The 72,089-nt window shown below is 30.0% G+C and overlaps 3 protein-coding genes across 6 annotated transcripts in view; all 3 read left to right on the top strand.

The window, feature by feature from the left end:
• Positions 1-1,647, top strand: part of LOC137828924 (exocyst complex component SEC5A) — a 21,997-nt gene extending 20,350 nt beyond the window's left edge. For all 3 annotated transcript variants that reach the window (XR_016523596.1, XM_068635678.2, XM_068635681.2), the window contains exons 19-21: positions 396-545; positions 791-1,003; positions 1,270-1,647. Coding sequence is in view for 2 of the 3 variants with exons in the window: in XM_068635678.2 (XP_068491779.2) it covers positions 396-545; positions 791-1,003; positions 1,270-1,488 (582 nt within the window). In the remaining variant the exon portion in view is untranslated. The remainder of the gene's footprint in view (positions 1-395; positions 546-790; positions 1,004-1,269) is intronic.
• A 30,600-nt stretch (positions 1,648-32,247) lies between these two features.
• Positions 32,248-39,530, top strand: ABCG25 (ATP-binding cassette family G25). 2 transcript variants are annotated; one of them, XM_068634395.2, is made up of 3 exons: positions 32,248-32,903; positions 33,065-33,914; positions 38,200-39,530. In XM_068634395.2, exons 1-3 carry the CDS (start codon positions 32,790-32,792, stop codon positions 39,210-39,212), a joined length of 1,977 nt encoding a protein of 658 aa, XP_068490496.1. In that variant the 5' UTR covers positions 32,248-32,789; the 3' UTR covers positions 39,213-39,530. The 2 variants fall into 2 exon arrangements, with proteins under 2 accessions (XP_068490496.1, XP_090161130.1); XM_090305004.1 differs by lacking the exon at positions 38,200-39,530 and adding an exon at positions 36,726-37,182.
• A 19,399-nt stretch (positions 39,531-58,929) lies between these two features.
• On the top strand, positions 58,930-59,817 carry LOC137828832 (uncharacterized). The gene has a single exon (XM_068635564.2). It carries the CDS (start codon positions 58,995-58,997, stop codon positions 59,604-59,606), a length of 612 nt encoding a protein of 203 aa, XP_068491665.1. The 5' UTR covers positions 58,930-58,994; the 3' UTR covers positions 59,607-59,817.
• The last annotated feature ends 12,272 nt before the right edge of the window (positions 59,818-72,089 follow it).

Below are 72,089 nucleotides of genomic sequence, written 5' to 3'. Positions count from 1 at the left end.
GAAAATCTGTTAGATCAGAGATTTTTGGTTTCCACTGAAGATACTGTTAGATACATGATATGATTTGGTAGGGAATATTTGTAAGATATTTCCCATTATTAGGTTTATTCCTTATTATTGTATGTCTTCTTCATTACAAATATTCCGTATTCTTTTCATTGACCTAGTGCTAATGTTGTATTTTGCTGAACTTTTGCTGTAAGGTCAGTTTAGAGGCTATTTGTTTATAATGCATAGGAGTGAATAATTAACGTGAAGATGGAATTTTAGTCAAAGCGATCCTCGCTTTAGAAACCTAGTTCTGAAACTTTGCTTTTGTATTTAAAATTTAAACAATTGCTTCATTATATTTTCTTGAAGGTAGTCTGCTGAGATGCAATGTTTTTTCGTCGTAGGTTTTTGCTGGTGCTAAGCCTCTCTTAGATAAAACACTTGGCATTCTTGTGGAAGGCTTGATTGACACATTCATCAGCATTTTTCATGAAAATGAAGCTAGTGATCTCAGTGCCCTTGATACAAATGGATTTTGTCAGCTCATGCTTGAGGTAAGTTGTAGTTTTGGAAAAGAAAAATAAAGATGTATAGTATATATAACACCTTTGTACCCTGGGATCTGTAAATAATAAGGAACCATTAAAATGTGTTCTTTGATCGTTATCCTTTATTTTTATATAATATGATAAAACACAGTATGCTTCATGTTCTTTACCTGCACAGTATAAATTTAGACATGACCACGAACTTAAATTTTAGCTTAGATTGTTTGATTAATCGAATTGTATCTCTGCAGCTTGAGTACTTCGAGACTATATTAAACCCATATTTTACATCGGATGCCAGAGATTCCTTGAAGTCCTTACAAGGATTACTTTTGGAAAAAGCCACGGAGAGTGTGACTGATGCTATCGACAATCCGGGACATAATCGTCGGCCAACTCGTGGCAGCGAAGATGCACTTGATGATAAGCAACAAGGAACAAGTGTATCTCCAGATGAGCTCATTGTAAGCAATTAGTTTGTGTAGTTTGTTGCTCTTTTTACTTGTGGCATGTCTAAATACTGAGCTGAGGGTGGCTGAATAAATTAGTTATTATTTTGGTTTCAATGCTTGTGGTGGATGTAACGTTAATATAGACTTGTTTAGTCAATACGAAAATGAACTTTATTTTGTCGTCGGTTGTCTATGTTTGTGAAGCAGTTCTAATACATTGTTTGCTGAAATTTTCTGTTGCTATATTTACTATCTAAAGCTGTATTTCTGTATTTCAGTCTCTTGCACAACAGTACAGCTCCGAGTTCCTTCAACTAGAGCTTGAGAGAACACGCATTAACACAGCATGCTTTGCAGAATCTATTCCTTCGGGCACTATGCCAGAACCAACCAAATCTTCCTACGCTCCCTTCAGGAACTCGATGGATTCTCCTAGCAGAACCTACAGAGGTACCCAGAAAACCGGATCCTCAAATTTCCCTCGGCATAGACATTGATGGGTATAAAGTAGCACCTTTATTCTTTGTTTGTTTGCCTATTATGTATTTATTGTAGTATATTTTTGGTTTGGTAGTTAACGGAAATTTGTATTCTTTGCACTGTTACCTCTTTGTAAAGGTGGATGGCAATTACCACATATAACGAGTTTTGGAACATATGTCGGCATTCCCGTATCCTAACCGTGAGTGCAGTGAGTTGTCATTTAAGTTGAATGAGTTTTCTGGTGAATTAAGATAAATACATATAGCTTATCAATCATCTCGGCAAAGCCTTGCATTGAACAAAACCAAAATAATGGTGGCCGTTTATTTGACCGATCAAATTGAATGTAATGGTTCTCGTGAAATCTTGATTTAGATATCTGGTTCAGATTTTTCAACCCAATTTTCCGTACCAACATAAGCTGCACTTGATAATTTTTCGTGTAAATTTTAATGTGCACTTTGGATATTGATAGTTTTTTCTTATGAAATCATATGATTGTAATTCTTGAATTATCGTTTGACGCTTCACGACGAAGTTTTTATTATCACTATTAGTATATTGTATATAGATGGTTTTGATATTCATATTCTGTATTGGAAGAAATAATTTAAACTTATTTTGATGTTTGGAATTGGGAAGGAGAAAGGGAATAATAAAGTGGAATGAAACAACAAAATTGAAAAATTCTCCCTCCACTTCCATATTAATGAAAAGTGAGTTTTAACCTTTTAAAATTTTTAATTTATCTTAAATGAAACTTATTTTACTTTTTTAAATAAGTTCAGTTGTACTTGCATTTCCATATCTTCTTTTTTTAGTTTTGATACTTTCATTCTTTTCCGATAAATATATTTAGGTTGATAAATATATTTTTTTATATTAGTGTGAGGATATTTTTTTAATTTTGTATTTCAATTTTGTAGTTTACTATTTTTTTTCTAGATTTTGTGGTTTTGAAAAGGAAAAAAAATTAGTGAATGAAAAGACTGTTATCATCGTAAAAATACCATAAAATTTATTTTAATCATCACAAGCAATCATACTAACCTAAAAGTTGCTACACTCTCTAACATACTATATATATATATATGAATATAATTAATATTAAAAAATATATATGAAGGTACAGAAAAAAATTGTCGCAAAATTAATGATTGTCATTTTGCCGCAAAACTAATGTTGATGTTCCGATTTTAATTATTTTCCTTCTTTAGGATGCTCAAAATGTGTGCAATTCTTTACTTGAAAGGGTAACAATGTATATTTTTAATGCTGATTGAGTTTTTGAGATGCATACACTACATAAATCTCTATGACTGATTTATTAGGGCTTACAGAACTATTCAAATTTTACCCATTTATAATTTTACAATTCTAACTAAATTTTACCTAGTTACTTTTAACAAATTTGTAATATTGCTTTATAAGAAAATGGGTTAAAAGTGTCTTCTTTGTTAGAACTTCTACCTTTATAAGAAATATTAGTTGAGTGTTTAGATATCTCTTGTCAAGCATCCGAATGAAATTTATGGAATAAAAGAAAACATGATGGGAAGATGAAAGAACAGTAATATAATCTTAATGGTTGCTTTGGTTACCCTTGATGAAATTTCAGCAACAAGATCTCATCCGTGTTATTCACCTCAATAGATATAATTTTTTGTTGAGTTACTAGAATGAATGAAAGAATTTTATTTTTGAAAATGATTGTAGTTGAAGAGATTTTTGAGATCTAGGAGCAGTTTCGTGTGAAGATGGAAGTTGAGATAAAGGAGTAATGGTTGTTAAAACTTTGGAACATAATGATGCAGGAAGCACGGGTAAGGTCTTGGTGCGCTTTAGGTGTTTTTGCTTTTGACACAATTAAACGTTCATTGAACCAAACATGAAGAAAGGTCCCAAATGCACAAAACAGCTTATCCCATTAGACACTTCCTCTGTCTTCATCTGCACAAACAATGTCTTCTGACTGTCGACAAAGCTTTCATCAATCATAAACTCCACTTTAAAAAACTTTTTATCATTAATATTCCACACACACAAACATACAAACACCTAGTATGAAAAGATAGAAAAAAAAGTTCAAGACAGAGAAAAAATCAAAAGAATTTGGGATGTTACTTAAGACGATTGACAGGAGCTGTAATGGTCATTAAAAGCACAACACACCTTAATTAGGTCAACACAAGGGTTTATTCCTTTATCCTTTTTTTAAAAGCACAACCGATTTAGGGAATTTCTTTATATCATGATAATGTAAAACCTTTAATCTATGATTCAGTTGTGCTGTAAAAAAAACATTATTTTTTTATTTAAACTTTAACAAAAAAAAAATGTTGATTTCATGGTATAATATTTTTATGACTTTTTTTCTCTCAAAAGATGATATTTGTTATTTAGAAAAATAGTAAAGTGTTTGTTTTAAGCAGCATAATTATGGGAATTTGTTTTCAATATCTTTTTAATTAGAAACACCCTTTATTTTTTCTAAAAAAATGTAAATTATTTAGTCATTGGTACTTGGTTTCTAGTTAGTTCCTTCCTAAGTTTAGCATGTCAATATTGTTTTATGAAAGAAAAAAAAATTATTTTGTGTCTTCCTATAGCATGGCTAAAATAATGAGAGAATCTAATTCCACTAAAGCTACCTAAATGTAATGTAAGTACATATAATTATCTAGTGATAATTATAAAAATAGTTTTATTAAATCTGTTAATCTTTTCATAAAAGAGTCAAGTTAAAATCCTCTTCATCCAAGACTAATCATGTCATGGCATTGTCAATTTTTTGCTAAACCTATACTAGTATATCTATATTTTGGTATTTTATTGCTGTGTTGAAACAATTTGCATCAATTATATTAAAAGAATGATAACTTTCATAAAAAGATATTCTATCTATCCCCAAATATTATGAAAAATGAATAAAAATAGAGAATAACGTTGCTCAGATTTTAAAAGTATACAATATATTATAAATGAAAATGAATAAAAAAAAATCATATATTATAAATTGAGAAAGATCACTAAAAAAAAATTATTAAATAAAAATTAGTTTCAGAGATTAAAATAATTAGTTTATATTAATTAAATTAGAGATTATTTTATAAATTAAAAGAATTATTAATATATTTTATTATTAATAAAAAATTATAAAATAATTTCTAAATTAGTATTTAACATCAGTTATCAAAATTTTAAAATTCCTATCTATTTTAAATTAGTGTTGATTATTCTTTTAAAGATTGATTAGTAATTAATTTAACAATTATTTTATAATTTTTTATTAATAGGAAATTATTTTAAATATAAATAATTTTTTAATCTTTAACATAATATATAATTTAATTAATATAGTAATTAATTATTATTTTTTAAAATTTAATTATTTTCTGAATAAATATTACAAAAGTAAAATACTTCCTTCAACTCATTTCTATTAATTAAAATTTACCGACACTATGAATTAAAATAAAAACATAAATGGGAAAGTTTTTTATGAATTTCAATGAAATTCCGTGTATGTTTGGATTATATTTAAATTTTTTTCATAATTAATTCTAATTTTTACGTTGAAAGTCAAAATAATAAGTAGTTTCCAGTTTTTTTAATTTTTTGAATGTAATTTTAGATTTTAGAGGTTTAGAACATGTAGTCAATTAATAATACAAGTAACAATCCGAGTATATATAGTCACTACAAAGCATAAACAATTGTGTTATATATATATATATATATATATATATATATATATATATATATATATATATACTTAGGGTTATTTTACGTATGTCCTGCTATATACTTTTGTCAGATATCTTAAGTATCATAGTCCACAGCAAAATACACACAAAGATAAGGTAATAAATTTTGATCAATCATATAAAATCATATTAGAATTTCTAAACAATATATCAAATTCATTCGTTACCTCATTATGATCACACATTCAATACTCAATGACTTCTCTGATTATAGGATAATTCTTTGCACACTGAGTCTTCTCACTTGTTAAGAAATTCAACATTTTATAACCTGATATTATTATTTATATAATTTTGATTATTAATAAAAATTTGGATATAACATAACTCAATAAAACTCAATAAGTACATATATCATATAGTATTAGTTTTTTTTAATTACTCATATAGTTTATGCAAAAATATAACTTTTTTAAGGTATTATACTCTAACTAATTGAAGTGTTCTTATTTATTTTTAAATTATATTTATATAAAACTTTATTTACATAAAATAAAATCTTAACTATTATATATATATATATAATCAATTTAATTGTGATTTATTTATCATAATTTTTTCTTTTGATAATTAGTCTTTAAAATTTTAGTTATGATTCAATTATTGTTGAGTTAAAACTTTTGAAGAAACTAAAGACAATCCTTTAAATATGTGTGATTTTTTTTATAGTTATAGTTATATTAAATTATGTACTCATCTATCTATCGTATTAGTGACAATGATAATAATACATACATAGTCAATATATACTAATAAGAAATAACACATATAAAGTATATAAGATCAAGTACTACTATTATATAACATATAAAATCATTTAAAATAACTTAAAATAAGCAGCAAAATGCATGAGTGAAGACGAGAGTTATTTGTTTAAGCAATATTTTCCAATAAAACTTAGATTGTTTATATGTTGATCTCTTGCTTAAACGGAAAGTGATTGTTTTAAAGACTATATGATAATTCTGTGCACACTCATTGAGTTTTGTGACTTCTTAGAAAATTTCATTTAACATTTCATAATCTGATATTTTTATTTATATAATTTTAATTATTAGTAAAAGTTTGGATATAACATTCTTAGGTTGTGTAACTCGATATTTATCTATAGTTATACCATCTAACATTATCTTTTTTGTCATTATTATTTTGTGTCAACCCCTCAATGGTCTCTTATGCTTTAATAGGAGTGGGAAATACTCCTATTTTAGAATTCATACATATAATACTGAAATTAAATTATCAGGATTTTTAATTTATTTTATAATGCATATCATTCAAGTTTAATAAATATTAACAGAAAAAATTAGAATCAATAAAGAACAAAAGAACAAATGAAATTTATAGAAAAAAATTAAGATATTTTTTATTCTCTCTTCTCACTTTTTCATCTCATTATCTTTTCAATAGTAAAACACATACACTATTTTTTATCGTTTCTCACATGTTCTATTTCATTTATGAAAAAAAAAAACACAAATTCTGGAAAAAAAAAATAGTAACTCTCTCTTGACCCACTTGATAATGAAATATTAGACTCATAGAATAATATTTTTTTAACATGAGTTTTTATTGTTTCTCATGCAATGTATTTTTTATTTGTGAATTATGTTTGAAATATTTTTTTTAAAAATTTTTACATTCTAACAAATTTAAGTGTTCTTACTTTTAAAAAATATTTTTGTATAAAAGTTCATTTTAAGAACATAAAATTCTTGCTTAAACGGGAGGTGATTATTGGATGATGATATTTATGCTAGCACAAAGGGTTCTTTGGAATTGAAGATCTTGTTATTGTTATAGTAGTTAACTTTTTTAAATTTCATTATTATAAAAAACTTGTACAACATGATAGTATTCCCACTAATAAAGATTATAACACCCTTAAAAAACTTAATAATCCTAAAAAAAATACATTAATACCTTTAAATCGATAATATAAATCAAGCTTTTACTTTTTTCGGTTTTTCACCACCTAATATCTTATTCTACGTGACTTAGATTATCAATGAGCAATGAGATATATTTTTTATATCATATGTTCCTTTAATTAATACACAAATTCAATATTGGTTCACAAATCATCCCTGACTTTTGGCCTCTAATTTTTATGTGTGTATAACATTCATAGATATTATATTTAAACACTATAACATCATTCCATAATATCATACATCATTTTAAACAAATTAAATCAATAATATTCAACACATTTGTCATATCATATCTCATGCCTTACTTCATTATATTGCATCACAAGTAAAAAACAACTCATAAATCATAAATCAATTATTCACAACTTTTTAAAATAATAAATCATATTGAGTTTCACTCATCAACCATGCTCAAATATAACCCATAACAAAGTTAAGAGGATAAATTACAACTCTTATGAAGACCTCAATTTAAAAAAGAAACATTTTCTTAGCTTAACAAGTTCAAAAGTTGTAACAACGTCAACTAAAATTGATAATTTGACATTTGTTCACCAAAACAGTTATAATTGAAGTTCTAAACCTCCTTCTAAGATGATTTCAAAGTTATGATAAATAAAATATCTAAGGGTACAACTTTCATTAAGTATACAAAGTCTAACTTGAAAAGCATTGATATGCTCAATGCATGCAAATTTGACAACAATTTTTTTTTCCAGTTATTCTTGGATCTAAATCTACTAAGTGAATTTTTTATCCAGTGAGTGAATTTCTCATAGTAAACTGACTTCCTCTTAACTTGAAATATTGAGACAGTTAGGGATGTTAAGCAGATTATGTAGAAAAATTTATAGTTATGCTTGCTCAAACACTTCAAATTGGCTCCTTAATCTATACAATAATTAACACACATTGACATAGATTTCAAACACTAACTATTATTGTTCAAATTAAGCATAACAACCTAGTAAAAAAAACTCAACAACAAAGAATTACCTATTTTCAACTTATAACATCCATTTAACATTTCTAACTCTACAAATTAGTAATGACTCCAAATTAACACGAGTTTCTAGAAATAATCAAGAATTAGGACTTTAAAACCCTTTATACCTACAAGTTTTGAACTCTAAAACAACCAAACCACAAACTTCAAACCATCTAAAGGTAAATTGAGAAGAATCAAATTTCTAAACTACACAACTAAAAAAAATGAAAATCAAAGAAATTATAGAACAAAAATAACTTAGTTTCAAAATCCAATTGGACGGATATATTCTTTATCTCACTATTATTCTTATAGAAAAGATGAAAATTTTGAAGTCAATTTTCAGAGGGAATGAGAAGTCAAATAGAGAAAAAAAAAATCTACTTACACTATTTTTATTTTTCAAAAAGCAAAGAGAAAAAAAATTAAATGAAAATGGGTTGGCCCAAAAGGTTTTGTAAAGATAGTAAAAAATGTATTATGAGTGCGGATTATAGCTTTGTAGGCACTCTTTATCAGTGTAAAAAAAATTTAATGTGTGGATCTTCAAATCCTTCATAATCGTGACATATATAAAGTGATACTTCTTTGTCTTATTAATTATTATTTCTTTTTGTTTTAAATGCAATCATATGTATGAGTGTCATGGACCTCGAAATATAAAATAACATTGTTGGACACAATTCTCATAGAACTTCAATTTTAATGGAACTCTTTTAGAAAGCTATGGTGTGGATGGAGGCCAAATAAGAATGGTGACAAAATTTATAGAACAAATGAAAAGGAGAAAACCTGACACACACCATATTCAATGTGTATTGAGGAATTGTGGCATAGCATTTTGGTTGTGTTGTGAACACGTTCTATTCTCAGTAACAGTAATAACCAGTGTTGGTCCAACACTTATGCATAAAAAAAACACAGTACAAGTTTTGTTTTCTTTTTATCCCATCTCTTTGTTTTTTAGTCAACAAGAAAAGCACCACTTAAGCCTTTACACCATACCTACCCTTTGAACACAACAATGAAAATAACATTGTTTATTAACATAATTTTGAACAAATAGCCTTTTATATCACTTTATTTTTTTTTTAATATACTATTTTATTATAAAAATTTATCTTAATCCATTTTTTAATTCGATAGTTGTTTTCATTTAAATATTAGATAATTTTGCTCAAAGAACACTTATTATAATAAATATTGATACAGAGTAATAGGTTGTATAATTGTTACTATTTAAACTGAAATACTGATTTTTAAAAATATAAGAGAAACTATAATGTAACAATAGTTATAGTTTGGATGTAATGACAATTTTAATTATTATTGTAAGAAATTTATGCTTTGATTTCAATTTTCTTACAGTTTTTTAAACTTAAGCGAATTAAGTCGAATACTACTCACATCTTAATGTAACAATTTTAATTATTACCATATTTATTATTTAAAAATATTATAATAAAATTAAATTTGTAAATAATTTTAAAATTTTAATAATCATATTTTATTAAAAATATGTTTTTTAATGAAATATAATTTTAGCATATTTTAATTTATTAAAAATTTATAAAAAAATAATACTATAATTATTTTTACTTGTGTAATATTTACATTTAATTTAATTTTATATTTTAGTAAAATTATTGTCTATTTATTTTTATGTAAATTCTAAGTTGACATTTATAATAATGATTATTTTCATATTTCATGAAAGAAACTATCAGGTAATGTGAATGTAAAAATTTAACATTTAGTATCAACATCCATCGAATTCTACATAAAAATGTTAATAAGAAAATTAATAATAAAAAATAGACATTTTTGGTCCTTTGAATAAAATATCACGTGTACACTAGTCTCTAGATAATTTGAGCAACTTTATAGTAATAAAAATGGTGTAAAAAAATAGTACTAAAGATTGTGCTGTGACTTTTTTTTTATTTGGTTTAATTGTGAGAGTGGCCTTTTGTTCGGCCTTATCACCAAACACCCGAAAACAAATCATATGTTGGCCCACTAAATAACTTAATATCTCTCTCTATATATATATGTTGATTTTTTTTACCAAAAAATAAATTAAATAAATATAATTTTTAAATAGATTTCCATACATTTTATTTTTTAAACTAGACATGTTTACAGTAAAATTTCAGAAATTAGCTTATGAAAAAAGTTGAATTCTTAATTATAAATAGTGATTTCTGGTTTCAGAAAATAAATCGAAAATTGGCTTTTGCAGTGCTGAATTCTAACTCTTTTTTTTACAATTTAAAAAAATATAATTTTTATTTTAGATTTATAAAAAATAAAATAAAGAGTATTTTTAATAAAATAAATATTATTTTAGGTTGTGTAAATAAATATGACATATAAATTGTTACTAATTTAATAATTTTCTATGATAATTGTTTTTTAATGTTGAAAAATATTTAAAAGGAGATTTTAAAGATTTTTTATTATATATGAGTTAAGAGTTTGGTATTGCAGTAAAGTTGCTTTGTAATAAAATCCAACTAATTGATTATGAAATACTTTAATTTTAAAAATATTCTTCAAAATGATATTTAAAGTAAAACCATTCAACATTTTATTAACATTGAATTAAATTAACACTAATTTTCAAATTTTAAATTCATCCTGAATTTTAACTATCATTGCATTACACTACAAGAAAATCATGAAATAGAAACCAATTTGTAGAAACCAAAATAATTAGTTGCAATAGTAACTAAATTAGAGACCATTTTAGAAACTAAAAAGAAATTTAGTTTCTAAATTAGTTTCTAAATTAGTTTCTATTATTTTTTATTATTGTTAAATAGTTTCTAAATTGGTATGTAATTAGCAACCAAAATTTTTGTTACCAAATTTAGAAACTAAATAATTGATAGTTAAAACTTAGTTGCTAATTAGATACCAATTTAGAAACTATTTAACAATAATAGAAACTAATTTAGAAACCAATTTTTTTTTAGTTTCTAAAATGGTCTCTATTTTAGTTCCTATTGCAACTAATTATTTTGGTTTCTAAAAATTGGTTTTTATTTCATGATTTTCTTGTAGTGTTAATTGATTTTATTCTATTTTTTAATTTGTAATTTTTCAATTCATTATAATAAAATTGTTTAATAATTTACTTCATCATAATAATAATGATATACAATTTAATGTTTTTCTTCTATCTTTCATTAATATTTTTTTTCAAATTATTATCATAATAAAAAATTTATCCTCATTTATATTACAAAATCAAAATTAAAATTATACTCAATTTTTTCTAAATTTTATTATGCTGAAATTCTTACTTTTTATTGTAAATAAAATTAAAATTAATCTCAACAAGTTAATTAATTATTTTAAATTAATTTTTATTATAACTTTTATTTTTTAAAAATATTCCCATTTTTTAAAAAGTTGTAAAATACACTATCACAATTCGGTTGTTGAGGAGTTGAATTCTAAAATCACTATTAACAGTTGAGAATTCGACCCTTTTGCACAATAAACAAATTTAATTTTTAAAAATAAAGGATACGAGGTTTATCTATAGATCTTATCTTATTTGGTTTATTTTATTTTGGTATAAAATCTTCTTTGTTTAAACATTTTTTTTAAGTTAACATACTGATTTTGTTTACTAAATTGAACACATTTTGATATTAAAAGAGGGATTCACCAAGAAAAAGAGATTAAAAGAGTATTGAACTAATTTCTTGTTAAACACTCATGAAATGCTAATAATGACTCCTTCATAATACCAATATGCTTAAACTCTAATTTTAAATGTGCTACCCTATCATTTTTATGTTAACATCTATGTTTAATTGTTAAACTAAATTACTAATAACTTAATTATACATAGGTACTCATTTATTTGATGAATAAAGGTACCTTTTAAAGTTTGTTTCAAAAGATGAATCTGAATAATCTTGGAATAAATCTTATCCTACTCTAAAAAAAAGCATGGTAAAACAATGCTACTTGTTGCAATCCAATTGGAAGGCTTTAATATGTCAACCATAGTTGTATTTCTTATATAACTCAATACAAACTTTAACTTGGCAAAACATTAATATGTAGGGTATATTTATTTTCAAACACAGATTAAGATTAATTGGTATTAATTTTTGTAACTTAAGTAAAGATATTGGACTTAGTTGAAATATAGATACATTAATTAAAAAAAAATATTACCTTTAATATAAGTTTTATATTTAATTCACATATGTGTAATTCTTTTTTATCACACTATTCAAATATTCAGGATCCTAACACTATTCAAATATTGAGATCCTAATTTAAAAAGAATTACGTTTACAAATAAAATAAAATATATCTATATATATATATATGAAAAAAATTAATAAATAAAAACTAATTTTAAAAATAAAAATAAATTATTATTATTATATTAATTAAATTAGATATTATTTTAGAGACTAAAAAATTATTGATATTTAAAATAATTTTTATTATTAGTATATATCTAATTTATTACCAAATTTCAAACATTTACTTTAAACTAAGGATTTTTTTTATTTTGAAAAAAAAATCTGAATTTAAATGACCAAATATTTGAATATTGAAGTGTGTTAAACTCTTCTCATTATAATAATCCCCTTTTTTAATTATAAAAGTATGAAGTGAGGTTTTATATATAAAGAAACATAAGCTTTATTGGATAAAGAGTGAAGAGAAGTATAAATTTGTGTTGAAAGAAAAGAAAGAAAAATGTGAAAGGGTGGTGATAATGTACCTAACAAATTGAAAAACTAAAATGATTGGTGGAATGTGTGTGTGTTTTGAGTGGGTTATGTGGTCCAATCACAGCCTCACAACTATCACACACAAAACAAAACCAAGTGGACTCAACCCATTTTCTTCATTAACCTAACCTATCTTTCTATCTATCACTATGCCTATTCACACACAAACACTACAAAAATTATACACTTCCTCAACTCCACGTGCCACTTCACACGTGACCAATGACGGTGACTTCTCATGCAACCGTCGGTTAGATTAGAAAAACTCCGTTGTGCTGCAGAGAAAAAGCGGAAAGAAAAAAGTGCTTACACTTTGGGGAAAAGAAATGCTTTAAAACTGCAAATTCCTTAAAATAAGTTATTTTTGGCATCATAGCAATTCATTTTAAAATTAATAAATAAAGTTCTTAGAACAGTTTTTTTAATATCACATCACTTACTAAAATCACGCAAATGAAGCATATTTGTTTCTAAATGAGGACTTGGTTTTCTTCAGTAATATTTTAAGTTTAAAGTTTGGGAATAAATATTTTAACTTTAGCTTTAGAAATATATTTTACATGTCTGTGAGTCACAATCATATATAATTTCCGAAAATATGTGATGCGGGCCACGTGCGCGGATAGTTATATATTTGACAACTCATAGTACTTGAAGCATTTGCCACCATCAAAATATTCCTAAGTTCTGAATAATAATTCTATTATGCCCTTGTTTTATTATTTTTTTTATATTTTCATTTTCAGTATAATGTTTCTTACTTAACATGCATGACTGAGTGTATATTTTAATTTGGAAAAGGTTCTGAAATAGTTTTTATTTTTCTATTTACAAACGTATTAATCTAATTAAACAAACTTTTTTTCTTAAATAAACAGGTGTATCTGACAAGTTCTAATTAGAACATCCAATTATATAAATAACTACCATTTCGTAATTAATTTAATAATAATAATAATAATTGGAGAACTAATGTTCTGTTAAAGCTTCCATAGAAATAAAAATGTTATCCTATCTTCTTTCTTATCACATTTCGTCAAAGGTATTGTCCATCATTTTAGTCATTTGAATTTAGAATAACCTTATTTTTTTTGTTTCTTAAATTTTTAAAAAAGTTTCTATAATTTTAAAAAATATATTTCAATTAAATACTCAAATGTTAGTAAGGATTTAGTTTATAAATTATTTATTTACGTAGTTAAACATATACATATCCATAAAGTTTCAAAATATATTTTTTTAGGAAATTTAATATATATATATATATAGAGAATTCATCTGCTAAATGTGAATTTATACCACTTGCAACATCATTTGATCACTTACAAGTTACAACAAACGATCATCGGGTCTTTTGAAACAAACACAACATAAAATAAGGTAAGCTAGTATTTCAAAACTTTCAATATAAATGTAGCTTTCAATCATAAATATGTAGTTCATCACTTTTCATACATTACATTTTAATCAATGTTATTCATGTCAGAAATTTATTAACCAACAAACATAGACACTTGAATCTACATTCAGAAAACTCTGTGCATTGAATTAGACTCGGAGATTTGTACATGTCTTACTACCCTGTTGTGAAATCCACACATTCATGCACATAATAATCTTAGTATCAAAACATCTCATATGAGAGATCATACCAATTATCGTTCAAACCACAAATTCAATCATATGAACTTTCTTCAACTCTCAGCACTTGATAATCTGCATCTATATAATTTCAATATACCAATAGAATCAGGATACCTCATTATAGATGAATTCCTAGTCAATGCACATCCTAATAATCTCAACTAAGTATTTTTTTCTTCTAAAATACTATGTCACAATCACAATTTCACATGATCATATTTCACATCACACACAAGTACACCATTCAATCACACAAAAGGTTAGATTTTTTAATAATCCAAAGATATCAAAGAAAAATAACATAAACGCATAAACTAATTGTTTTCAACTACATATTAAAAATATGTTTTCCTAAAATTTAGATTAAAATAATAAACAATTGTTAAATCGTCTTTCAAAAGCAAATTTCAAAGTTTAAGTTTTTATAGCTGGAACGAAAACTTCGTCGCTTGAGCGAAAATGAGAGATCGATAGTAAATTCAATTCCAATAATATTTTTGCTTGATCGAGAATCCTCTCGCTCGAGTGAAAATCTCTCGATCAAGCGGAAATGGACCCGATAAATGGGATTTTATCGTCATATTCTAGCTTGAGTGAAGATCTCTTGCTTGAGCAAAAATCTCTCCCTTGAGAGAAAATATCATAAATATATTTCTTTTCAAACTTTCACCCAAAATCAATACTCAAATTTGTATTTTAGAAAACATATATGACTAAAATGATATCACATTGCTCAAAGTTGGATAGATACTCTTATTGAACTCGTATGTCAACATATATATATATATATATATATCTATACATTAATGATTTATAAACCAAATTCATTAAAATTCAAACAATTAACATTCATAAATATTTACATTTCAAATCATTCATACTACATTTCATTTAAACAAATTTAAGAACCTTCAACATCACAATCAACATGTACATTTCCAAATTTTCAAAGTCTATTATATCTAAACTTTTACAATCAATCTCAATCAAACCATACTAATTCACTAAACAACGAACCTTGCAACAAAATTTGAAGTTTGTGATTACGTCACCTTCACATCCATATCTTCTAACCTAGAGTTCCATTGAAAATTAAAACTAGCTTCCCTTACCTGATTAGAAGTAAGTGTACTCAATAAGAGCTTCAACTCCTAAAGAAAATATAAATAACCTAACTTGCATCACTGAGCCATGATCAATGATTCAATCATATAATTAATTGGGACTCTGAACTAACTCATCCTGAAGTCTCAGGTATCACATGTAAAGAAAATCTATCCAAGTAAACAGGAAACCTTGAAACTAGTTCAAACTCTAATCAAAAGTTTGATCTGACAGTTTTACTCCACTCACTATTAGTAGTCCAAATGTGGTCTCCTATTATTAGCCATGAAAGATGATGCTAGCAATCTAGAGAGAAGACAAAGGAGAAAAACAAAAATTTTATAGATGATGGTTATATTAAATTGAAACATGAATAACTACTTTTTCTATTTGTACCTGTATAGGCTGAGGGGCCTAGATAGTACCTTTGACTAGACGTATTATTGTTGACATGTCGGTGATCTCCTAATTACTTCAAATCTCCTTCCTCAAATGTTCATGCTCAGTCGGTCCAGGGTTACCTACAAAAGGTACTTCGAAGCTCAAGTAAGTGTTCTGGTTTGAGTGTATTCTAGTTAAATGGGAAAAACGTGCCTTACTCCTCCACAAAGACTTTATTTATAGTGTTGGTTTATGACCCTGGCTCTGGTGGGTCATATATAAGTTATTATTTGACATCCATCGTGGTTCTCTATTATTAGGGATGTGCATCTTCCAGTTAATCTGTTTTAGCAGGTTTGTCAGAGATATTCCTGTATATTCCGAGATGCACCATGACTCATTCAACGCTACTTGTAACTGTTGCTACTTATTGCATTTCTTATGTTCTTTGACTGGGACGATCAGTCACAAATAACACCAATACAATATTTATATACACTTTTCATTTTAAAAATAAAATATTTAAATATCGTTTTAATTATACAATTTATACCTATAACTATTTACTACATCCTTAATAATATATATTAATTATTAATACATATTAGAAAACATTCATTCAAACAACGTTGAAAATAAAATGTTTGGAGTGACTAAACAAATTCTTTTCATATTTAAAAGATTAAATTTAAATTTAGAAGATAAAGCTTACGTATTAACAAAAGTTATATATTATTTAAGTGTTTGAATTTTAAGTAAATATATAGCTTTTAGTATAATATAAAAAAATTATCACTAAATAATTTCGCTTTAAACTTTTCAGTTACATCAGCATATACTTTAAAAAATAAATCAGCTACATTATTTTATCATCTATCGTATTTTAATAACGTTATTAATTACCGCGACAACCCTTTTTACTTGTTTCATTCGTTTACCAAGTTTATTGTTAGTTTTTTTATAACGCTTTTTCATAAACTACTTTTAAAAGAATAAAATAAGTTTCTCCATAAATTAAAATTAACTTATACATGAATTAAAAAATATATATAAAAGAATTTCAATAAATTAACTTTTTTTTTCTTTTAATTTTTGTTAATTACAGTGCAAGTTTATTTTGTACCTATTCCCTAAAAGAGAAGTCATTCAAGCAAAGCCACAGACGTACAGAGTTTTTTAGGATTATATATAGATTAAAATAATTAATCCCTGAAGTTTAAGAACTAAAATAAATTTCATGAATTATTAAAAAATATAAAAATAAATCAATCAACTAATATAAAATATATCATTTACAAAAATTATATTTTAATTTATACAAAAAATAGTTTTAATTTATGAAAAAAAATCGTTATTACCTTTTTCTTTCTTAAAAGCATCTGTGAAGAAAATTATTCAAGTAACTCCATCATACTTTGAGAAATTGTCTATTGATTTGTTTAGTTATGAGAAAATAAAACAACAACAATAATTAATATATATATATATATATATATATATAATCTGCATGTTTAGATGATTTTTTTTATAAAGATTTATATAAAAGAAATATATAGGAAGAACCACAAGCTAAATTTTAGAAGTTCTATTAGCTTCTTTTTGGTAAAAAATTTCTTATATAACTTCTAACTTTAGTTTATAAAAAAGTGTTAATAAATGGGTTTTAATTTTTTAAAGAAAAAATATATTTTAATTAAAAATCAGTTATTGTTATTTTTTTTGTTGCATGTTTAAACTGAAAAAAATAGAAGTTAACAAAAATTAAAAAAATAACTTATTTTAATAAGTTACTCAGAGTATTTTACATAAAAAAAGTTGGTACGAAAGCTAACTACCATGTGACTTTCTTTTATATAGGAAAGCTACTTCTCCTATTAGGAAATCTCACAGTCTTTCACTTTCTCTGCAGCGGTTCTTAGTATTTCACTGTGTGCTTTTCACTCATGACTTCGAGTTTTTTTTTTTTTTTTTTTCTTTTGATCTAACTCGATCTTAGTATAACTCATGGCATTAGATATGTATGTCGGTCAAAGGTTGTGTTTTGAATTTGAAAGAAGATATATTGAGATATAAGAGGATAAATGTATAAGGATTTGAAAAGAAAATTAATATGTCAGGATTGAAAGTAGGTTAGGGTAGATGTGGAAAAAAATTATTAAAATTTGTAAATAATATAATAATTTGAGAGAATTTTTAATTTTTTAAAGATGAAAAATATATTATTATAAATTTATATTTTGTAAAAAATATTTGAATAATAAAATATGAAATATTTTTATGTTAATTTAAATTAATTAGTATTTTTTAAAGTTAAAAAATATTTTTTTTAAAACAATGAGTTATTTGACATTATCAGAATAATTATAAAAATAATATAATTTAATCATATACAAATTTATTCTTATATTTAAACTAATTTAAAAAATATAATTTATTTATTTATATATTTTAATTAGTCGTATTTAAAACATTATTTTTGATTTGTGTAGAAACTCACTTTGAAAAATTACAAATTATATAATTTTATCAGAACATAAAAAGTTATCAGCAAATAATTGTTTTTCAATTAAAAATAAAATTTAATTTAAATATAATTAAAAGGTAATATTTTAGTTAATTTAAATAGCAATAATAATATTATAATAACTTTTTTATATTAATTATAATAATAAATTTTTTTTTATAAATAATTATATATGTTTTTTTATATCATAATTTTATTTTATTATTATTATTTATTTTTATTAATAATATTATTAAATATTTTTAAACATAAGTTCATGTAATATTTAATATTTTATTATTATTTTTAATATTATTTTATTATATTATATATAATATTAATAATAATAATTATTAATATTATTATAAAGAAGTTACTATATTTTAAAATTAATTTAATATATAAATATACTTATAAAATAAAATTGTTATATATTTTTATAATCGATATTATTATTATTATATGAATTTAAATATTTATTATAAATAATTATATATATTTATTAGTATTAATTATTAGTGTTATTATTATTATTTAATATTATTTTATTCTATTATATTATATAACTAATTATATATATATATATAATTGATTCTATGTTATAATTTTAATATATAATCAATTGTATATATATATATTATGTATATATAATCGATTATATTTATATATCTAATAATAAATTAATTAATATATTTTAAAATGCAGAGATATGTAAATATAGAAAACAAGACAAAAATTATATAAATACAAAAGTAACAAAAATAAAATACATTGAAAAATGAAAAATTGCGTAGTTATTTTTTTTTTAAAAGAATAAAAAAAGAGATAGTTAAGGTGACTTTTATTTCAAATCTCGGCATCTATGTGAGGAGTAGTTTTGAAGTCTTCTATGTCTTTTTGTGCCTTCAATTCTTTGTAATTAGGTTGATACAAACACGACTTCTCTTGTCAAATTCATCCTCAACGATAATAGATACATTGATACAAACATAACATGAATGTAGTCATACCTCTTTGGGTAGTATCATACATCTTATCAACAAGTCTCAATAGATTAGGGTATCAACCTCTATCTTTACTCAACCTCTATCTATACTCAACCTCACACAATCAGTAAATTATGGGTCCAATCCTTAACTCTCATCGATCTCACATCACTTACCTCAAAGTACAAATACATAACTACTGAATAATCCTTCAATTTCACTTTGATGGAAATCCAAAGACCCCCCGACAAATCTAATTGATTTTTGCTTGAATGAAAAATTTGTCACCAAAGCAAAAAAAGTTGTCCTTACTTTTGCTAGAGTGAAACTTTGCACCTCCAAAACTTTAACTTGAGCGAAAAGCTCATCGTCTTGCGTCACCCCTAACGCCAACAACACTTTCACTTTAACAAAAATGACAATAATAAAACTTTTGCTTGAATGAAAATATTTTGCTTGAACAAAAATGCTCAAACAAAAAATCCTCATATGGAGAAAACCTACATTTTTATCTCTAATATGCAAGTTTCTTAACTCCTAATCATTCTTATACAACCAAACACTAACTTAAGCATAAAAAAAAAATAGAAAATAAGATTTATAACAAACAAATCAATGTACAGTCGTCATAACCAAATGTATACAACAGGTTCTAAATATTACCCTTAAGGGTGTGTTTGCTTCTAAGTGGGAGGAGGGAGGGGGTGTTTTTTTGTGTTTGTTTCCATGGTTTTGAGAGGGGATGGGGGAGAGGGTGGATGATTTTTTTCACTCTTCACAAAATGAAGAGATTTGAGGATTGATGTGGATTATTGTATTTTTACCAAAATATCCTTTTGCATTCATTTTATTACAATATATAAAATTAAATATTATATAAATTTATTTATTATTTATAATTTCAAAAATATTTAATTATACTATTAATAACAACATATAATTCTAAATAATAAAAATAAAAAAAATAAAAGTTATAATATATATAGTTATATAGGGTAACAAATGAGTATAATAATAAATATTATTTTCATAAATTTTAATATATTTAATAAATTTATTTCAATTTAACACAAAAATATTTTCATTATATTTTTTAATTTTTTATTAAAAAATATAAATAATTATGAATATTGTATATTAAAAATATTTAATTAATTCAAACCTAAAAAAAATTATAATTTATTATTCAAATATTTTTTAATAACAAGGATAAATTTGTAAATTTACAATAAACCATCCTCACAAATCCACTCTATCATCTCTCAATCCAAACAACCTCACATATCCTCACACATCCTTTCTAATCCTCACAAATCTACTCCCTCCCCTCCTCACAAATCCCCTCCTTAATCCAAACATAGCCTAAGTGATAACTCCTATCACTTGAATTCTGTTATTTTTTTCCTCAAAAAGAATTATTATGACCAAAATTTGAGTTCTCTTTTATCTCATAATCTTAGACATCATTAGCCCCATATACATAATCCAATTAAAAAACTCCTCAAAATCCAAAAAATCTTTCCATAAAAATTATTTAATAATAATAAATTTAGACTTTTCCATTCACAATTTTAATCAAGCCAGTTCCTCATTTGTATATTTGCCTTAAAAAAAATAGTGGTTGAGAGATAGGTTTTATGAAAATAAACTACATAAATATTCTATTTATAGAATTTTAAAAAATAAATGAAATAATAATATAATATTTTAATATTTTTTTTTGTAAGTTACAAAAATTGTGATAATTTTAGTTAGATATTTTTATTATATTGAAATATAAATATTTTTTTTTTATCTTTGTACCACTCAGAATTGTTATTCAAAATTATACTTGTGCTTATTTTTTAAGAACTGTCATTCTTAATTTGAACAAATAATGTGTAATCCGTTAAACTCTTAATATTTTATTTATTTTTAATATTGGTAACAATAAGAAGCTGTTCATTTTTCTTTACAGTCATAGTCACACTCTTTTTTTCCTTCTTTATCTTGTTCTTGCAATTGGCAGTTGGAATATAGAGATTGTTCTTGCTTCTTTTTAGAAACATGGTATCATTTTTACTTATATTATCATTATAATTTTAATATTTGTCGTATCTTTTTATTGAGAAAATTTCCATATAAATTCTATAGTATAACTTATTAAAATGATCGAGTAGTAAAAAAGGAAGAACATTTAAAAAGTATGATTTATGACTTAATTTTCAGTTCAATATATAATTCTATTTTGTTGGATGTTAGCTTTTATTTGGGAAAATAGATATATTTATGTAGCTTGCCTGAATTGATTTTCTTGAATTTTGCATTTAAATCTAGTTTTCTAAAAGTGATTAGAATTGTTTCATCAATAGCCAAAGTTTTAAATTATATTTGTTAGTATCTTAATTGAAGAGATTTTCAAAGAGGAAAAAAAGGAGATAAAAGTATATGGAATAGCATATATAAAACTTCAAAAATCTCTTGATTGTATTGTTGTTATGTTGGATCGCATAACAACAAAAAATCTATTGATTGTATTGTTATTATAAGATGAGATTCCAAACTTAATATCGCATTTATATTTTTTGGCAGAGAATCTTAACTATAAAAGATAATATAAACAAACATCATATTTTATGATTCTTTTATGAGGTCTTTTATGTAATTTTATAATAAACAAAATATATTTGTAATGTCATTTCCAAACAAGTTGACAATCACTTTTAAATTAAAAAAAAAAACACTTTTTATAATTGTAACGAAACATTAATTTTAAGTTACTTTTAATAAAGATCCTTTATAAATATCACATGTTTCTTGAAATGCTTATTTTTAAGGTTTAAACAAACTCACTTATAAGTTATAAATATCAAATTTTCATCCAAAATTCCTTATGCTGTCCACTTATATTCATAACAATTTTATTATAAGAAAATACAAGTAGAGATATTTGTTTGATTCTAATGAAAAATAATTTTTGATCTTGATTCTGAAATCAATTTTAGAAATAAAAATAATTTGTTGTTATAGTGACTAAATTAAAGATATTTTAGGGACTAAATAAATTTTTGATTTCTAAATTAGTTTCTAAATTTTTAGTTTCTAATTAACGACCAAAGTTTTTATTATCAAATTTAGAATCTAAATAATTGATAGTTAAAACCTTGTTAATTACGTACCAATTTAGAAACTATTTAACAATAATAATAGAAACTAATTTAAAAACTATTTTTTTAAAAATTTTAAAATAATATCTAATTTAATTACTATTTGCAACTAATTATTTTGGTATCTAAAAATTAATTTTTAATTATTTTGGTATCTAAAATTAATTTTTATTGGATGATTTTAAGATTTTGATGAATTAGATTATTAAGTTGAGTATTTTTTAAACATAATTATTTATTAAAAATATTCAAATATTTTTAAATAATGATAACATCATAACAATATGTGTAATATATATAAATAATATTTGTTATGGATTGGATGAAACTTAATTATCAAATTTGAAACTCAGAAAGATGTTATCTATTTGAATTAGGTGTTGTAAATAATACTCCATTGAAGCAATCACCAAACTTAACCCTAAAAAGTAGAAGCTCTTACTTCACCAGTGCACTTTATGTTCATGTCTCGCCGCCTCAAAACAAACCCCCAAATGAAGAAAAGGTTTTGACACATTAAATGGATCCATTTTTCTCTGTTTCACCATCACTAACTTCAGAGCCAGGCACAAACAAAAAGAAAAGAAAAAGTAGAATATCAAATTAAAAGCTTTAGCTACACACTATTCATGGCAAACGTTTAATTGAGTGACGTCAATGTTATTCCTTTTTTTCTAAAGCAGGATTCAACACTTGATTCAATCAATCTAATGATAAGAATCACTCAAACTCTATTACTCTCATTGCACGTAAAAAAATAACACAGAAGAACATTTTTTAGAATAAACTTTATCATTTCAACGCTTGAAAGTTTTGGTTTGAAGGTTGCCTCTGAAGTCATATTCATGTATAAAGCGTTATATTTTGTGGCCTTCCAATGTTACGTGCGATACAACTCTGATTATGATATAACTCAATTATTTATTCATTCACATAATTCAAAATTCAAGTTGCTCGCCATGATAATGTCACGCAAAAATGTTATTCTTACCTCTTTTCACTAAAAAATAAAGAGAGTAACATATTAGAAAAACACAATAAATAATAAACAATCGTTAATGTCTAATTTTGCATTCCAAAACCGTCGGCTAAAAAGTTTAGAAAATAAAAACTATAATTTAACGTCGACCATAACAGATAACAGGAGATAAACGAATCAAGTAAGATAAATATATAAAACTTAGGTATTCAACCGACGCTAATATTTTCAAATAAAATTAAAATATAAACTTTAGCGTGGATGTAAAAAAAAAAAAATATAATTATAGTTTTGTGTGGGTGATTAATAAGAATAAATAAATAAATTATATTTTTAATTTGAGAAGGTTTGGTAGACGTTAATTCTACCAAAAGTATAAAAAACAAATGGTTTTGCGCTATAAAGAAAAGTTGAAAAATATTATTATTTTGACTGAGTTTGACTGACTCTAGCTGGCTGGTGGACTGTTTTTAAAAAATAGTATTGTTTTGAGTAGGTTTGATCGATGTTCACTATTATTTTAAAAAATAAAAATTATTTTGCGTGAAAGTTAATTATAAATTACACGAATTTGTAATAAATAAAATACAAAATCTAGTACATATTTTCACTTGAGGTCAAGAATGTAGTATATATTTTCAATTGAATTTAAATAATGCAATATATACACTTAAAAAATGTCTTTTAGCGACGATTAAAATGATAACTAAATTGATTTGCAATCGAAACACATGTGATAGAACTTTTTTAGTAATAAACCACTTAACGAAACATTATTTATTATTATTAATAATAATAATAATAATAATAATAATAATAATAATAAAAATGTCTAAGAGGAAATTAAATCCAAGTACTACTTATAACCATTATACCAAATTATTTTTTATCATAATATTATTATTATTATTATAATTATTATTGCAATGATTATTACTATAATTAATATTATTACTATAATTAATATTATTACTATATTAATAATTAAAAAAATCATAATAATAAAAATAATTATTAGTAACAAAAATAGAAATAAAAATACAATAATAATTATAATTATAATCTTAATAACAAAATAATTATAATCGTAATATATTAATAAAATAAATATAATCATAATATTAAAATAATTATAATTTTATCGTTAAATAATTCACTAATTTTAGCGATCAATTTGATTTTGTCATTAAATCATTGTAAATTAGAAAAAAAACCAATTTTGATTGTTTATTTATAGTTTAACTAACAAAGTCAAATTGATCGCTAATTTGCAGATGAAAACCAAATCGATCACTAAATAATCTTTTTCTATATTTTAAATTGAGGTTAAAAAGTTCCAATAGAGTAATTATGCAAAATTCATAATACAAAATGTAGTACATTTTTTCAAATGGAGTTCAAAAATCTAAATGACATTAATCATGCTATTATCAAAATTTATAATCATATGCAATATATTTTTTCAATTGATGTTAAAAATCCAAATACATTTTATAATTATAATATCCAAATTCATTTTGTAATTGTAATAGTAATCTTAAATCTTACTGTAATTGCGTATCTAAATTCAAAGTCCATAAATCATTATATATTTGCAATTGAGTTCAAAAATCAAAATCTATCATTGTAACTATTGTAAGGATCTAGAAAATTACTTTAGAGTAGAAGTGGTATATTTTAAATGACTTCTGAATAATTTTAAATGAAAAAGGCATATAAATAGAAATTCAGTTATCTAGGTTTCATTTTAAAAAGAACCACCATCTCTCTAGAAAGTTATTTTCCTTTCCTCTCCCTTCGACGATCAGATCAGAGTCCACCATCAAACTCCTGGCAGTGAGTACTACAAGATTGCCCGATCAGAATAAGTTCATTTTTGCTCTTCTCTTTGAGTCAAATTTGGAATTTGTTAGGGTGTTTTTGTCCTTGCTTGCATGTGACCCTTTTAGCTTCAGGGTTAATATCTGTTAGCTAAGAGTCCTAGTGATATAGTTAGATTTTTTATTAGGACTTTGTGTTACAGGTTAAGTTACCTTTGGGTTCTTGGTGGTTTTGGAGCTCTTAGTGAATGTTTACTAATTTTCAGGTAAGGGAAGCTAGCCTTAATTTCAAATAGAACACTAGGCTAGAAGATTTGAAGGTGAAATTTGATATATGGTTGTTGTTATACAATTATAATGTTGTTGAGTATTGGTTGTTTGTTGATTAGAGTAATTTTAGCTATAGCAGGGACTTTGTTATATAACTTTTTGGATATATTTGGGTTGTTAGAAAGTTTAAATTATATGTTATGATTGAATGGTGTATTGATGTGTTAAATGAAGTGTGCAATGATGTGAAAGTAAGATCAATACATAGTATTTTCAGGAAAGAAAATACGTGTTAAGATTGTTTAGGATGTGCATTGACTAGGGATTGGTCTAGAAGGAGATATCCTGACTCTACTGAGATAATGAAATCATATAGATGAAGTTATTCAGGTGGTGAGAGTCGAAGGAGGTTCATATGGATAGGTAAGTTGTTTGAAAGACAACTAACTTGACCTATTATATGAGTTAACCTGTTATACTAGGAGAAAGATGATATTGGGATTATTTATGCGCATAGCTGTGTGGATTTCACAGTGATTTAGTATGACAGGTGCCGATCTCTGAGTCTAAGTCAACGCACGAGTTTTCCGGAAATAGAGTCAAGTGTCTACGCAGATGAATATAGAATTTGTATGACACTTGATGATTTGAGAATTTGTAGGAGACTTATGATTTATGTTTTATTAATTTCAAAGTGAAATTTTATAGAATTTTGTTTTATATGGCTAGCTTACCTGTTATTTGGTTGTGTTGTTTCTTTAACTGTGATGATCGTGTATTTACCCGGGAATCGTGTATTTACCCGGGAGCAGATGATGAGATTGCAGGTAATAGAACTCCTCAGTGAGCAATTAGATAGATGTAAATTGAATGTTTTGCTTTTTTTTCTTTTTTTTTTAAACTTTTTGATGTATATATTAAATCCCTACGAAGAGGGATACCTTTTGTTTTGAGATACAAATATGAGAAAACAATATATGTTTATCTGTTAATTAGATATTGCATGTATAATATATTAGCAAATATGAGTAAAATTAGGGATGTTATAGTCATAAATCTTTCTATAATCAAAATTTATAATATAAATGCAGTCTATATTTTCAATTTAGTTCTTAAATAAAAATCCAAATGAGTGCAAACAATATTTTACAATATTTGAAAAGTAAAAAGGAAGAAAATAAACTGTCCAAGATAAAAGCATGTGTAAAAAAAATCAAATAATTAGTAGAATAAATAACATGAAATATGAAAGTAAACACACTATGAGTAAAGTTCAAGGAAGAAGCTCCGGTCATCAAACTAAAAAGCATGGTGAAGATGAACTTGATTCGTACAAGTAAAAATGTGGAAAATGTGGTTAAATTGTCGTTCCATTTTCATAGTCAACTGTTGTTGCATCAACCCGATGACGTCCTCCAAGTGTGAAAACCTTTCTTGTGCTAAGTTAGCACTTTAAGGTACCTATATATAATTCATCCCTAAATTTATATTTTACAACTTGTATCAATTTAGTTTTAAAACTCACCCAAAAATATTTATTCAAAATATTTCAAATCATTTAGCAATTAAGAAAAATCCAATCACTCTTTCAATTTCTAAAATCTTTCAAACTTTTACACAAGATTTTAAAAGCTTAATACATAACTCTATTTAGAACTCATAAAAAAAAACAAATTAAAAGGCATAGTCTATTTTATCCAAAATTTATCTATACTTATAATATTTCTTAGGTGTATACAATACACCTTCAATTCTACTAATAATTTTGAATAATCTCAAAATATCACATGACATGAATCAACGTATAAAATCTATTATTCCAAAATTCTACTCATGCAAAAATCTACCAAAATCCATCATGCAAAAATCTAACCAAAATCCACAATTTAAACTTTAAATATACTTAAAGAAAAGTTTAGAATTAGGCTAGCTTTCTTTACATTGGTTTCTTTTAGCTGAAAGAAGATGAAGGAAGAGAAACTAAAACACTAAAATAAAAACTTTTTTAGTTCAACGCTAATAGTAAATGGTAAAACTTACTCAAAAATCTTTTTTCCCCAACTATCCATGCATGCAAGCGTTTAAAGAAAAAAGAAGATAAAATGGAAGTGAGTAAAGAAGAAAAAACTTACTCAAAGCTAAAATCTAGTTTGGTAATCTACTTTATTCAATAGCTATGTTGGTGATGAATCTCCATGAGGAGGTAGAGCAAGAGAATAAGTCTTTAGGTTCTGCTGGTAGAAAGAAACTTGAAAAGGGTGAAGGAAGAAGATTGAGGAATAATGAGTGAAGTTGCACTATAAAAGTAAACAAAAAATGAAGTTTTAGATTAATTACTAATCATAAAGGTCAATCCAAACTCAAACTATTTAAAGGGCTAGTTTAACACTGTAAGAAAATCATTGAATAGAAATTAAATTTAGAGACAAAAATTATTTAGTCACTATATTATAACCAAATTAGATATTAATTTAAAGACTAAAAAATTATTTGTATCTAAAATGATTTTTATTATTAATAAAAATTTATAAAATAGTTTCTAAATTAGCTATTGAAGTTTTAGCTATTAATACTTTAGATTCTAAATTAGTATCTAAAAGACTTTCAGTATGTATCATATGGTCGGTCCCCTTGTATTTTTTGTTGTGTATTTCACTTTGCAAAACATACGATATCCTGAGCAATAACAAATTTTAAATATATTCATCCTCACTTTCATAGTGTTTTCAAAAAGAGAACATGATATTGACACTGACACGAATCAGAATATGTAAAAATGTATTTTGAAGTTTGTGTTTTAACCATAGTCATGCATTCAATTGTGGCATACATCACACTACAAGAAAATTATGAAATAGAAACCAATTTTAGAGACAAAAAATAATTAGTTGCTATAGTGATTAAATTAGAGACCATTTTAGAAACTAAAAAAAGATGGTTTCTAAATTAGTTTCTATTATTGTTAACTGGTTTCTAAATTAGTATCTAATTAGTAACCAATGTTTTTGCTACCAAATTTAGAATCTAAATAATTGGTAGTTAAAACCTTGGTTGCTAATTAGATACTAATTTAGAAATCATTTAACAATAATAAAATTTAATTTAGAAACCAAATTTTTTTTTAGTTTCTAAAATGGTCTCTAATTTAGTCACTTGTAGTGTCATATCTTCTGAACATCTATTTTTCGTTGTATAAAAATCACCATATTTCTATGCTTCCAAAACTTCCCATATTATTGCTAACCATACTCCCTCCCAAGCTATATTTTGGTTTCCATTTATGTCCATTAGATGAGAGTGTAAAAAGTTTATCATTGATTGTGGTGCGCTGATTTGATTCATGTTCACCTATCACAAATCTCCCATACCCTCCAAGATAATTTATAGCTAAATAATACACGCATTGTTGTTTTCTCTTATTCCATACAAAACACGTGCAAACCTCTATTCACTAGGTTTAATCTTGTTGTGATTTTATTCAAAAACATTCTTAAGACAAAATGTAGTGCACTAGGTATAGGTATAGTTTTCAGACTCCATAACAATATAAAGGCATAAATATTATCAACGTTTAAATTGTTTTTTAAAATAGGATTCAAGCTATTCTTTGTTATCTTCGATTACTTGTCTAATGTCTGTACTCTGGTCCTTTGATTAAAAACATGTTATCTCTTATGTTTCTCATTCTTAGCATACGCAACCCTCCCTTGACCATGATCTCTTTTACATATTCCATTTTGCCATAATCTAGCATCCTCTTTGTACATGTGCATATGTTTGATGGTTGGTTTTCTTCCTCCAACAAGCTTTATTTTGCAGTCTCTTAACATGCAATTTTGTAGTTCCAATATTCTGATATCTAATCCTCTTGCAAGTTGTTCCACCTTTTTTACTCATTTTCCTTCTGCAAAATACAAAATCTCATGAAATTGTAGTGTGATTTAGATCATTGTAAATAGTTGCTCAAGAGAAGATTGAAGCTTTTTGTCTATAAACATGGTTTAACAATTTCTAATACTCTGAAGACTAATTTATCATCACTGAGAAATAAATAAAGTCTGATAGTGTCACTAGTATCCAACTGAAGAAAAATCTGACTTGATTTCAATATATAAACCTCTTGATATTATGTTTATGCGTGATACGACTTTATATTAGTTATTTTGCATAATATGAACTTACATGTTGGATTGGAGGTAGGATTATGTAAAATATTATGAATCACTTACTTATGTCATGATTCTATTACCTTTTTTTTAATAATTTTATTTGGTTATTAAGATCACTTTTTGACACAGTTGATCAAAGTACAGTAAAAGTTTAAATATTTGATTGGAAAAAAGGATACATATGCTTAAGATCAAATATTTATATTTATAACATATTATCTAAAATTCTCTCTCTTTTTTTATAAAAAAATCTTAAATTACTCTTTTTGTTACGTTAATTTCATAACTCTAATAGTTGATTAATAATTTCAAATGGAAGATGGATAGATTATTTTGATTGTGGATGATAATTATTTATTAGTAATATATCTTATTAAATCATTTACAAAAATTATTAAATAAAAATTAATTTTAGAGATTAAATAATTAGTTATTATATTAACTAAATTAAAGATTATTTTATAAATTAAAAATATTTTTAATATTTAAAGTAATTTTGATTATTAATAAAAATTTATAAAATAGTTTAAAAAAATATTATTTAATTATTAGTTATTAAAATTTTAACTATTAACTACTTTATATTATAAATTAATTTTTATTTATCTTTTAAAAACTAATTTAAAATTCTGGTAGCTAATTTAAATACTAATTTAAAAATTATTTTATAAATTTTTATTAATAATAAAAATTAATTTAAATATAAATAATCTTTTAATCTTTAAAATAATATCTAATTTAATTAATATAATAAATTAATTATTTTTAATATTTAATTTTAATTACTATTTAATAAAAAAAATTTATTGTCCTCAAATAATTATTACCTCAGATACACTCTTTTGATAAAGAATCTAAACTTTAACCATGGATAATGAACTTTTACTGTTTAAGACATTATTTCCCTCCTGTAAATCTACTAAAAAAAAGAGAGAGTGCAAATAATTGTTTTTACACTGTGAATTTACTCTCCTATTTTCAAAATAAATAAAAATGGACCCTACACCATCAGCAGCTTTACAATTTTCATTTTCACTTTAATTCAATATATATATGTAAATATATAATTACACAAGCATGCTATTATATTTATTACGAAAACTGGACAACAAAAGGTGAAATGAATGGTTGTGATTTTCAAAGTCAATATCCATCCAAAATAATTGAAAACGTGAAAGTTATTATTGTTTGACCAGAAGAAAAGTTATAACAAAACACTCTTTTATCCATTAATAGATAATACTTTTAAACCTTTTATTGAATAGAATTTGTGTGTAAGAGATTAAGATGAACATAGTGACTTGAATTTACGATTTTTTTATTTATTGTAAAAAAACATATTACAATCTTTTACATCTAGGTTTTATAGTATATTTTTTTACTAAAAAAAAAGTATTTAATGTTTTACTTTTAATACAATTTTAAGTGATTTATTTACTATTTTTTTAAACAAAATAGTTTAATATATATTTATGTATTATTGTATTTTTTCTGTTGTAATAATTAATTTTTTTACTCCGTGTATTACTCAAATAAAAAATATAATTAAAAAACGATTTTGACTCAAATTAAAAAAAGTAAAAAAGAATAATTTTCGTTTTGAAAGACATTTAAAAGTAAATAAATAAAAAAATTTCATATTAAAAATATCACATGTATTCCGCGTTTTGAAAGAGTTAAAGATTTAAAAAAAAAACAAAAAGATTACTTTGACAGTCCTAAAAAAATACTCCAACCTAATAACTAACTTTAATAATATAATCATACATATTATAATTTAATATTAAAAGAGAAATAAATATTTATATTTTAATGATGTCAAACGAATATATTTTATTTTTAATTGGGATCAAAATATCACTGCTGAAAAGGAAGATATGACCGTTTCCACATACATGCACAGTGCAGTTTAATGCATGTTTAAGATCGAGTTCACAGTTTCCGATAACATTTTAGGTAATAAATGTAGAGCCGTTTAAAGATACATATAGTAGTAAAACACATTGTAGATATTTGGATGGAAGAAGAAAAAGAAAGTAAAAATGCTTTAAAAAATAAAAAAATATTTAGAATATTAAAAGAAAAAAGTTGGATTAAAGTTGGTAAGTGGGTTGTATAATTTGAAAGCATGATGAGAGTTTGTGAGGAAAAGCAGAAAAGAAAATGGCAGAAGATTGTGTAATGATCCGAAAGAGGATGTAAAGTTTGAGAGTGGAGAAGAGAGGATGAATGGGTATGGTAAATTGGTGGTGGCACGTGTTCTAGCCACCCTATTTCACGATTTTAAGATCCAAAAATATCATGAATTGGCCTCCTTCTGCCAAGGCAATGGGCAACAACACCATCACCAGTGTCTGCTCCTACCATACCAGTACGTTTTCAACTTCTGACCACTATTTAAGATTCTCCAGTTATTGCTCTTCTCCTCAACCTTTATAACTTCATCACTCCATTACCATTTACACATTCAAACACCTCATATTTCTTTTATATTTTCATAAACAAAAAGAAAACTCAGGGAAAAAAGGGGAAGAGATAAAAGAAGAAAAAAGTATGAGGAAGAGAAAGTGGACCATTCCACAAAACATTGCACCATGCCAACTGCATGTATAAGATCGCCACGTAGCAATTCCAAATTGGTACTTCCACTTTAACGTGGCACTGCTATGGGTTCTGATCCCTCCATAAATACCCCTCATATTCCTATCCCTTGTTCCTCTCACTTCATTCATTCACTCCTCTACCAACTTCACTTCCTGTTCCTCTCTTTTCTTCACCATCATTTCTTCCCTCTTTTTCAACTTTCCAAACTCCTTCCTCTCTTTTTGTCTCCCCCCAATACTTGAGAGACCATAATGCCAACACCAAATGGAGACTCCTCTAACACCAATCTCCCTCCCAAACACAACCCTCAAGAATCATGTGATCTTCCTCCTTTTTTGTCTTCTTCTTATCCCATCACCCTTAAGGTATTTATTATCACATTATTCATAAGCACAATAACTAGACTTATTAATCTTAGTTTCACTTCACTATCTGTGCTTACTTTCCCTCACCTAATTTTCCTTCTTTAGTGCCAAAAAATTAATACAAACTAATTTTCATGAGTTCATGTTTTCATGCAACGCAGTTCATGGACGTAGCATACCGGTTGAAGATAGAGGACAAACAAAAGACCGGAGGGAGCATCAAGAGGTTGTTTACGCCGCACCAATCATCACCGTCTGATCAAGGATCAAGGGCAGGCGCGCCGCAGGAGCGAGTTATTTTAAAAGGCGTGACGGGAATAGCACACCCAGGAGAGATCTTAGCGGTGCTAGGCCCATCGGGGAGCGGAAAATCGACGCTCCTAAACGCGCTCGCGGGGAGGCTCCATGGAAACGGCCTCACCGGAACAATTCTCGCCAACTCCGGCAAACTCAACAAATCTGTTCTTCGGAGAACCGGGTTCGTTACACAGGACGACATCCTCTACCCACATCTCACGGTTCGCGAGACGCTGGTGTTCTGCGCTATGCTGCGCCTCCCGCGCGCGCTGCCGCGCGCGGCGAAGGTCGCGGCGGCGGAGTCGGCAATCGCGGAGCTAGGATTGAGGAAGTGCGAGCACACGATAATCGGAAACAGCTTCATCCGCGGCGTCTCCGGCGGGGAGCGGAAGCGCGTGAGCATCGCGCACGAGATGCTGGTGGACCCCTTGCTGCTGATACTGGACGAGCCTACCTCCGGACTGGACTCGACGGCGGCACACCGCCTCGTGGTGACGCTCGGGACACTGGCGAAGAAGGGCAAAAGTGTAATTACATCGGTGCACCAACCTTCCAGCCGTGTGTACCAGATGTTCGATAAAGTTGTGTTGCTATCGGAAGGACAGTGTTTGTACTTCGGCAAAGGAAGCGACGCCATGCGGTACTTTCAGTCGGTTGGTTTCGCGCCGTCTTTTCCCATGAATCCGGCGGACTTCCTGCTCGATCTCGCTAACGGTACGTCACCGTTTCTGTTTTTTCTTAACGAATTACGGTTTAACTTGTTACAACTGCTTGCGTTGTGTCGGTTTCAATTGCTTTTGCAGCTGTTTGTTGTTTATTTGTGTGAATTATTAGTGGTGAGTGATGTTGGCTTGGAAGGAAGTGTTTGTGTTTGTGTGAGATTGATAAGTTGATATGATATCTATCAATCTATCTATCTATCTATTTTTTTTAATTGTAGTGGGGGGTCATGGTATTGGTAATGGATATTGTAAGGATTATGGTAATGTGTATAGTGTCATGGTGTGGGGTAAAATGTTTAGTATATGGGCACGATGGCTGAGCATGTGTTCCTAGGACGAATTAGGGAAAGGGAGTCTCATACTTTCAAATTATTTTTTACACCATACAACTTATTTTAAAAATATAATATAATAATTACATTCACTTTATAACTAATTTTAATAATATTAAAATATATACTAGAGTTTTAAATTAAAAAATTATTATTATTTTGAGTTGTCAGTGATATTTATTTGTTGAGTGTGAAAATACCATCATCCCACTAATTAATAAACGTCATTCGGGCAAAAGGGCAATAAGTTGGACAAGATATCATGTTCTGTAACTCTCGGTTCCTTCTTGCCATGATTGCGTGATACTATGGTCCTCGACAACTGGTTTTCTCACACCCTTTTTCTAGTTTGTTAAAAGAATCTACATCCTGCTTTAATACTACAAACTCAGTTTTACTTCCAATTTTTAATCTAGTTGAAACCCTAGAGAGGAAGAAAGAGTGAAGGTAATGTTATCTAATTAAAAAAGACGTTATAAAGACAAATAATTAGTATTTACTTTTAAGAAAATAAGTATTGATAGTGTATAATATATTCCATCGTTTCATTTTTCTAATTACAAATAATCTCAATTTCTGGCAAGTATTTTTAGGATGTCATTATAAAATACAAATAAAATATTAATTATAATAATTAAAATTGGTTAATGTTTATTATTTTAAATATTGAGCAAAATATATTAGGGTTCTATTCTATAATTAATATTCAGCGGATTCTCTCGAATAAGACTTATCAAATTACTTTTTATTTCTTCCCAGTTCCTCTTCCTTTGCCGGGTCTCTTTAGTGGAAATTTAGTAGTGATTACTCTAACAATATTCGGATCTCTCCTAGAACTTAATAGGATGTAGTTAAAAAAACCTTGTAAATCACCTTTTTTTTTTAAATGAGTTGGCCATTTGAACTTTGATAGTGGTGATGTCGATTATTGAGTGTAAAGAATATTTAGTAATAATAAAGATGATTTTTAAATTTTTTATAACATGACATCTCTTATTATATATTTTCACTTTTCTCTGTTTTTCGCTTGGTGTAATAATTTTTCATTCAATAAAGGTATATTTTAGGTATAAGCTAGGGGAGAAAGATAAAGATTTCTCCTTGAGTGGAACGAATCGATTAGATACGTAATGGGTTTTGATTTCGATCAATATTGGGATGCTTTATATAAACAATTCACTGATGCTTACCACGTGTCCTCTTTTCTTGGAACTGTCTGTCGTTGGCTCTACTTTTTCTTGCCTTTCTTTGTATGGCCAGTTAGTTTTCCTTTTTACGGGGCCAACCTGATTTGACTCCTTATGCTTCTGGTTTTTCCTCTCTTTTTTCCTCCAATTTCTTCATCTCTCAATGGCCAAACCAAATTTGTAACCATTACCTCCTCCAGCGAGGCATGCAATTTTTTTTTCTTTCAGTTAACTTTCAGTTAGATAAGTAAATTTTTTGAAGTCTAGATTTACCAATGCATTTTGGAATTAAGCTGGACGTACCTTCTTTAAGATTTTAAATAATGAATTTTTCTAGGATATGGAGGGAATTAAGGGTGTGTTTGATAATGGAGAGGGAATAGGAAAGAGAAGAGAAAACAGGAGAGATGGATAATGGGAAATTAAGTGATTGGATAGATCTCCTCAGAAGAGTGGAGAGTAAGGGTGGTTTAAGAAACAAAGAAAGTAGTTTAGAGTTTCCGATTCCCAATCAAATTCAGTATGGTGTCAATTTTTATGTGGGTCCGGATATATTCCATATTTAGAAGAAAAATAGTAGGATGCATATCATTCGTTCATGGACTTATGCAGGCGTGGCCCCTTGTTACCATAACCATCAACTATATCCTTTCAATAGGAACAACATAATCTGATATCCTTCAGAAAGAATAACATCAGAATCAACAATCCTTTTGTTGTGATGTCCAAAATAGGCATTTGGTTGAGCTTGTACGAGGACAAAAAATTTATTGAGTAGAAAGTAACGTCTTGGTGCAGATATAATTCACAATTCACAAGCAGACTCTGTTTTCAAAGTTACACTGGATAACTTTGCAGTTTTCTATTTTCTTTTTCAACTAAACGTCTTTGTTTCCGTTTCTATGTCAAGTTCACACATAGCAAACAATTGGTTTTATAAGATATGAAGTTAGTATAAGCTCTGTGAATAATTTTGAAGTTTTAGCATCTGTTGAAGGACAGATGTAATTGGAGTAGGCTAGTGTAATAATCGTTGAAAACGGCATGCCATGTGGACTAAAGTTATTTGTGGGCTGTCAAAAGAGAACGAACGTGCATTGGTATAAAGTTGGAAATGCTTAGGTAGTGGACCGGAGTCTTTGAGTTGTAGATAATTGGCCTTTTATTGGTGCTTCTGTTTGCTTCTTTTGGTATAGCTAGATTTTGGTTGGTGATATCACTAAGCACAACTCTGATTAAATATTTCATAAACTAGTAACTCTATGGTAATTGCTCTTTGACTAGGTATTTTTATCTTATATGGAGTTCAACACCTTGGGCACTAAAATATTGTTAGGATATGTGCCTCTCTTAACCTTTTTCGTTGATTCTTGGGACCATGATGATAATGTCGATATTAAGGTTGATGACGCCACTGATAGCGTGAGAAACCATGATGCTGCTGTTAAAAGGAAAAATAATACGAAGAGCACCTGGGAAAGGTGGCACACTAAATCCTTGTCTACCCTTAAAAAGTAGTGATAAAATTCTCAAGTAATTTACACCTCTTATAGGTATATTGTATTCTGTGGAGGAGGTTAAACCTTCAGGGGTATGAGGGGTATTAAATTGGGGTTAGGATTTATGTTTAACAGTATGTTCTATGTTGAGACTTTGCATTGCTTTACATGTAACAGTTGTACGTTGATGTTATTTCCTTTAATAAAGCTACTCTTTGCTCCTAATGTTTTATATATTAAAAGTTAAATAGAAAAGTTATTTTCCTTTCTTATAAATGCTTAATTTTGTTATAAATTAATCTTGATCTACTCGAGCACATGGTCTTGGGGGCTGTTCCGTATTCATGATTGCATCTGGGAAAAAAAACTTGACCTTCTCTTCTTTGACAATGATCTGGCCAATTTTGCAGTGATTCTCTTTTCCCGTTCACTTTGTTTCTTTTTCTCTTTTCCTCCCACTTTTTTTAGAGTCTCTTATCTTAGGATCTGTTAGAGAGCTACACGTGTTGGGTTGCTTTACATCAATATAAACATTTCTCCCCGAAAAGTGATGTCTGATGGCAGAAAGGTGTAATGAAATGAAAGTAAATAGCTACATTGATATTATGCAAATCAAAGTGGGAGCTTGTGGCCCAGTCAGCAGTGCCAGCACCAATCTTAGTGGAGACTCACCATAACACTAACATAAGTCAGCTTTTACGAGTCCCACTATCCTATTTAAGCACGTTCATCCCCCTAATCAGCCCTTTTTGAATAATCAAAGTACTTGTTTAATTAATTCAAACATCTTTTCACTGGTTGAAGTCTTCAATCTTTCTCGTTTTATTGTGGATTATCCGTTTCTATTCCTACTTTGTCGTGGTGGTGGTATGCTATTCCCCTTTTGCCAACTAGTAATATGAAGCTAGCCCCGGCCCGAACCTATTTCTAAATTGAATGCAATCCAGATTCTAAATCAAAGGAGAAAAAGGGTGGTGGACATTAAATGTTAATTAGTAACACTTAGAGAGACAAAGGTATATATGCTATAAAAAGACAGAAATAATAATGATAGAGTGTTTGATATGGATATATATTATCACTAGACAATTATTGTGGTTTTATTTTCTGGTTATTTTGCACCTTTCCAGTTGTTTTATTCACATATATAAGAAATCTTATCTCCATAATTGGAATGCATAATAGAATAATGAACTTTATATAGTTTTACGAGGGGGGAATTCTACGATATTAATCAAGTTTATCCTTGAATCCTGCAGGTGTTAGCCACGTCGATGGTCAAAGTGAAAAAGATAGACCAAACATAAAGCAAAGCCTAATCCATTCATACAACACAATACTGGGTCCCAAGGTAAAAGCTGCCTGCATGGACACCGCTACTGTTCCTACAAAAAGCACAAACCCTTTGAGAAGCAGCTGTTCGAAAGAATGTAGACGTAGCAACAGGGTTAGCTTCTTTGATTGGTTTTACCAATTCAGTATCCTACTCCAGAGGAGCCTCAAAGAAAGAAAACACGAATCCTTCAACACTCTGAGAGTCTTTCAAGTTATTGCTGCAGCACTATTAGCTGGTTTAATGTGGTGGCACTCAGATTACAGGAACATTCAAGATAGGCTTGGCCTTCTCTTCTTCATTGCCATCTTCTGGGGAGTCTTCCCGTCTTTTAACTCAGTATTTGCATTCCCTCAAGAACGTGCCATCTTTATGAAAGAGCGAGCTTCTGGTATGTACAAATTGTCCTCATATTTCATGGCTCGAATTGTTGGAGACCTGCCCATGGAGCTTATTCTCCCCACGATTTTCCTCGTTATTACATATTGGATGGGTGGATTGAAGCAAGATTTGTGGGCTTTTGTGTTGACTTTGTTGGTAGTGCTTGGATACGTGATGGTTTCACAGGGTCTTGGGCTTGCTTTAGGTGCAGCAATAATGGATGCCAAACAGGCTTCCACAGTGGCAGCAGTGACAATGCTTGCATTTGTGTTGACAGGTGGATACTATGTCCATAAGGTGCCATCTTGCATGGCTTGGATCAAGTATATATCCACAACCTTCTACTGTTATAGGCTGCTGACTAGAATCCAATATGAGGATGGCAAGAAGATATCATATCTATTAGATTGCTATCATGGTGATAAGGGTGGCTGCAGGTTTGTTGAGGAGGATGTGGTGGGGCAAATTGGCACTCTGGGCTGCACTGGGGTGTTGCTTTTCATGTTTGTGTTCTACAGATTATTGGCTTACCTTGCATTGAGGCGCATCAAGAGTTGAAAAATTCTGATTTGGTTCTTTTGGGAAAGCTTAAATTAATTCAGAGAAGGATGGATCAATTTGTTGGCTCCTAGTGCAGCAGTGACCACTAGTTGATTCGTACTAACTGTAATGAAAAGAATGAATGAGAGATTTTCTGTTGTAATTGTAAAGTTAGAGAATCAATTAACAAGAAAAATTGAAATGAAGAGAGAAGAGAAGTGTAATTGTAGATTTGGATTTCAAATCTCTAAGTTCATTCTGTATTCGGAATGTTAGGGGAAGAAATAAAGAAATTTCTTCTTAATGGAATATATATAAATAATCTTCAAGTTTTTTTACAGCTCTTGGCTCTTAGCTCTGCCATTTCTTTTCATTCGGAAATCCGTAATGGTAAGTATCGGAAACATTATTAGTTGTCCAAAACACGTCCACCACAATATTGTAGTGTTTAACGTTATAAGTTTTAAAACAAGAGATGAGTTTATATTATCCATGGTACCTAAGTTTTGATTATTAATACTTTGTATGACATGTATTAAAAATAATATAGTCATCTCTATTTTGTGCAGCTCCTTCCAATAGCTCTGAAAAATTGAAAAGTAAAGTTCAACTTCCCACCATTTACAGAGTGTCTGCTATGCACCAGCAGCTTTGGAACATTCAAAATGTTATACATGGTGATCTTCCCCTACACCAGCGTTTAAGAAAACCTTTTGTGATTCAAATGAGAAGTTCTTCTTCTGGGGGTGGGGTGATCACTCTCGTAACATTTGTTGAGTTTTTAGTCTATTACAGAGGTTCCATACAGTGGTTGCAAATGGGGAATATGCTATCCTATCCTTCTCACCATCCAGATCAATTTTCCTGCTATCAAAGCTTTAAATGGGACTATTGTAACTTTCATATAAAGCAGTACAAATCCTATACTATTTCCAATTCAAGAAAATATTTATTAGAGTTTTTAGAACTTTAAATTTTCAACAAAACATTTACTAATGTTTTTCAATAACTAAAATTAATAAATTCAAAATTACTAATTTAATCCTACTACCTCGTTTGAAAAAAAAACACGTGTATATAACTTTTCGTTAAAATTATAATTTCAAAATTATATTTTAATATTTTTAAATAAAATTAAATATATATTTAAATTTAATTAGTAATTTCAAATGCTAATATCAATAAAATATTTTTAATTATTTTTAAAATTTCAAAAAACATGTATAACAAAATTTACAGTAATTAACATTACTAATTTAACCCCAATGTTTGATAATGTAAAAACATTTATAAAGTATAAAGGTTTACAATTTATAAGAAAAAATTATAATAATGTTAGATGCAAATATGTAAATATTATAAATTCCACAAAATAACATATATTATCATGGTGGTGGACTTATATTAGAAGAGATGAATTGATATTTAAAGATAATGTAATATATATATATATATAAAATTAAAAGAATATATCATTTTTACCATGATAAGATTGTTTGAGTAATATTGTGCAAGAAAAATAGTTGATTTTGGTCTTCTTCCTTACTCAAACGTTAAAATGCTATTAATAACAAATTGTACATAACCACTTATCAATCATATTTCTACGGAAAAATAAATGATAAATACTTAATGTGATATTTTTTTTCTTTAAATGTTCACTTATTATTTGAATGACATACTTATACGTCATATTACTTAAATAAGTAAGGAAAGTATCTATATCGAATTTCTTTCCCACTAAAATGAAATTATTCTCTTTTAACGATATGCATATATGACACTAAAAAACATTGACAACAACTAAAAACTTTATCAATTCCTCCATTTTAACAAGTTAAATACATTACATATTAATATATAAACTATTAATTGATACATAATTAATCACGATCCAAAAATTCACCAATCATAACAATTTCTAGTAATAATTCCTTTACAATTTCAATTACCATCTAATTCAATTTACTTAACCATTAGTAACCTAACTCAAATTTAAAATTTAACAACTAGTTTTCAAACTATAAGAGCATAAACAATTATGCCAAAATTTTGACTATGAATCATAGGATACAATGTTTCACGGGTAATTGAAAACACCTTATTGCTTCCACATATAAAATATGTATTATAAGAGAAAAAATAGTTAGTCTATAGAATCTACAGTTCTATTAGGAAAATTTCTAACCTCTTTTACCTTAAGATGACTTAGGAAATATATAAACTAAATGGTTGAATGAAATGTTGATGGAAGACATCACCAAATATCTTTCATTGACTAAAATTTAGAATTTAATAATGGAAGGCATATGCAAGTTATGACAACTTAACCTTACTCTATTTTATATCTTAATTAGGTTGTACTCTTGAAAATCACCTTAGAAAGTATATAAGAACTTTAGATTTTGTTCTTGAGTAAATGAAAAAAAAAGAAAGGAAGAAGAAGAAGAAAAAATACAGTTTTTGACAAATAAGAGTTACACTTATAACTTAAATTGAAGAAAGAAATTTATCTTTTTTCAAATTTTTATAGTGACGCTCATTTATTACTTTGATAAGTTCAGACTTTATTTCAACTCCAATCTTACACTATAAATAATATTTATTATAATAAATATTACATACAATTAATCATATAAAAAACTGAAATCCTTACGAGTATGATTTTACTTTTTTTAGATGCAAATAATCTCCTTTTCATGAAGATATTTATAATAGTTTTGAAAAATATTTTTTTTAATAAAAATATTTATGAAAATTTTAAATGAATGTATTAGTAAATATGAATTTAATAACCCAACTGTTTTCAATTATTTTTTTTAATGTAAAATTTAAATAAAATATTTATAATATTTTAAATAATTAAGTATGCTAAATTATAAATTACTAATTTAATCCTAAATATTCCAAACTTGGAGAACATATTTATAATCATATTTAAAATTTAAAATTTATATGAAAATTATCCTAAAAAATTATATGTAATTGTTGAATTACAACTATTCTCACTCTAAAAAAGATAGTTATAACATTTGAAAAAAAGAAGATATTTTTTTGTTACAATATATTTTTAAACAATTGAAATAAGTAAATTTGAAATTACAAATTTCACTTCAACTAGTATCTGCTTTCATAAATCGTTCATCAAAATTTAAAAAAAAATCAAAATTAACCGTGTTAAATGTTTATATGTATATGGATCAAAATAGAAATGCGTTAACCGTGTTAAAATTAATAATGAAAGGAAAATCAATTACATCAAATAAAGAAAAGTAAAGTAAATAACATTTATAGTATAAAAACCAATTCAACAAACTTTGACTAAATTAAGAATTTGTGATACATTATGAAATATAAGGAATTTAATATTTTTTATTTTATAAGAACTATTATAAAATTATATGTAAAATAAATTTTAATAAGTAGTTGCTAGTTTAAAAATATTTTTTCCTATGTTATGAGAATTAAGAAAAGTTTTAAAAAAATTATTATCAATATATTGGTCTAACTAAAACTTTTTTAAAACTAAGTAAAAATAAGAGAGTTTCAAAATTGCACACATAGGACAAAATCTTTTTTAAACAATTTCTTAGTTTCAAAACTAAGAAATTTTAATTGAGACGTGGACTGTTTGTTTCTGCACATCCATAGGTTCGTGTCTCACCCCATAGATAATGGAAAAATACTTTTTTATCCTTCTTGTGTCATCCATAGAGTAGCTTCCGGATTATGTAATGCAGACACGCATTTGAAAAAAGACTTTTGGATTACATAATCTCAAAACTAATCATGCATCTGAAAAAAGACTTTCGGATTATGTAATCCGGAAGCTAATTACGAATTTGAAAAAATACTTTCGGATTACGTAATCCAAAATATCATATAGGGGAGAAAAGAATATATGGAGGTGCATAAAGAAACAGCCTGAGATGTGTGTAGAAAGTTCAAAGAAAATCCAAATTCATATCTCAATTTTTTATCAGAGCCCACAACTCTTTTTTATTGACTTTAAAAACATAAGAAGTATGTTAATATATAAATCTTTTGAAAAATAATAAATTATAAAGTGTATGAGTTTTGTGTCTTATATATAAACGTGTGACTTAGTCTAAAAAGATTTAATTGAAAGTATTTTAGGTTTAATTTTTAATTTAAATTTTATGGGATATTTTTTTATATATAAGGAATGATATAGTAGTATTTTAAAAAAGAGTGAGAATAGAAAAGTTTTGAAGTAAATTGAGGAAGGGGGAGTTTGGGCCTTTACATTTTGGGTTGTTTAGAAATATAGTTTGGGTGTTTGTTCGTGCATCTCATCAAAGTTTTCCTGCACCCCATCAAAGTTCTTATTGCACCCCCATCAAATAAGTGAAATGATTAAATATCCCATATAATTCATCCTTATTTCTTAAAAAAAATTCTGGAACAAAAATTCAGAAAAATTATTCTAGAAAATACATTCCAAAACATTATATGTATTTTGGAAAATTTATTCTTCAATTCTGAAAAAACGTTTTTCAAAAATATATTTGTTAGACTCTGGAAAGTATGTTCTGGAAAGTTTTCAAAAAATAATTTTAAAGAGAATAAAACAGTTTTTTTCATTTAAAAAAAAGGATAAAATAGTATTTTTGAATAAGTTCTCTCCTTTTATTTTTCTCTTAAAAGTAACAATGGAGGGGTTAGGGTTTGAGTTAGTTGAGAGTTTGATGGATTTGAACTCTTTTTATGAGTTGGTGATCACGTTTTGATTATGTAAAGTGATATAGAAGTTCGTAAATGTGTTTGGTTCCTCTCTTTATTCCACTTTTGTTATATGTTTACTTTGTAAACCATGCATGTGTGAATAAATTGGTACATTTCAGAACTATTCAAAGTTTAAGAAATTTGAAACTTCTTGAATAAGGTTTGTTTTTATTAAGATTAAAACTGAAAAATATTTAAAATTTGATACATATAAATAATATACGCATAAATATTTTAATATTATTAGGAAGAGAGAATGTATAGCACAAAAAGTTACATGATGACGTATTAACGTAGTTAATAACTGATAACTAAAATATAAGTAATTGAAACATGTGAAGTACTCATTTTAAATCCTTTGCATATGTAAAGGTATTTAAAATGGCTTAGTAGTATAATAAAAATACACTACACCAATAATAATAATAATAATAATAACTAATTTACTAAATAAAATCAAACACTTTAATAAAACTTTAATTTCATGAATTATTTTTTTAGTATCTAAATTTCATCTGTCAGGTGTTATATAACATCTCTATTTATATTATTTAAAGACTATATCATGTATTCAATATCTAATTAAATATTTATGTTTATATGTATTAATCATACAATATTTTAAAATATATATTCCTATTTATAGGAATTTTAACATTTACATATTTTAAAAATAAAATATTAAAACAAAATAAAATATTTTATTAGTTTATAGTGAAACTTTATCACCCACAACTTCATCGACTCTGGTGTAATACACGATCACCACAAATAATATGGTAAGTTAACAATTTTTAAAACTTCTAATATAACTATAACTTTAAATTACAATCATATAATTTATGACTGTCATACATTTCATTATATGAAATCAGTCCAGTGTCTATAAATAATTCATACTCAATATTCCTCATATTAAAAATTTATTGACCAATACATACAAACACTTTACTCTACTTATAAAAGACTCATGCTTTTAGACTTAGAGATATGCATATGTCATATTGTCATACTACACACACACTATGTGGCTATGTGTCTCAAAAGTACTTGATTAAGCCAATAGTGGTTTGGAGCCAAGAGTGGCCACAAACCCAAAGAATACTTGAAACGTATTTTGTAGCCTTAGTCTCCCGATATGTAGTTGGAAAGGTACTTTGTGAATATCATTTTACTGTATAAGGGTTGGACCACCCTTGAAGTGGTCCCATTTTATTTCATTGTTATTTGCTGATAAAAAAAAGCCTTAGTCTCCGTAATGAAACCTAATCTAAATTATTGTGTATTTCTCTATTTCCTAATCTATCTACATTATAAGTAATTATTGTTTGTACTAACTTAGGAAGGAGAGTTATTGTGAAAAGCTTTTAAATTTGATAAAAATATAATTCAATCATCTCTTATTCTGTTTTTCCCTATTTTTACATATATTTTTTTCCTTATTACTTCAAAACTATAACCTTGTTGTCAAGTACAAGTTTGAGAAATGATCATCGAGCCATCAATTCAAATGACCACCCAACAATTTCAATCTTGAATAAATCTAAACAACCTAATGAATCACACAAAGAGTATTGGTTACATTATAATGAATTTTGTTATGCTCATATACATATCCTAATCAATTGGAATGAGGTTAAACAAATACTTGAGTAAGTTATCCAACAACTTGGTTTTCATTGTGTTACATATAACACTAAATGTTATAGTAGTATAATTGATTACGTATTTTTTTGAAGATTGGTCTTACAAGTTAACAACATTAACAACAAACAAGTTTCACATGAGTCTTTTCCATAATGGTTTAAATGATATGCAAGTGTCAAGATCCACAGTGTTTATATTTTGTTAATACAATCAAATTATTGAACCTGATTCATATGACTAATACACAAGTTAATGATGAGAGGAATGAAATGATTGATCCAAACATGAAAGCATTAGTTTGACGACCTAATTCATGTGCAACATCATGGAGCATGTACTTTGTTAATAAGTATAAGTTCCATACAAAGATGTGGAGTGATGGTAAAAAAAACTACAAATTGTGGAGTGCATGTAAACCTTGTTATCAAAGGAGGAGAAGACAACTTCTTTAGTGTCGTCAAACATATTTGTGAATTGGAATATTTAGGAATGAGTAAGAAGATTTCCCTTTGCTATATTGTCAATGGTTTAATCCAAGAATGACTATTGGCACGAGAGTTTATTCACAAGCTCTCAAACCAAATATAAAATCATAAATATAAAGCATAACATATTTTTATTTTAATATTTAAAATTGTTGTGATTCTGTGGGTTTTGTGGTTGGGAGTCCAAAAGAGCTCATTCAGAATCGGTGCATGTCATCTTATAAATGTATTGAATTATTGAGAACTTCAACTTTGCCTCTAGTACCCACTAATGTGATTTAGGTTAAAACTTTAAAAATAATTACACAAAGTTATTGAATTTGTTTTATTGTGAAGTTTGTGTTTGAAAATGTATGATATGAATTTGAGATTGAACACTAGAATAGTTCCACACATGGAATTAATTTCAAACATGGAGTGTTTAGATATTTTGCAAGTTGTTTTGCAAATGAGATTTCAAATTATGAGTCTATTTGTTTTGTTCTTGTCATGTGATTTGTATTGCCTTTGTTCTTGTCATGTGTTTGACACTGATTGTGTTATTGTAATGTGTTTTGTTATTTATTGTGTTATTTGTTAATGACATGTTTTTGCATCTTCTCATATACAATAGATTCTAATGGGATCCGATACAACATATTAACTCATTGGCTTGTGGGTACTTCAATCTTTCTCTCTAAAATCCAAAAATTCTCATCACTTAGCACTTTTATTTTCTATTGTATTATTTAATTACATGGGACTTCTTTGTAAATTGTCTAATCTAAAATATTATGAGTTTTTAATAATTTCTAGATATCAAGCTCAATTTGATTTGTATGTGTTTGGATTTTAATTAGTTATTGTATCCATTTTATATTCATGTGTTATTAGTTATCACTGTATGAAAATTATTAAATAAAAATTAATTTTATAGACAAAAAATAATTAATTACTATATTAAATAAATTAAATATTTATTTTAAAAATTAAAATAATTATTAGTATTTAAAGTAATTCTATTATTAATAAATAATTTTTAAAATGTTAACTAATTATCTACCTAAGTTTAAGTCTTCTCTAACAACTTCTCCTAGTAGATTGAAGATGGAGTTGATTATCTAACCATATTTATAACCTCTAATAAAGGGTGAAGATGGAAAATATAATTACTTTTGTGTACAAGGTTGAATAAAAAAAAATAAACTCTAAATATATCATTGCAGTAATGAATATTGTTTGTAATGAATATCAATCATTTTTACAAACAAAAATTAATATTACATCACTTACAAAATTACAATTTTTAATAAAATTATGTTTTTTTACTATTTATAACAAGATTTAATAACTAATATTTTTTATTTTCATTCTTACACCAAAATGAAGTTCAATTCTCACACACAAAAATATTTTATAATCTTGTAAAATGTGTGATTATTGTGAATTAATCAAAGGTTATAAAACCCATACATAGAAGAAAAGGCCTGGGACTCATTTTTATATATGGACAACTTAAAAAGAAAACTATACACACTAATCGTTTTCATCTCTTTTTTAGATTTTCACGTCACTTACCTACTCTTCTCTCGGTTTATCTTTCTTAATTTAGATTATATATATATATATATATATATATATATATATATATATATTATACCTGAGTGAAAAGATGGGGCCCAGGCACGGTCGGTTGATGTAGTGTAGTTGCTGACGTGTCGGTCTTCTTCTCTTTCAGTCGGTCGCTCCTTCTTGGTGTCTCCTTCGGTCGGGCGGGGGAGGGTACCTGCGAAGGCACTCCGACGCTCAAGTAAGTGTGAGATTCTAAGTGTGGTTTAGTCAGTGAATGAAAACGTACCTTTCTCTGGCTTGAGCACATATTTATAGGATTGCCTAATGGGCTTTCTATTCCTTGGGCTCAGGGAGGTTGTGGATAGGTCCTGTCAATCGTGCTCCGGAATGTCCGGGGAACATATCTTCTTTAAACGCGCATTCCTTATTCTTCGGAGGTGTATCTTAACCACTTTTAGCTGTCATACATGCCTCACATTTATTGTGGCTTCGGTCGGTCGGCCACGTTCGTCCGGTGCCTACCGATACACTTGCCCCCAGGCTCGAGGTGAATAAATGCCGAAGAGTCGTAATGATTGCTTTTTCGAGGTGTCAGGCATTAAATGTAACGGTGTGATGGGACGTTTGCTTTTGGTCGAAGACGGCGGAGATGAATCCGGCGGTGTGGATTAAGTGACGTTTCGAATTCCGGCTGATATGGGTCGTAGGATAAGAGGGGATCTAACGGATGGGGGTGAGAGGCAAATGCTATAAATAGCAGCCCCAGTTGTAGGAGGACCACGTTTCCTTGAGTTCGGCATCCGAGTTGCTCCGATTGCCGAGTCCACTTTGCGAGTTGTTGCGTTGTACGAAACATAGTTGCCGACCGAGCTGTATATTTGTGAACGAAAGGTTAGTTATGTCTCAACTTTCTTCAAATAGAGCTAGTAGGGAGTCGAGTGAGAGTGGGGAGTCATCGTCCGGAAGTGGCGAAAGTACGAGTGGGTCCGTGGGTCCGAGTTATGAGTGGGTAGATAGTAGCGTTAGGAATATACCCACTATTTTCAAGACACCGGACGACTTGGATAAAGTGATAGCTAGGGCCCCTGTCGTGCGGTCGGGTTTACCTTCAGATATTCTTATTGTCGAAATATGTGGGTATACCGACCGTGTCTGTCATGGAAGGGAGAACGCTCCGGTAGATTTCTTTTATGTTTATAGTACGTTATTCGTTGATTTGAAAGTGACGTTGCCGTTTGATGAGTTCACGATGGATGTGCTACGGTTTCTGAATCTAGCTCCAACCCAACTTCATCCGAACTCATGGGCGTGCATGCAGGCCTTCCGAATGGTGTGTCAACTTTTTGACTTGACGCCCAGAGCGGAAGTGTTTTTATTTTATTATAACACACATTCGTTCAACCCGGTAAGTTGGGTGTCGTTGACCAGCCGTCCGGGGTGTGTACGTTTTGCGGCTTTCACCACGTCCTACAAGAACTTCAAGGAGCGATATTTCAAGATATTTGTGGAGCCGGAAGGACGAGAGTATTTTTATAATAATGATGTTACCAAGTTTCCATTCCATTGGACCCAGAATCGGACTGTGCTTAACACGAGTTCCCGTACGGCCCTGTCGGCTTTGGATAAGGCTGTTATGGTGGTGTTTGACCAACTCCCTCACAAGTTACCTACGAGGGAGATAATTTCGTTATATGCGTCGTCCGATCCCTGGGCGGATTTTATTGGTATGTGATTGTAAATTTGGTTTGGTTGAATAACTCCATTAATAGTGTTTAATTCCTGTGTGTTTTGCAGAAATCATGAGTAGGGCGGACGCTTCCTTGCATGAGTATATGAACAAGCTGCGCCAGAGTAGGGATGCTCAGTCAGCTTCTGTCGACACGGCCGGGGTGTTGGCGGCAGTTCCGTCTACAACGATTCTTGCGGCGGGGGCCTCGATTGCTGCTAAGAAAAGGGGTCGGCCTCCTAAGGGAAATCAGGACGGCCGAGCTGGGCCATCCCGAACAACCTCTGAGCCAACGCTGTTGGCGGTCGGCATGGATATAGCTGCCCACCTGCAGGCGGAGCTGACCGCCGAAGAGAATGAAATTTTTGCCACCATCCCTACAACTAAACTGATGGTGGAAACATTGGAGTTACAAAGCCGGGCGCTTATGGCAAGCCGGACGGTGGTCGAAGAGCTCGAGAGAGTGACGACCGTTACCATACCTCGGCTAAAGAAAGATGTGACCGAGGCTACTCAAGCCACGAAGATGTCGACCGAGAAGGCCGAGAAGTTAAAGGTCCAGTTGGAAGAGAAGCAGACGGCCTTAAAAGCGCAAGAGGAACTCACGAAGAGCCTTGAGGCGCAACTGAAAGGAGGAGCCGACCGGGAGGAGGCTTTAAAAGCGGAAGTGGCTAAGTGTCACGACTTCATGCTTCGCATTAGCGAAGAATACTTCCGGTTGGGCATCCAACAAGTAGCTTGTCTGCACGGTACGCCACTGGAGGACGACCGCTATGACATTGAGAAAGTGGTGGTCGAAGGAAAACTTGTGCCGACCAATCCTGGCGACATCAATGAGGAGGCTGAGGCGGAGACTCCGGGACCACAACCGGACGCCTCGTTCGAAGAATTAATGAATATGCCATAGATAATTGCTGGACCCGGCATGTGGGCATCGTACAATAGTTTTATTTTGGATTTGCTGATTGGCCGGATTGATATTTTTGAACCTTGTTGTAAGTAGATTTTATTAAGTTGGATGCCGGCCTAGGCGTAGTTGATTTCGTTAGCAACAATGCGAGTTAATCCTGATGTCGAACGAGGCATAAGTAATTGCAAAATAAGTGAATTCTGATGTCGAACGAGGCGTAAATAAGATTGACTACGTTAAAGTAATGTTAATGCGTATGCCGAACGAGGCATAAATAACTTAAAGTAATAAGATAATTCGGATGCCGAACGAGGCATAAAGAATCCTGACTACGTTAAAGTAATGTTAATGCGGATGCCGAACGAGGCATAAATAATTTAAAGTAATAAGATAATTTGAGGCATAAAGAATCCTGACTACGTTAAAGTAATGTTAATGCGGATGCCGAACGAGGCATAAATAATCCTTATTACTTTACAGTAATAAGTTAATTTGGATGCCGAACGAGGCATAAATAACCCTGATTAGGTTTAATTCAGATGCCGAACGAGGCATAAATAATCCTTATTACTTTAAAGTAATAAGTTAATTTGGATGCCAAACGAGGCATAAATAACCCTGATTACGTTAAAATAATGTTTATTCGGATGCCGGACGAGGCATAAATAACCCTGATTAGGTTTAATTCAGATGCCGAACGAGGCATAAATAATCCTTATTACTTTAAAGTAATAAGTTAATTTGGATGCCGAACGAGGCATAAATAACCCTGATTACGTTAAAGTAATGTTTATTCGGATGCCGAACGTGGCATAAATTGGGAGTAATAAAAGGAGTAGGAGACTGATTTTAATTTATAGTGCCTCGTTAAAACCTTCTCGGTCGTAAACCCTCCTTAGGGAAAAACCGACCGAGCGAGGAAAGAGTACACTTTTTATTAAGTTCAACTGTAATAAAATTTGAGATGCGTGGCATTCCACGTTCTCGGTATGTCCTTCCCAGATAAATGTTCTAAGTAATAGGCTCCACCGGCTACCGTATCTGCTATGCGAAAAGGTCCTTCCCAATTGCTAGAGAACTTGCCTCCTTCCTTCCGAGCGCTGCTCCGCATTCGCCATACTAAGTCGCCTTTGTGGAACAATCTTGGTTTGACTTTGGAGTTGTATCGTCTGGCCGCCCGAATTTTGCATGCTTCTTCTCTAATTCTACACTTGTCCCGGAGTTCGTTGATGAGATCGAGGCCGACCGAGAGGCTTTCCTTGTTTAGATGAAGATCGAGGGTTTGCCGACGGAGAGAGGGTTCTCCAATCTCGACGGGGATCATAGCTTCAGTGCCATACGTTAGGCTGTACGGCGTTTCTTGTGTAGTCGTCTGAGGAGTACAGCGATATGCCCATAAGACTTCTAAGAGTTCTTCAGTCCAGTTGCCCTTTGCTGGGCCGAGACGTTTCTTCAGTTCGTTCAAGATGACCTTGTTTGCAGCTTCTGCTTGTCCGTTTGTTTGTGGATGTTCGACTGAACTAGCGATGTGTTTGATGTGGAGCTTCTCGTAAAATTCAGCTAACGTTCGGTCGGTGAATTGCCGACCGTTATCGGTGATGATGATTTGTGGAAGCCCGAAGCGGCAAACGATATTTTTCCATATGAAATTTTGAACATTGCGGGCGGTGATTGCAGTCAGAGGCTCGACTTCGATCCACTTGGTGAAGTAATCAATGCCGACTAGTAAGAATTTACATTGGCCTTTACCGGGGGCGAAAGGACCAATGATGTCCATACCCCATTGGACGAACGGCCAAGGTGATAACATAAAATGGAGTTCCTCAGGTTTTTGATGGGACAAAGTGCCAAACTCTTGGCATTTAAGACATTTTTGGACGAAATTGGTGCAGTCACCTTGGACGGTCGGCCAGTAGTATCCGGCCCGGAATACTTTGGCAGCCATTGTCCGTGCGCCGGAGTGAGTTCCACAAATTCCTTCGTGCAACTCTTGGACGACATAGGAAGCTTGGTTTTGTGTCAAACATTTAAGGAGTGGTTGGGTATAACCTCGACGATAAAGGTTGTCGCCAATTAAGACAAAACGGGCGGCCTGCAGCTTCATGGTTTTTTCGCCGAGAGGACTACATGTGCCGTCGAGTAAATATTGCTTGATTGGGGTAATCCAAGTAGATTCCGCGTCGGTCGTTAGGCATTCCTGTAGGTCGATGCTTGGGCATGCAAGCGTAACATGGATGACCGACCTATGCATTCCTTTACACTTCGTGGTTGCTAACCGGGACAAGGCGTCCGCGCGAGTATTGTGATCGCGTCGAACGTGCTGCATAGAAATTTCAGAAAAGGTGCTCATCGACTTTTTGACTAAGTGATAGTATCACTGTAAAAAGCTTTCTCGGACTTCATATTCGTCATTAAGTTGACCGATGACTAGCCTGGAATCACTTCTACAAATTAACTTAGTGATTTCCAATTCTTGAGCGAGGCGTAGACCGGCTAAAATGGCTTCATATTCGGCCTGATTGTTTGAAGTTTTGAAGTCGAATTTTAGGGCTTGCTCGATGACAATCTCGTCGGGACCTTCCAAAACGACTCCAGTGCCGCACGACCTTTCGTTGGAGGAGCCGTCCACGTATAGGACCCACAATGAGTGTTCAATCTCGGCTGAGGAAGGAGTGAGTTCGGTTGCGAAATCAGCAAGAGCTTGCGACTTGATGGCCCCTCGTGGTTGGTACTAAATATGGAATTCGGATAGTTCTATCGTCCATCCGATCATTCGTCCGGCTAAATCTGGTTTAGTGAGAATCTTTACTATGGGGTAATTTGTCCGAACAATAATACGATGATTTTGAAAATACATCCGCATTCGTCGGGCGGTAATAACGAGAGCCGTAGTTACTTTTTCGATCGTTTGGTATCGGATTTCGGCGCCATGGAGGGCGCGGCTGACGAAATAAACTGGTCGTTCTTCAAAATTGATTTCTTGCACTAAGACTGAACTGACGGCTTCGTGTGAAACAGCGAGGTAGACTATAATGGGCTCTCGGGCGTCCGGTTTCTGGATGACCGGCGGGGAAGATAGAAAAGTTTTTAATTGGAGGAAAATTTCTTCGCATTCGGTCGACCATTCAAAGCGGGATGCTTTTTTCAATAGTCGGACGATGGGTCTCGTTCGTTCGGCAAGTTTAGGAACAAATCTGGATAGAGCGGTGAGTCGGCCGATAAGTCTCTGAATTTCCTGAATGGAGTTGGGACTTCTCATTTCGGAGATAGCTTTACATTTCTCGGGGTTAGCTTCGATGCCTCTATGAGTTAGCATAAAACCTAAGAACTTCCCCCCCTCGACGCCGAACGCACACTTGTCAGGATTGAGTCGCGTCTGGTGTTGGCGGAAGGCCTGAAAAACTTCTTTTAGGTCAGCAATGTGTTGTTTGCATGAGTCGGACTTGACGACAATGTCATTGACATAGACTTCAACATTCCTGCCGATCATGTCGTGGAATACATGGTCCATTAGTCTTTGATAAGTGGCCCGACATTTTTGAGTCCGAAGGGCATAACTTCATAGTAGAAGTTATTGGAATCAGTCATGAAGGCTGTCTTCTTTCGGTCGGCCGGGTGCATTTGGATTTGATTATAACTTGAGTAGGCGTCAAGGAAGCTGAGGATGTGATGTCCGACCGCTCCATCAACGAGACAATCAATGGTAGGTAGAGGGTAAGAGTCTTTTGGGCATGCCTTATTAAGGTCCGTGTAATCAACACACATTCGCCATTTTCCGTTTGTTTTCTTTACCATAACCACGTTGGCGAGCCATGTGGTGTAATGGGCTTTCCGAATGAATCCAGCTTGTAATAATTTATCCGCTTCGTCACGTGCGGCTTGACGTCGTTCCTCGCCTACATGTCTTTTCTTTTGAGCTATTGGCCTAGCCTCTTTATACAGTGATAGTCGGTGAGTGATAACCTGTGGGTCTACGCCAGGCATATTCGCGACCGTCCAGGCGAACAGATCGGCATTTTTAACGAGTGTCGTTCCAATGGCCATTAGGTCGTCCGGCTTCAGCGAAGTGCCGATGTGCGTAGTGTGGCGATCATTGCGAAGCGGGAATGGATGCAAGTCTTCTCCTGCTTCCATACGGGGATCGTCCATACGAGGGTCGAGGTCAACAAGGGCTATCATCTGACGACGGGACATGTGCCGTCCGGAACGCCGAGTGGGAGATCGTCCTCGTTTTTGTGGGACTCGGTCGTCCAAATTGGTTGTGTAGAGTCGTCGAGTTGGCTCACTTTTCAAACTTGCGACATAACATTCTCTAGCGGTTTTTTGATCGACATGGATGGTTGCAATGTCGTTAGTGGCCGAAGGGAATTTCATGGCTAAGTGTGGGGTGGAGACAATGGCTTTTAATCTGTTGATGGACGGTCGGCCGAGCAGGATGTTGTAGGAAGTCTGGGCGTTAACCAGTAGATATCGTACGTTTATTGTTTTGTGGAGACCGTCTTCCTCACCAAAGGTTGTATATAAGTCTATATACCCCTTAGTGTCGACCCGTTCACCTGAGAACCCTACAATTTGTTCGTTATAGGGTTGAATATCTGATTCTGGGATACGCATTTTCTTGAAAATTTCCCAGTATAATATGTCGAACGAGCTACCTTGGTCGACCAAGGTCTTGGCAATTGCGAACTTGTCAATTTCTACAGTGATTACCATAGGGTCGTCCTGGGCTGGATCTATAGCTGAAAAGTCATCGTCAGTGAAGGTGATCAGAGGTATGTGTGGACGCCTCCTTGTGGTAGCATGAGCGGACTGGATGTCCCGGAGATGTTTCTTTCGGGCGGAATTTGAGCACTCGCCACCGGCAAAGCCTCCGGCTATATAATTTGCTTCGTGGTTCGGTTCGCCCAAGTTAACGGGTCCAGCAATCATGTTGATGACTTCGCGGACTCGTTGGCGAGGGCGGGTGTTTCGGTCGGGACTTGTGCTGCGGGCGCGTGTACGCCGAACGAGGCTTTCACTGCGTTTTCCGCGAAGCCTGATTATGGTCGGTTCGGCGTTTATAATCGTTAGGTATGACCGGTCGACACCACGAGATGGACGGTCGGTACTCCGTGGTGGGGATCTTGAATTCCTTGTCCTCTTAACGAACTGTCTCAAATGACCAGCCTGGATGAGCTCTTCGATTTTGTCCTTCAACGCCTGACATCCTTCGATCGTGTGGCCGAAGTTTCGATGGTATTGACAATGCTTAGCGGTGTCTGCATTCGGTGGCGTTTGATATTGCTTCAATATCAGGATTAAGTCTGTTTGTAGTGCTTCATCTAGGGCTCGTCCCCTCGGCACAGTTAAGGGGGTGTAACTGTTAAACCTGGGGATTCGGCCTCCTCTGCTCCGGTCGGATCTTGGAGTGATTCGGACGGTTCGTTCGGTCTCGACTTCTCTTTCTTTGTTCGGGGTTTGATCTTTGAGGACTTCAGATCCGACGGTTTTGAACCGTTGGTGGTAATCGATGTGTTCTTCGATTTGCATGAATTTGGTTGCTCGAGTTCGAAGGTCTTCCATGTCTTGAGGCGGCTTCTTGATGAGACTTTCAGTAAAACGGCTCGGCCGGATGGCCGAGACCAAATGGTGCAATGCAACTTCCTGCTTGAGTCCTCGGATGTGCATACATGCTTTGTTGAACCTATCTAGAAAGGTTCTGAGAGATTCACCTTTTTCTTGTTGTACCGCTAGGAGAGACATGGAGGACATGTGATGCGGTCGGCTGGTGGCATATTGAGTGGAGAATTTTACAGCTAAGATGTCAAAGTCGTCAATGGAGTTCGGAGGCAGCTCTGTAAACCAGGTAAGAGGTTCTCCCTGAAGGGACGTGGGGAATACTTTACACCACACATTATTATCTGTGGTATACAAAGTCATTTGCGTCTTGTAGACATTTAAATGCTCGTCCGGGTCGGTCGAGCCGTCATAGAGTTTAATAGCGAGACCTCTCCATTTGTCAAGAAGTGGTGTGGTGATAATTTCGTCTGTAAAAGGATGACCCCTTTTACTTGACTTTCTTTCGACTGTTTCAGCTCTGGAAGCAGGATTGGTATTGGCCGGTGTAGGTATGAGAGAGGCGGTTCGGTCGGCCATATGGGATTGGCCTTCTCGTTCGGGATTATCGACCTGTTGCTGGAGTTGTGCATTCTGCTCTCTTAATAAGGCGATTTCTTCTTCTTGGCGGCGTCTATCTTCTTCATGTTGACGATGGTCTTCCATCCCCTTTTGTCGCAGTTCCTCCATCTGAGCTTGGAGGGTTTGAATCATAGTCATCTGTTCTGCCATAGCGTCGTTGTTGTTTCTTGTCGCAACCATTATATCTTCAAAAAGTTGAAGATTTGCCTCGGCCCCACGGTGGGCGCCAATTGTACCTGAGTGGAGAGATGGGGCCCAGGCACGGTCGGTTGATGTAGTGTAGTTGTTGACGTGTCGGTCTTCTTCTCCTTCAGTCGGTCGCTCCTTCTTGGTGTCTCCTTCGGTCGGGCGGGGAGGGTACCTGCGAAGGCACTCCGACGCTCAAGTAAGTGTGAGATTCTAAGTGTGGTTTAGTCAGTGAATGAAAACGTACCTTTCTCTGGCTTGAGCACATATTTATAGGATTGCCTAATGGGCTTTCTATTCCTTGGGCTCAGGGTGGTTGTGGATAGGTCCTGTCAATCGTGCTCCGGAATGCCCGGGGAACATATCTTCTTTAAACGCGCATTCCTTATTCTTCGAAGGTGTATCTTAACCACTTTTAGCTGTCATACATGCCTCACATTTATTGTGGCTTCGGTCGGTCGGCCACGTTCGTCCGGTGCCTACCGATACATATATATATATATAATTATAAAACAATTAAAAATGTGTATAGAATTTTAAAAATTGGAATCTTATTACAGTATAATTTTTGAAAAACTCATAAATGAAAGTTACTGTTTTCCATATTATTTTGATAAAAAAAATATTGAAAGTCAAGATTTAACAACAAAATATCTTGACCTATTTTGTTCATTTGTCTTACTTCACATTCGAAAACAGCAATTCCAATTTTGTGCCACAAAAAATTAAAATGGGGAAGTTATCCACTATCTTTTGAGTTAGGTAATCAAATCAAAATATATTCAATTAGCATAAGCCACATGGCGGAACTGAAAATGTACTATAATCAGTACATGATCATCATTAAAATTTCATTCTATAATTTCAACCAAGAATTCATTCTATAACAACAAAAAATATTGGTTAATCCTACATTTATTTTCTATACTTCTAATCCCTAAATAATAAATGGGATAGAAACTAAAAGAAGTTTTTTATTATAAAACTTGAGAAAGCATACCAGTAATTAAGAACTATAAACATATATGTACGAATAAGGAAAAATGATACTATAAACATATATAACGTGTAGAAAGTCCACCAAAGGTTTTATTCTATAAAAAAAATAGTTTGGTCTGAACAACTGGGTGAAAAGTTGTACCTGATGATGTTTTTTTTAGAGTAGCAGTAGGAATTAGAGGACAGACAATTGTGACTTACTGATAGAAAAAATTGAAGTGTAGCAAGAAAAAAGTAGAGTTTAATTAGTGTGTTGAAAGTGAAAATTTAGGAGTGAAGGGAATGGGAGATGGTGAGGTTTTAGGGAAGTAAATAAAATGAGAGTAGAGATGTTGAAACATATGGTGTGTGCATTTATGGTTTGATGTGTAGATTTTGAGATTAAATTGAGGAGCTACTCTTCTAAATGAACACAGACAACAGAATTGAATTAAACCATTAAACCTGCACTGCACACTGCACCTGCAATTCCTCATCTTTGCCCATCCAGCCACCTCCATCCATGTGATTGCTTTCTAACCACTCTTTATGGTAACCTCCCTATTTAAAACATGCCTTTATCATCCCCATCTTTTCCATTTTCTCCCCTCCATCAATGCTATGGGTCTTTCTTGTTTCTATAATATCATTCTCTTTTTTTCCTTCTTCTCCCACTAACCACAACTTTTTTCCCCCTCCAACCTCCATTAATTCATATATGTATATATAATAGTTTTACATTTTCATTTAATTATTGAGTTAAATATGTTTTTCGTTCTTGTATTGCACCACAAAATTTATTTTCATTCGTGTTCTAAACTTTAAACTCTGGTGATACTTGTATTATGAAAATAATTAAAATGAATTTTCATGTGAAATGATTGTTAATTTTATTTAAAGATTATTAGTTTTTTTAAAATTTATTATTATTTTAATTTGACTTGTAATTTTAAATAAGTTAAAGAAGAGAAATTTCAAATTGAACCAATTCTATATACGAAAAGATTCATTTCAATAATTTATATATTACAAATACTTCAATATTTGAATGAGTACGAGAATAATTTTGTATTATAATATAAGAACGAAATACATATTTAATCATTAATTATTTAAAAAAATGTTAACTTTTATATTAATGGGATTCAATAGATTAAAGAATAATAATAATTTTTTATACTAAAGTCATCAATATTAATATAATAGTGTTTTTAAAATATAGGTATATAAATGATTTTGATTAGTTTAACTAGAAGTGCATAAAAAATAAAGTATTTGTTTGTTTAAAGAGTACATGTATCTGCCTGTGTGCCTATATAATAAAATGTGCAATGAGAGGGAGAGAGAGGGAGAAAGTTTTGTGAGACATCTTTTCTCTTCCTGAAAGGAACACAATGGATTCTTCTTCATCATCAGCAGCAGCAAGTGTTAGTGAGCATACAAAGGTTGTTCCAAAACAATGTGACATCTTCCATACTGGAAAGTACCCTTCATCTCGCAGGACTCATTCCTCATCCTCCTCTTCCTCCTTTGAGTCATTCTATTTCCCTGAGGATCCTCTTCTTAGTCCTTCATCTCCCCTTAGATTCTCAGGTGTTCCATTTTCTTGGGAACACTTGCCTGGAATTCCCAAGAAACAGAACTCCAAAAAGAAGCTGCAGGAGTCATCCTTGAAACTATTACCATTGCCCCCACCAACCACCACACACTCTTCTAAGAAGCTCAGTCAGGAAGAAGCAAGGGTGAGGAAGAAGAACTCAATACAAAGTGTTTTCCAAAGGGATCCTTTCTTTGCTGCACTGGTGGAATGCTCAAAGGATGATAGTGAAGAAACAAGTAGAAACTTGTGGAATGGAGCTAAGGTGCCAAGGAGTGTGAGTGATCGTTTTGGGTTCATTAGCCTTTATGGTTCTTGCAAGAGAACTTGTGCTGTTTCTGAGTCTTTAGTCTACCTTCCAAGCTCAAGAAGAAGCACCTGTGAACATGTTAGTCCCAGGTCCCTCTAAGCTTGTGAATTGTGATGATTGTGTTCATGTTGTTGTAAGAAAACCCAGAAAGAGGTATTTCTTTCCCTCTTTTCTTAATTTTTTTAAACCTTCATCTTTGTTTTTAGTTTCTAAAATATGGTATGTGAAGACAAGTATGTCTTTGGAAAACCCAACTTATTGTAATATGTTAATACAAGTATAGGTAGTAGTGCTTGTCTCCTTCTGTTAATTCTGAGATCACTCATGACTGATATTTTTCTTAATTTATTTTTATCACTTTGGTTTTTGTTTTTTTTGGTACCAAACATCTAAATCTCTAAATACAATATACGCTCTTTGCTGTATTCCATGTGATAAAAACACATGATGAGTGAAAACTACATGATCCCATGCGGAAACAATGTACTGGACCACAGTGGAAAGAGACTGTCATATTATTGATTTGACTTTTTTTTTATTTTCTGTGCACATTTTGTATTTGTAAGTGTATCGTATGTATGAATGTGATTCCCAAAGATTTTCAGAGATGGCTATAGTGGCTGCTGATAACAGCTAGCTACTTGTTAAACTAATGAACACAATTACGTAAGCTCTGTAGTCTATCTGTACAAAACTACATACTTAGTATACCCTAAACAAACATGTAAGGCTTGGGATAAACTCTATCTAAAATCATACTCTACTAATGAGGTGGCTATAGAATTAGTACACCTTTTCAAATATTTTTTTAAGGTTATAATTAGTGGTGAACGAATCATGATTCATGACCACCCTCAGATCATATATCTCCCTCTATATCATTCTGATTCCCAGAATATATATTAAAATTTTGGATATCTTGGATGAAACTTCACAAATTGAGTGTACCCTATTATTGTTCTGCAGTGTAAGCTATATATAAAAAAGACTGAACTTTCATCTTCCTGCATATATATTTTCCTATTTCTAATAAGGTAAGAGATCTCATTTCAGGTCCTGAAGGTAATTTGACTTGGATTTCTAAGATATATGGATTCTGAATTATATGTGTTTTTCATCACCTATATTTCGCTGACACAAAAATAAAAATTTCAGTGATTTGTTTTGTACATATCACAGTACAATCAATTCAAGTCCACATGCTCCGTTTGGTTTTAGCATTTAGTGACACTTCCGTGTAGATTTTCAACAGCCAAAAGTGAGAAAAATGTTTTTAGATTATTATAATGGTACTTGTACGTTTTAACGTGCATTTAGTACCCAAAATTACACGTGTGGGACATATATAAGAATATGGAGTAAAATGGTTCTTTTTTAATAAACCAACCTACTCCAAGTTAAGTTTATTGATTCATTAAGTGGAGTTCAACTATTTGTAGAAACATATTAATCTGGTACATTACTCTACGTCACCTCCCTTAGGGGGGAAAAATATCGTATTTTGGAGGAAAAAGAAGAGACAAGTGAGGAAGCACCAAGTAACATGATTCAACTACATCATAATTGATTTAGACAATCTTAGAGCTAAAGTAATGTAAATGGGTCCATCTGGTTTTCCCCACATGGTTTCAATATATTCAATGCATTTGTTATGACAGATCTACTACCTAGTTAAATCCATGGATATTGATGTTTTTAAGTCTCTATGTTGGTGTAAAGGGCAAAGGCAAAAACCCTTTATATCTTTATGTCATGTTTTACGGTAGTGGATGTGCTCATAGCTGAGACTGTGTAATGAGCAATTGGCCCATCTGCCTTGTGATATACCATTATTCTGCAAAGTGGTTATCATAACCAATGCTTAAAAGAGCATTAAAAAATGGAGTGAAGTCAATGAGAGTGCTATGTTGGTTGGTTATATTATTGAGAAGGGTTGATGAGGTAAGCTATGGTGTCACTCATGTACTTAAAACAAAATAAAAACAAATCTACGCAACTGGAAATTGGAAGAACTTTGTAGACAAAAAGTTACTTGCAGGTGCACGAGTTCTTCAATTGGATTACACATTAAATTGCCACTTTGATCTTCAATAAAAGTTTCATGAGGTGTACACTGTTATCCTCATGGGAATTAATGTGCTCCTCATTCCTCATGAGATATATTGTACAAAGAAGGCTTTTAAATGCAATTAACTATATATTGTGCATTAAACGATTCAACCAATCTAACAGTTACCATTTAAGTGGTCGAGCGAGCTACTCTGGAAAACAGGAAAATTGGATAACTCAGAAATTCAGATAGTTAGTTATACCAACCACCTCATTTGCTTCACACTTTGTTACATTAACACAAGGCTTAATGTAAAATGTGCTTGTTTCAAGTAATTCCAAGACATTTCTTATGAAATTTCCTTAATTTTTGTCAAATTTCTCTCCAAGTATTGAGATTTTATAATTAAGTGTTTTTATCTCTTTTAACATGTATTTTTTTCATATCAATAAGAATTTGTAATTAAACACATAATCCATTTTAGTTATAAAGAAACACTATAAGAAAACTATTAAATAAAAATTAATTTTAAAGATAAAAATTAATTAATTATTATATTAATTAAATTATATTTTATTTTATTTTATATATTAAAAAAATTGGTATATAAATAGTATATAAAGTAATAACAACCTAAGTCTTTGTTTGTGACTTTTTAAACTTTGTATAACAAAAGAGGATTAATTGACACTTACAATCATATGATACTATCTTAATAATAATTTATATTAATTTTCATACAATATATTATTACTTATTTATTTCTATTTTAAATAATGTATCACATGTTAAAATGAAGTAGTGTGAAGTAGTGTTTAAAATGTTACATGAAGTTTTTTTGTAAATTAATTTTCTTTATATTAAGATAATTTTTTATTTTTCAAAAATTATTTTATTGACGCAAAATATTTTCTTATTTTAAAATAATTAAGTGTAAACTTATAAATTAGATTATTTTTATTCATAAAAAATCACAATAAATTTTAAAAGTGTACACTACTTCTTTCAAACTTTTTAATCAAATGAGTTATATACTCACTTGATGTCACATTTGATATACTTATTCAACATACATGCCTTCTTGAATATTAGAGTGTTGCACCACTAACATTAAATAACTTTTAACCAATTGGATATATTACTAATCATATAGGGTGTTAATTAGATGGTTCTGACCTAAGATAAGAAACTTAAATTATATTAAAACATAAAAAATTTAAAAAAAGTTGACCAAAAACTGAGTGTTGATTTCATGGCACTAAATGTTAGAAAATAACAGGTCACCAACACATGGATGGAGATTCTCTACCATTTTAAAGAATTGCAAAAAAATAATACTCGTCAAATTTTAAAATAAATATACTTATCATGTTAATTGTTCCTTTAATTGCTTGTGTCTGCAGAAGTAATAAAGATGTATCGCAGTTGAATAATTTACAAAGGAAACTGTTCTTGCTTAAATTGATGACAGTACCTTCAGAAAGAATTTATACGGTGTAGTTTGTTTTTCTTGTGAAAACAGTAGCAAAAAAAAGAATAAAACCAGAACAAGCTTCCAAAAGTAAATAAAAACATTTTGAAAATATTACATATATTTTGTGAATGTGTCAAAGCTCATAATTCATGCTGGTCGGGTAACGTGGGAAGGTAAGAGAGACAGAATATCAGAGACTTATTCTGTCTGATCAACAATTTCTACACTGTTTTGCTGAATAAATAAATACCCTCACTTCATCATAAATATTTTTTATTTTTCTTCTTTTTTTCCGTAACCCTCTTGATCACACAGGTCTATCATTGCTTCAAATTCGAAGTATTACATATTATAATTATGGTGCAGCATAGTACATGGGCCACCTAGGTTACTATATATGCTGCTGCCCCAGTTCGTGGCTGATTACCTATAAATACACCAATGATGGTTCAAACATAATAATAATATGAAAGATTTCTTTTCTTTTTAATTTGGAAAAGGGAATAATTTTGTGTTGCACTAACAGCTACGTGATGATGGTGGAAATGAAGTTGCAAAAATAGGTTCCCACGCCGACAGAATTTCCAGAAGTAAATATTAGGTTTCCATGGCAGTGTTTTTGCTTGATCTTGAAGACTCCTTATGCATTGGGTCTTTGACTCTTTAGGAGAGTACCCCCAAAACGTAGATCTAATGCAACCATGCGTGTTCAGAGAAGAGTTCTATAACAATCATATATACTAACTCTGCCTTCAAACTCAAAATCGATTCGAAATTATCACAAATTCATTTTAAGAGTTAAAAATCATCAAGATTATTTTCTACTTTATAAATTATTATTTTTCTCTAAACCAAATAAATAATTCCAATTTTAAATTAAAAAAAAAAGCAAACGGAATTAGTTTGCTTATTGTATTTAGATATAATATTTACAGTTAAAATAATTAAAAAAAAAAAGTAAATAGATATTGTTTCCAAAATTGTTTTATCCGATTGAGTGTATATTTATTCAATAATAAATTTGTATTCTATTGTTAACTATAAAATTGTACCTAGACCTGTTACACATTAAATACTCTTGGAACAATTATTTTAAATAAATATTATAAAAAATATTAAATTAAAAATAATAATTACCTACTATATTAATTAAATTAGATATTATTTGTAGATTAAAAAATATTGACATTTTGTTAACTAAATTTATATATTATAGTTTCTAAATTGGTAAATAATTACAAATTTAAAAATTAATATAAATTTTATTAATTATAGAAATTATTTTAAATATTAATAATTTTTTAATCTTTAAAATAATATTTAATTTAATTAATATAATGATTAATTATTATTTTCATTAACCCTAATTTTTATTTAATGATTTTTTTAATAAAATTTAGTTTTTAAAATTTTTGGTCATGTGTAAGCGTGAAATCCACACACATATATATAAATTGATTTTTAAAGAATTTTTATTTGTATGTCATTTATAAAGTTAGGTATCATATTAATTATTGTTTTATCAATTATTTCCTTATATATTTTTGAATTAATTTATATATGTAAGTTGGAAAGTGAAATACAATGGAAAACTCTATCAATGTTATATTACAATTAAAAAAGTTTAATGTACTTTTTTATTCTTTGAGATATAATTTTAGAGAGTTTATTAAATATAATATTTACTGTTATTATTAAGCAACAAAAGTAAATAAATATTTTTTCCAAAGTTGTTTTATCGTTTTGATTGTATATTTATTTAATAATAAATTTGTCTTTTATTGTTAACTATAAGATTGTACCTAGACCTGTTACACATTAAATGTTCATGAACAATTATTTTCAGTGATCATTGTACACACTTTTAGTAGTTGAATATCATTTGGGAATGGAATTCAAAGAGAATTTAAATATTTTTTATTATTGTAGATAAAAATATTTCATAATATAAAGTGGATGTGAATGTAAACTTTATTTTATACTACAATTAAAATTATTAAATAAAATTTAGAGAGAAAAATAATTAGTCATTATATTGATTAAATTGGATATTATTTTAGAGACTAAAAAGTTATTAGTATTTAAAGTGGTTTCTGTTATTAATAAAAATTTATAAAATGCTTTCTAAATTGATATCTAAATTAGCAATCAAGATTTTAGATGCTAGTATTTTAGATTCCAAATTAGTCTCTATAAAAGACGGATAAAGACTAATTTAGAATATAAATTAGTTAATTAATAAAACCTTAGTAGCTAATGGTTAGATATTAATATAAAAACTACTTTATACATTTTTATTAATAATAAAAACTACTTTAGATACCAATAATTTTTTAGTTTATAAAATGATGTCTAATTTATTTAATATAGTAACTAATTATTTTGATCTCTAAAATTTGTTCATAAGGGTTGAGTTAGGTTAAAGTTCACTCCTTAATATGATATCAAAGTCATTTAAAGTTTATCCTAATGAGAGTTTGTTGGGTTTTAGGTCATATACCAGATCACCCATAAATATATAGTCTCACACACGAGCTGACAAGTCTCGACGTGAAGGGATGTATTGAAGATCCCACATCGATTAGAGACAAACACCTTTATATAAGTGGATACAAACCTTACTTTATAAACTGATTTTATAAAGTTGTGTTAAACTTAAAATTATTTTTTAATAACTTTTTCCTCTCTTAATTTTCTGGGATAAATTTTTAAAGAAAAAATCATGATGCAACTCTAAATTTAAAAAGAAACAAAGTGATAATATATATATGTAAATAAAAGTGTGAGAGAGAGTGTAGGTGTGAACGTGTATTTGTGGGTAGTTATGTTTTTTAATTTGGTATTGTGGTGGTTCTCATGTCTTCTTCCACTATCCATCCTTGAAGATTTATGAACTATTAGAAAAGTAGGAAAATAGAAGGTAAAGTTTGTCACTAAGGAAATCAAGTATACAATTTTTTATTTGGCCATTATAAGACAAAGAAAAATAAAAAAAAGTAGTCAAAAGGGTGTCCAAGATTCAAATTGCAATAAATATTAGACTATTGTGTGTTTTGAGGTGCGTATAGTTTAAGACTCCTAATCTTCAATTTCTAACAACAACTTATCTTCCCAATGCGTTACCGTTTAACAAAATGGTGTAAAAAATTGGACACTACTTCCGTTTTACTCTACACGAGGTTTTGCAGACAAAATTATTTATATTAAATATGGTTTTATAAATCCAACAATGCACTCCATATTTTTTCACATGACTATCTATAATCAATTCTCAATATTTAACTATTAAATGTTCTATAAAAAAAAGTTACATAATATTTTTAATAGTTCAAAATATTAATATATTTGTGTCAAAACTTTGTATTGGAAAAAATAGTATCGTAGATTCAAATATAAGACAAACAAAAATTATATCAACCAAAGAAAAAAAAAGTAAAAAAAGTTTTAAAGGGAGATTATTTAATGAATGTTAATATAATTCTAAAAATTGATTTAATTAACGAAATTTTTTTAACTTTCGTTAAGTTCAAAATGTTATTCTAAATAATGGAGGTTTCTTTAATCTTCATTAAATTTTAAAGGTTTATTTTTAAACTTCAGAAAAATAATGGAGATTTTTTTAACCTTCATTAAATTTCAAAGGTTTATTTTAAAACTTCGACAAAATAACGGAAGGTGTTTTAACCTTCATTAAATTTCAAATGTTTATTATAAAGCTCAACAAAATAACGGAGGTTTTTTTTATCTTCATTAAATTCGAAAGATTTAGTATATAACCTCATTAAAATACTCATCATTTTTCAAACTTCAATAAATAAATATAATTAAATCTATTTATAAATAATTAATTAAAAATTATATAGTTTTAATATATTTTATAACTTAATTTTCTAAAATTTTGAAAGTGTAACTTTACATTACAAATAAGTTTTCTAAAATTTCAAAATTTTATTTTAAAAGCAAAATAACCTTGGATAATAAGTATTTCAACAACTAATCTTGGATAATAAGTATTTCAACACTATTTGAGTATTTCTTATGATTGATGGTGCTTGATTTATATAATTCCTAGTTTTCTTTTGTTATAAGCTTATACTTCAAAAAACCTGGCTTATGTTGTTTTAGCTTTTGATGTACGTATATTTTATGTGCAATTTTGGTTTTAGTTATAATTGTTTAAATTTAATTCTCATAATTTTGAAATATTTTAAATTAAGACCTTTATTTTAAAATGTATCCAATATTAATTCACTATGAAAGTGAGAAGTAATAACTTTAATTTTTCCTCGCAATATGTTCTTGCAATCTTTGAAGCACTCGTATCCAAGAACACACATGGCTTTGAAGTCCATATCTGACAGATAATACAATTATTTATGATATATAAAGTTGAGGCAGTAAGATGATGGAAGAAACAATATTGGAGTGAGAAGAAGATAATGTCTTATTCAGTGTTTCTTCTCCTTAGATATAATAGACATAAGTGTGGTTGAATTGTGATTCCTTGTTAGGACTGTCACTAGCGGTCATTGAGCCTGTGTCGAAGAACAGTGTGTCTATGGTGGAAGAGAGAAGTCAAGAGGATCGTTAGAGATAGTGGAAAATAGGGTTGAAGGTTATTTCAAACGACAAATCATTTTATGGAAATTTTGAAACACGTGGTATTTTACAAAGGTTTTAAAACCCATGGTATTTTACCGAGGTTTTTAAACCCATGATATTTTACGGAGGTTTAAAAACCCATGGTATTTTATGGAGGTTCTTAAACCCATGGTATTTAACATGGGTTCTGAAAGATTTTCCTAAGGTTTAAAAAAACTCTAGGGAACATGTTTCCCATGGATGGTTTAGCAGGGGAAACTACAACCCTGGGTAAACGACTTAATAGAGGTTTTAACCTTGAATAATGTAAAAATAAACTCTCGTCAAAACAATTTTTTCTTGTAATGAACAATGGACTCACTAAAAAAAGGTCTAACAGAGGTTATTTAGTGGAGGTTAATATAACCTTAGAAATTGATTTAATTAATGGAGGTTTTTTTTTTAACCTTCATTAAGTTCTAAAGGTTATTCTAAAATCTCAACAAAATATCAGGAGTGTTTTTAACCTTCGTTAAATTTCAAATGTTTATTTTAAAATTTCAGCAAAATAACGGAGGTCTTTTTAACTTTCATTAAATTTCAAAATTTTATTCTAAAACTTTAGCAAAATAACAAAAGTTTTTTTAACCTTTCTTAAATTCTAAAGGTTTATTCGAAAATCTCAGCAAAATAACAACGTTTTTTTTTTTACTTTTAGTAAATTCCAAATATTTATTCTACAACCTCACCAAATTAACATAAGTTTTTTTTTTCGGCAAAGAATTAATGAAATTAAAAGAGGGACACTTTAGGGGTGTCCCAACCCGTGTACAAGAAATTAGAGCACATACAAGGCTCACACCTGCAAAAGGAATGTAAAAACCTGTCCTAAAACTACTAATAACAAAAGCACACTTTCAGCAAAGTGCCCAAAAAACTACATCACACCAAGAGAAAAACCAACAGAATAACTAGCAAAGGAACAAGATGGTGCCATCAAACTAAATGGTGACAAAATACACAATACATCCCAGCCAAAAGACCAATAATCCCCCAACCTTACCTATTGTTTTGTAACAGCACCGGCACGTCAATCTTAAAATTGCTAAAGGGACATCCACTCTTCAAAATTTCAGCAAAGGGAATTGATTTTGGTTTGAAGACAACAACTTGAAGTACACAAAGTTCCACTCTTCCCTCTACCTTCCATGATCTTTTCTATTTTATTCTCTCTTTAAAGGATTAAAAGGCTGCTCCCCGTCGGTTGTACCTGCACCATTAAAAAACAAAACAACCTTCCCCACCTCTCAAACTGAACCAAGAAGAACATAAAAAACCCATAACCTTGACCTAAAGAGAAATATACAATATTTATTACAACATCCACCTACTAATACAAAAATTACTTTCAACTTGTATTGTTACCTTCAATATATATGCAGCAAGTTATGAAAATTAAACAAACCCTTTTATTCTCTTAACTAGTTACCATGTTAATACAGGTTATAGGTGAAAGTATCCAATCGGAAAAAGAGAACAAAACTCTCTTTTCTTTATGTTTCAACCATACCCATAATTGTACTTGTGCCATAGTAAAAATCTCCTCGACGTCTATCTTTGCTTGGTTAAATATAACTCTGTTTCTATGCTTCCATATACACCATACTATTGAAACCCAAAGGCTTTTCCATAACCTATTGCCTTCCTTGTTAAAGCACCTACAAGAGAATTGTTCAAAATGATTAATGAGCTCATTGTGATACACAGAACAAATTCCCATCCAGGTGGAACACATGTTCCATACTTTACATGATTCCCTACATGTAAGGAGGGTGTGTGCAATTGTCTCCTCTTCCCTTCCACATAAAACGCATAAAGAATCTCCTAAAGACACTCCTCTTTTGAGCAAATTCTGTTTTGTTGCTAACCTATTCGAGAAAGCCCTCCACACATAGAACATGGCTGAGGGCATGACCTTTAAGCTCCAAAGATAACCAAACACTGATACCCCCCAGACCCATAGTTACCCAACTTATTATATGCAGATTTTACCGAAAAAGTATATGATGGAGGATCATTCCATAACCTTGAATCTTCTATATCAGATTGTAATGACACATGTGACAATATAGACATAAAATCCTCTACCATAGTTTTTTCTCATTCAAACCACTCTCTTCTCCATCTGAATTTCCATTCCCACCCATCTGCGTTCCTTCTTACAAAACATTCAATGGGTTTGTCTTTAAGCTCAGAGTTGTTATATATTCTTTCATATCTTGTTTTCAGTTGTCCATTGGCTATCCATTCATCTTCCCAGAATTTGACCTTCCCCCCTGATCCTACTTTCCAAACCATATTCTGATTGAACCAATTGTCCCCGTGGTCTGAAATGCTAACTTTGAATAAATCTAACCACCATCTAGATGTAGATCTATTTCTTTTCGGTACATAAGAGTTTGATAACCAACTCGAACCATACTTAGATTCAAGAACCTCCTTCCAAAGTCCATATTCTGTGGTACCCAGTCTCCATAGCCATTTTGCCAAAAGTGCCTTATTAAATAACTCTATACGCCTAATACCTAGACCTCCCTCCTCTTTCGCTTTACAAATATTATCCCAGCTAGTCCAAGCAATTTTCCTCCCTTCCGTTCCCCAACCCCACAGGAACTTTCTTTGTAGTTTTGTAATCTCCTTGCACACTCCGATTGGTGCTTTAAAAAAGGATAGGTAAAAAAGTGGTATAGCGTTGATAACAGATTTTATAAGGCACACTCTTCCCGCAAAAGACAAGTTCCTCCCCTTCCATACTGAAAGTTTCTTCCTTATCTTCGCTACCACAGGCTCCCAAAAAGAACACCTAGATGGGTTACCTCCTATAGTTAAGCCTAGATAAGTGAAGGGGATGTCCATTAGGCTACAATGAAGTATTTCTGAATACATTTTAACCTCGTATCTATCTACTCCAATTGCACCTATCTTGCTCTTAAAGAAGTTTACTCTAAGACCCGAACTCAATTCAAAACATCTTAAAATAGCCTTGATGTATCTAATGTTCTGCACATTTGGTTCGCACAAAAAAAGGGTATCGTCAGCAAATTGGAGTAGATCCACCTCCACCTTTTTATCCCCTATTTTGATGCCAGTTAACAAATTTTTTCTTGTCGCTTGTTTTACTAGCCCAGATAAGCCTTGTGCGACAATCAAAAACAAAAATGGTGCCATCGGATCCCCCTGTCTAAGGCCTCTAGTTGGTTTGAATTCTTTTGTCGGGCTACCATTTACCAAAAGTGCCTTATTAAATAACTCTATACGCCTAATACCTAGACCTCCCTCCTCTTTCGCTTTACAAATATTATCCCAGCTAGTCCAAGCAATTTTCCTCCCTTCCGTTCCCCAACCCCACAGGAACTTTCTTTGTAGTTTTGTAATCTCCTTGCACACTCCGATTGGTGCTTTAAAAAAGGATAGGTAAAAAAGTGGTATAGCGTTGATAACAGATTTTATAAGGCACACTCTTCCCGCAAAAGACAAGTTCCTCCCCTTCCATACTGAAAGTTTCTTCCTTATCTTCGCTACCACAGGCTCCCAAAAAGAACACCTAGATGGGTTACCTCCTATAGTTAAGCCTAGATAAGTGAAGGGGATGTCCATTAGGCTACAATGAAGTATTTCTGAATACATTTTAACCTCGTATCTATCTACTCCAATTGCACCTATCTTGCTCTTAAAGAAGTTTACTCTAAGACCCGAACTCAATTCAAAACATCTTAAAATAGCCTTGATGTATCTAATGTTCTGCACATTTGGTTCGCACAAAAAAAGGGTATCGTCAGCAAATTGGAGTAGATCCACCTCCACCTTTTTATCCCCTATTTTGATGCCAGTTAACAAATTTTTTCTTGTCGCTTGTTTTACTAGCCCAGATAAGCCTTGTGCGACAATCAAAAACAAAAATGGTGCCATCGGATCCCCCTGTCTAAGGCCTCTAGTTGGTTTGAATTCTTTTGTCGGGCTACCATTTACCAAAACCGAGACAGTAGCTGATTCAAGGCATGCTCTAATCCATTGGACCCATTTTCCACAAAACCCTAGTCTTCCCAACATGTAAAATAAGAACTCCCAACTCACCGAATCGTATGCCTTCTCAAAATCAAGTTTCACAATCATCCCCCTTTTCTTCCTTCTTTTCAAATCGTCAACTACCTCATTCACAACAAGGACACTATCTAACAATCCTCTATCGGACAAAAACGCTGATTGTGATCCATCTATCACTTTTTCAATTACTTTTTTAATCCTGTTCGAGAGCACTTTTGTTAGAATCTTGTAAAAGCAACCGACGAGTGATATAGGTCTATACTCTTCAAGGGATTGAGGATTCTCAGACTTTGGGATCAACGTTAAGAATGAAGCATTACATCCCTCCGGAATCTTTCCCTCTCTGTGAAAGAATTTAACAGCTCCCAACACG

The sequence above is a fragment of the Phaseolus vulgaris genome, chromosome 7, assembly GCF_051622355.1.
Source record: "Phaseolus vulgaris cultivar YP4 chromosome 7, ASM5162235v1, whole genome shotgun sequence".
NCBI lineage: Eukaryota > Viridiplantae > Streptophyta > Magnoliopsida > Fabales > Fabaceae > Phaseolus > Phaseolus vulgaris.
This window is presented reverse-complemented; position numbering and strand designations above follow the sequence as displayed.

Bases quoted from the DNA above. Each gene is read 5' to 3' on its own strand.
- ABCG25 (XM_068634395.2), top strand. From the start codon at position 32,790: ATGCCAACACCAAATGGAGACTCCTCTAACACCAATCTCCCTCCCAAA. The intron at 32,904-33,064 runs GTATTTATTATC...CATGCAACGCAG, and splicing joins CTTATCCCATCACCCTTAAG to TTCATGGACGTAGCATACCG. The intron at 33,915-38,199 runs GTACGTCACCGT...TGAATCCTGCAG, and splicing joins CCTGCTCGATCTCGCTAACG to GTGTTAGCCACGTCGATGGT.
- LOC137828832 (XM_068635564.2), top strand. From the start codon at position 58,995: ATGGATTCTTCTTCATCATCAGCAGCAGCAAGTGTTAGTGAGCATACA.